Source organism: Camellia sinensis, chromosome 11, assembly GCF_055761805.1.
Source record: "Camellia sinensis isolate YWXY chromosome 11, ASM5576180v1, whole genome shotgun sequence".
Lineage (NCBI taxonomy): Eukaryota > Viridiplantae > Streptophyta > Magnoliopsida > Ericales > Theaceae > Camellia > Camellia sinensis.
Window position 1 is genome coordinate 111322728 of NC_138971.1, and position 72089 is coordinate 111394816.

Below are 72089 nucleotides of genomic sequence, written 5' to 3' on the forward strand. Positions count from 1 at the left end.
CATGCCATTAACATTCGTCATTGATTGGAGAGAAATAGTAAGACCTTTCTGAATATGAGTGGCTGCTTCATTAGAGAAAGTCCCCAAAACAAGGCTAGATGGAGGGGTGCTTCAAGTTGGTCAAATAATTTGTTATCCCCATTTGCTTTAATTAAGTCAGTAGGCCTCTTCCGAGGTATCAGAAGTAATTTCGTCTGTCTCTTCCAATGTATCAGAAGTAATTTCTGTGAAAATAGAATGATACACTTAATGCAAAACATAGAAGGTAAAAATAATATATATATATATATATATATGTGCATGAATGAAGCATACCTTGGTGTACGACTTGAAGAGACTTACGTGTGGGAGGAGACAAGTTATGATTCCCACAAGTGGACCACGGATTTTGCAATGTGGCACGATCTAAAGAGAAGAGAGTTCCCTGAGTACGTATACATAATGAAATAAAATGAGGTACAAGGAATGAATAAGAATACCCTTAAAGATAGCCAATGGCATATGCGAGGCATCTAGGGAAGTCTGAGGCGCAATGCCTAAGAAAATGAAAGGTATTTAAAAAAAAAAACAAAAAAGAGAGAGAATGAATTATACCTTTCTCTAATAGCTTGGACGGCTTTTTCAAAGAAGAAGAAAAAAAAACCGCGGCTTTTTCAAAGAAGAAGAAAAAAAAAACCCACATTTGCTAGGGGCAATTCACTTATCTTAGTTGGTGTGCCGTCTAAAAAAGGGGTGTAGTAATAAAATTCATCTTCACTCTCGCGACTCCCATTGAGAGAACGATCAAAATATTTAGTGGGAGAAGGAATTTTAACACTCTTAATGCAAATATGACCCAAGGCAGTTAACTTATACCTATCTCCCTCAAAGAGTTCTTGAATCATATTCTCATCTTTATCTTCAAGAAAAGAGTACAGGTATGTATGAAATTGGTCCATTGGGGTTTTAGTTGATATTGTTGGTTGGGAAGTTCCTGTACAATCGCTGATAGACGTAGTCTCTGGAAAAAGCTTTGCTAGACTAGAAAATTGAGGGCTAGAATCTACATGCTCAAAGCTAAGTCTCATTTTAAATTGAGAATTACACATATCCTCAAAATGATGAAAGAGATCTGAAACCGAGTAACTATATCGGGAAAGAGCAATAGGTGGCCGACTATTATCCATTCTCTGAGGTGACGATGCTTCCAGAGCAATAGGTGAAGATGATGACCTAGCTCTAGAGTAAGAAGGCTTCTTCGTCTTTCGGTCTTTAATTGACATATCCAGTTTTCTCTTGCGTGAAGATTTTGGCTGGGTATGAGTAACATATTGAAGCATGGTAAAGGAAGTTCCCAACCACCAATTGGCATAAGGCGTGGTTACATGAGAAGTAGATCGGAAGCCTGGTAACTCCAATGAAACTTTTGTACCGTAGCATAGCATATGGCGCCGATTGTAATAAAATTTAGACCACTCAGAGGGCTGCCAACAAGATACATTAAGCGGTGTAGGGCATGCTTGAGCAAACCCAAATTGACGACTGTATCGGTTAGGGGAGTACGGTTTAGAAATGAAATTAAATCCCATTTTAAAAGTTAAAATCTCTGGCCTCAAAAATATAGGATAGCCAAGGTGGAAAGGTGATATCTTTTCAAAGCTGACCAGAATGCCTGAAGGTTCACCTTCATGGGTAAGAGCCCTAAACTGACACTCCATACGATAGGTTAGGAGAGAGTCCACAAATGGAAACTTATCAGTAAAAAATTGGGCAGCCGATTAGTTTCCAATAAACCCAAGATATGGCATGAAATGAATATCAAGAATCGGACAAATTGACTAAGGATCCCCATGAGAGTAAGTCTTAATAAAATATAGTGAAATCCATCCAAAAAGGTATACAAAGGACCCTGAATATTTTCCTTCCTAGGTGACGGTGATGTCATTTTACTAAGAGAATGATAGAGGTATGCAAGGACGGGGATGGCCAGGCTAAATAAGGTTCCATCGGCCATTTTGGTGGCTACATGAAAGGTAGTTGGACGAATTTCCCCAAAAGAGTGAGGGAAGACAAATCTGCTAAGCCAACTCGCCAAAAAACCAGAAAGATACACATCATCAGGGATTCTGTCTTTTTGTCGAAAACCACAAATCGAAGTTGGAGATTCGTCAATAAATTTGAAAGTCCAGTTGTTACACATCTTGGATTGAAAAAAGCTGGCATAAATGTTGAAAAGCCCACGGCACACCTTGGATGTCTTGGACGAATATAAAATGCCGTTGGAGGGGGTGAACTCTTCATAAAACTCGCTAAGGATGGAGAGGCCGCTAATGCAATGAAGGTCCCATAAGGAGATCCCAAGTTCACCGTAAATGATGTGGAAAGTGTTGGTGTCAGGCGACCACAGCTCTGAGAATCCCTTGAGTAGGACGACATTCCTAGCATAAAAAAATTGGGATACATAGATTGCGGCATAAATCCCACATTTCTTTAAAATAGGGGCAAATGTGGAAAGAACGCCATTCAACCAAAAAATCAATATAGGGGATTACAAATGGGTAGAGATGCCACGGACATTAAAAGAATTATCCCATTTCAATTTTTCATGTTTCATTCTCTTAAGAAGAGTATTAAATTTAGAGCAGTCAAGGTCTTCAGAAAATGGACAGAGGATTGAGACAGGGAATGAACCGATTGATTTGGAGTGCCCTTTCTTGAGAATCTCGCAGCAGTTTCGAATTCTTGTATAGACTAAGTCTTCGGAAGCCCTATGTAAAGGGATGTAAGGGTCCAACTCGGCGGGTGACAATAAAGCAGTAATAGGTTTGTGCCGAATTATTTTCTGTCCAAATTCATCCAATACATCCTTCTCGCCATGTCGAAGATATTCAAGTGTCTTTTCCATGCTGCCAAAAAAAAAAGAGGGGGTTAGTTAAGGAAAATATACAATAATAATGTCATAGGATAAATAAATTGACAAAAGCCCCTTTTGAAGGAATCAAGCCGTTGGGGTGAAGGACACAATCATTGCCAAGGAATCAAGCCAATGGGGGTGAATGACACAATCACTGCCAAGGAATCAAGCCATTAAGGTGAAAGACATAATCACTGCCAAGGAATCAAGCCACTGGGGTGAAGGACATAATCACTGCCAAAGAATCAAGCCATTGGGGTGAAGGTACATAATCACTGCGAAGGAATCAAGCCATTGGAGTGAAGGACACAATCATTGCCAAGGAATCAAGCGATTGGGGTGAAAGTACACAATCACTGCCAAGGAATCAAGCCATTGGGATGAAGAACACAATCCCTGCCAAGGAATCAAGCCATTGGGGTGAAGGTATACAATCACTACCAAGGATTCAAGCCATTGGGGTGAATGAAACATTCATTGACCATTGGGGTGAAGGACACAATCACTGCCAAGGAATCAAGCCATTGGGGTGAAGGTACGCAATCACTGCCAAGGAATCAAGCCATTGGGGTGAAGGTACACAATTACTGCCAAGGATTCAAGCCATTGGGGTGAAGGAAACATTCATTGAATCACTGCCAAGGATTCAAGCCAAAGCCGTTGGGGCGAAGGGACACGGTCACTGCCAAGGAATCAAGCCATTGGGGTGAAGGACACAATCATTGCCAAGGAATCAAGCCATTGGGGTGAAGGACACAATCACTGTCATGGATTCAAGCCAGTGGGGTGAAAGTACACAATCACTGCCAAGGATTCAAGCCATTAGGGTGAAAAGACACAATCACTGCCAAGGATTCAAGCTACTCATTGCCATTAGGATGGAAGGGGCAATGATACCTGCAAACAAACTCTGACGCCTTGCGTGTTGCCTACAAAAGAGGTAAAATGACATGAAATAATTGCATAAGAGAGAAAAAAAACTTCGCAATTCGTACAGTTAAAATTCACTTGCACGAATCATGAGGGGGCAGACCTTGATTAGATTATACTAAAAAAAAAAGAGACAAATTTTTGCAAAAGTGGCTGAAAATTTGTGAGGGTACAGCCAAAGAAGCCAAAGTGAAAGTAGATTTTTGTAGCTTAGGATCTTGCTGTCATTTGTTGAAGGATACAAGCAGCAGGTTCTTTGGTCATATCCACAAGCAAAGACTTTGGGAAATTCTATTTCCACACATTTAATTATCTCAGTGCACACACCTAATGAAATATTATTTTAATAGCAATTATACCATAAACTAAAATGACCATAATGGACATCTATTAGCACCCATAATATTATATGAAAATATTTTATATACACACTTTTATTAAAATAAAAAAAAAAACTCAATGTACAAATTTTCGTGGACAACAACCTAAACTGGGTATCCAAGAAAGAACTTCAAGTGCATCTGAAGATAGCACAATGAACCTTGCTGAGGTTGTTATAATATTATTTTCATTTATTCAAATCAGATTGTGAGCATATTTTTAGAATTTTTTGAGAAAGAAGAGAAGGAAAAAAAAAAAAACTAAACCCTAATTTTTCTATTGTTGCCACTTTGCTTGTTACATACTTTATATTTCTTTATTGCCTGCAAATCAATACTCTCATAACAACTCTCATATTGTTTTAATCTCTGTGGGTGTTGATTTTTGACCACACAACCAAATAGGGAATTCAGCTTGAGAGTACGGGCAGAATAGATTAAGTCCAACAACTTGCATAAGAAGATGAGAATCTGGCGGTGGTTCGTCCACCTGGGGGCACTCCAACGATCAAGTCAATAATTAATATCTCTCAAAGATAGCAAATTGTGCTTAAACTTACAAGAAAGAACTTCCTTTAGACCCACGAGGGTGCCTTGCTTTTATAACCAGTACTGACTTGATCTCATTAGAAGCCTCACTTAAATGGACTCAGGCTCAATTCTCATCCTAGACCCTCATCTAGATAGAGATAAACTCTTCTTGAGCTTTATATTTATCTAGACTAAGATCCTCCTCTGTTCTAGGACTCTTGTCCCTCATCTGCTTATCTTGGAATTCGGTATCTCCGCAGACAACCCCGGCCTAGCCAAGATTATCTCGGCCCATGACCAAGCCACATGGCACCTCGGCGTCACCTTAGACATGTGTTGTTATTCACAAAATACGTTTCCACAATCTCTAAATTTATACTCTATTAGTGATGAAAATGTTAGTTTTTTCATGCAGAACTTTTTTTTTTGTTTTTTTAGTTGGATAACAAACGCTGAATTATTTCATTATATTCAGACATCAACTGATGAAAGTTTTTTTTTTTTTGGGGGAACAAATTTGTCGAACTAATCACTTTTATTCGAAAGTTAAGTTTTGAATTAAGTATATAATTTCGAAAAACCAGTGCCGAAATCTCCAAACCGAAAAACATTAAAAAAAAATAAAACTAAAAAAAAAAGTGTGGAAGGGAGGGTTGAGTGGTGTGTGTACAATGATTATGAGTGAAGGGTATAACTTTTAGTGTGTAGATTGAGAAAATTAATTAATAATCAAATTAATAAGTGTGTGTACTGAGAGAAGATGTGCACTGAGGTAATTAAGTGTGTGAAAATAGAATTTCCCAAAGACTTTGTATACAGGTTGCTGCTAAACAACACAGCAACGAACAAGTTGCTACTGCTAAAAAAAAAAAAATCAAATTTCTACAATAGGGATTGAAAATTTGTAAGGGTTCAGCCAAAGAAGCCAAAGGGAAAGCAGATTTTTGTAACTTGAGATCTTGCTATCATTTGTTGAAGGATACAAGCAGTAGGTTCTTTGGTCATATCATGAGTAAAGACTTGGTATACAGGTTGCTACTAAACAACACATCAATAACTAGGTTGCTGCTGTAAAAAAAAAAAAAAATATGGTATGAATAAAAGGCATAGTGCATACTTGATGAACAACCTGATTGAATCCATGAAGTTGGTATGGGTGATAATAAATTTTTTTTTTTTTAAAAAACTGTAGCTTCTAAACAAGGCCTGAGACTAGTAGCAGGCTTCTTTTGAAGAAAAAAAAGAAAAGAAAAAGGATCTTTGTTTATGTTTACAAGCAAGGACTTTGGGGTTAATATATATATATGTGTGTGTGTGTGTGTATCTGCTAGAAGGCAGCCATGTCAACAATTCTTGTGCAAAGAAAAAAAAATAAAAATAATAAAATAAGAAGAAGAAGAAAAAGAAAAAGAAAAAGAAAAGGGAACTTTGTTTGTATCAGCAAGGACGTTACTTGGGCTATTTAAACTCATGATCTAGCAACAAATTGCTTGCAATACTTCAAATATATATATATATATATATATATATATATATATATATAAGGCAACAAATAGATCTTTATTGTGATAGACAAACTAAAAAGAAAATAGGGCAGTAGCTAAAAAAGGAGGGGGGGCAGTTTTTTGCATGGTTGTCTCGATTTCAAGAAGGGTCTTTGTTTGTCAGACTATTTGGATTTATGGTCTAGCAAAATGGGCTGTCTTTGTTTTAAATAAACAGGGTGATAGTTTTTTACCATCATATATATATTAAAAAGAAAAAAAAAAAAGAATCAACAAATAGGTTCATATTATGATGAAGGTATAAGGAAAGCATACTTGATTAAAAGGAATTTGAAGGAATTCTTTTGTGCCTTCTTTAAAGTGTAAGAAGAACAGCTTCTGTTGGAAAGAGAAGAAAGACAATAGCCAAACAACTTATGATGAAAATAACCTAGAAGGATGAAGACCTAATATGCACTACAAAATTTGTAGAAAAAAAAAAAAAAGACAGGCTGCTGGAGATTTGCTAGAAACAAACAAAAAAAAAAATATACTGGAAGGATAAATATTTTCTGGAAACAAAAATTTGTTGGGAGGAAGAAAGTTGCAGGAAAAAAAAAATATATGGGTTGTATGTATAAATAGGTGTTATATAAAGTAAAAAGTCTTGCTTCAAAAAAGAGTTAGTGGTCTCTTAAAACACTCCAAAGAAGGATTTGAAATCTTATCAATGCCAATCTATCCTATTTCGTTTAGACAAACTTCTAATATATATATATATATATCTGCTGTAAATAAAATTCTAATCCTAAATATATATATATATATATATATATATGGCAAGTTAGAGGTCCACAAAAGAAAAGACCCAATTAAATCTTGAACCTTACCCCTCAATATCCATGATGGCCTAGAAAAAATCTGCTATAAAAAAAAAAAAAATGGTGGCAAGTAGGAGGTCCACAAAAGGAAAGGTCCAATTAAATCTTGGACCTTATCCATGACCCTTTATTAAAAAAAGACCCATGCAACAAAAGTAAAAAGCCCATGCCAAAAAAAAAAAAAAAAAAAAAAAGGGCAAGAGCAAAGGCCAAGAAATAATCTCATCTAGGACTTAAAGTTCATCCAGATAAAAATGCCAAATTGTCATGACTCGTACAATTAAGAAAATTCACTTGTGCAAGTCACGAGGGGGCATTTGTTGGCACATAAATTTTAACCAAATTTATGTTTAAATTTCAAATACAGTCAATGACATACATAGAGCCTATGATAAGATTGTTGTAGGCAATCACTTCCTAAAATGATCAACTTGCTCTGTTGAAGTGTATAAATAAAAAAACGTCGTATCTTAATGACATTATTCAAGATGCTGAAATGACACGTGGAGCCCACGAAAGATGACACTTGTAGAGCCTACAACAAGGACACCACACAAGATGAAACCCGAACGATTAATCCGGTTAATCAGATATATGCTTAATCATATAGCACTATCATTCAAAATTCAAATGGCGCTATTATTCAATTTGAAATTCAAATTGAGGATGAGGCATTCTTATCACCTAGATGGCCCTCTATAAATATGAGGACCATCACACAAGGATCAGGGATCAGAAAACCCAGAAGTGAGAAGATCAAAGAGAGAGAGAAAGAAATCAAGAGCTAAAGAAGTCGTTACAAAAAAAGAAGAAAAGAAACCTAGAGAACTCAAGAGCCTACGCTACAAACTTAGAATAGCGATGAATAGATAAAGGGTTCCAAACCCAAGAATTGTACTTTGTATTCAAGGGTTCAAAACCCATAACAATTTCAATAAAATATTTATTTTTCTTAAATTGTCTTATGTTATTTATTTTGTTCTTCATTAATTGGATGTTTCATTTATATAAAATGTGTAATTAACGATCTGGAATACAGATCGGAAATAGGAACCTGCTATTCAAATAATTAACATTGTTTAGTTCAAAAACTAAACAGTGGACATTTGTAATATAAAATTTTGAAATGTGTTGAAACATTTCATGTTTCAAAAATTGTGTCTACACTCCTCCTCATCCTCCTCCTCCGGCAGATCTGAGCAGATCCCCGTAGCTCTCTATTTCTTTTTTTTTTTGTGTGTGTGTCTACTGTCGTTGATGACGTTGTTGTTGATGATGTTGATGTTGATGTTGATGAAAATGAAACAAGGGATTGGAAGAGAAACACACACACACACACAGAGCTACGGGGATTTTTCGGGGTTGGGGAAACCCGATTCCCTTTAGGGGGCGGGGGGCAGGGAGGTGATGGGTTCCCCGCTGGAGATCAGGGGCGAGAACGAGGATGGAGAATTTTGTACCTTCAAGGATTGGGGATGGGGAGTGTGATCTCTGGCCCTGTCCCAACCCGTTGCCATTCCTAATCACAAAGGATGTTACACAACCACTATGCTAAATGCCATGGTTTATCTTTTCAAATACAATAGATAACTATTAATCAAAATTGTATTTGCAACTAAAATTTTGATTAATACTTCTCAAATTTTGGTATCCTCTTCAATCTTTTATATTTTACAAAAAAAAAAAAAAAAAAATCAAAAGCAATTCCAAAATTAAAAATAAAAATAAAAATTTCAAATGCTTCTTGGCCAAAATTTAGAGTGCAACATATTTTTTAAATCGTGTTTTTAAAATATAATTACATAAGTAGGATAAATTATACTTACAATTCTTAAGATTTGACTTTCTCCTTAAAAGTTTTGAAATTGTATTTTTTCTTCGTAAAATTTATAATCTCATTATAGTATGCTCCATCCATTAACTAACTATCAAGTTTTTTAATCCCAATTGCTGACATCACTAATTAATTTGTTTGATAAAACGTTATTGTAACAACCTGGGTTCCTTTATCAAAATCAACATTTGTTAAATTGCATCTCTTTCTTTAATTTGTTTTCCGTAGGCTCATTTTTTTTTTTTTTTGGTTAACTTTATTTTGCTTTATTTTTTAGTAGAAGTAGTGGTGGAGTTGGGATTTTTGTATCCATCTCATTGTTTGATGAAATACTTTAGAGATCATCGACCAAAGTCGTCGGTGGTGAAAAAGGAGAGATGAGCTATCAACAGAGGGTCGGGAAGGATAGAGAAGAAGTTCAGGCCCAATCCATATCAAGGAGACGATAAGTAAAGGCATGAAAATCATTTTGGTTGCGTTGCGTAGAATTTTTTAAATATGATTTGAAAATAGAGTTGTATTTTGAGTTTTTAAATTTTGAAATTATAATTTGAGTGTAAAAAATTTGTTTGGTGAATGAGTTTTGAAAAGAGTTTTAAATTGAGTGGGAAATTTTTGACGTGGCATGTGATATTTGATACAAAAACTTACAACTTATAACCAAACACATAACTCAAAATTCTATTCAAAATTCATAAAAAAAATTTAAAAAATTTTGAAATTTTTTTATTTAAAATATAAAAAATAACATGTGTCAATTGCAAAATTAAAAAAAAATAAAAATAAATATGCACTGTTCCGGTCAACCGGCTGGATGTTCTGGAGGACGACCGGTTAGCCTAAATTTTTTCACAATGGACAGAGTTTTCAAAAGTGAGTATCGAATTAATTTTTGAAACCTCTAAACAAACAATACACTCAAAACATATGGTAGAAATATGTTTGGAGAATACAATCAAACACAGACTTTAATTTTCTGTTAAGAGGATTAATAGACAAGCTCTAATGGGGTAATTGTAATTTCCAAAATGTCAGGGAGGGATTTGTATTAAAGTCAAACGTCTAAAGGTATAGGTGTAATTTACCCCAAAAAATAACAAGAATTTGATAAATAAATAAATAACGGGTAAATTACAAGTACAAATCTTGAGATTTGCTTAAATACGAATTATCCCTCGTGATTTTAAAAATTATATTATACCCCTTCAAATTTGTAATTGCATAATAAATGACCATTTTCATTACTAAATTCTTAAGTGAATTAACAGTTTTTAATAATATTATAAATATATTTTAGTTAACAATTCTAATAATTTTATTATTGTTTGAGAGAGTAGTTAGGAATTTCATTTTTTTGCTAATTTTGTTAAATAAAAAATTCTAAAAACAGGATATTAATAATTTTCGTACCCACATGGGACAGTTCATATTTTAAGCAAATATCAAAGGATATATTTGTAATTTACCTATAAATAAATAAATTGCACAAGTTCGAAAAATAAAATTTAAAAAAATGTAAATTTGGTTTAAAAAAAAAAGAAAAAGAAAAAAAGAAACCTCTACATCATACATTGATGAAATGCAGGCAGGTCTCCAAATTTTTTGGTTTGGTTTTCAGAAATTTGTCTCATAATTATTTTTAAATAAAAAATTATTTTGGTGAAATAAATGAAAAATAAAAATCACTAATCATTTTTACATTATTTTATTTAGGAGGGTAAAAATAATTTATAAAAATTTAAAAATATTTTTTTGATATTTATTTTTATCAAATTAATTTTTATTTTTTCAAAAGAAAAATTTTGAAATATTTTTTTCAAAAACAAACCAAACAAGGCTATCACCAAGAACTAACAAAATCATGAATGTATAGAGAGAGAGAAAAAAAATCAAGTATAATAATTATTTTTTTCTATTTATTTTCCTTTCATAAATTCAAAATTCCTTGACCCAATTATATTTGTTTTAACTCGATTTTAGCATTGATTGGGTAAGGATCAGGTATAGTAGTAGATAGGTCAAAATTGTTAAGTTCATAATAAAGTATGAAATTGTATCACTAAAATAATTAAATTTAAAAATAAAAATTCACATGAAAAATCCAAAAAAATCTGATCCTGTTACCATCCTTGAAACAAATCCAAACAACATAAGAATGATGTGTCTGTCATGGGGCTTATGGAAGGTAGGGTTTGGAAAGGAGCATCATATGCTCATGCAATATGTGAATTACCATGTTTGAGACCAAACCCAGCATGTGGGAGTGGGTCAGTTTTGTGTGTTAAAACTCACAACATACATATCCTCGGATGTACTACTGTTTCTGTGGGCATATAACCTTTCCCAGTAGGAGGAAGGATCGACTCCGGTCCAAAATTTAGGGGTTGTTTGGGGTGTCCTAAATAAGTGTACTTTTTGTCTTTTTGGACTAAAAAATTGAGAAAGAAAATATAGATGTTTGGGTTCACTTTTTGACTTTTTATGAAAAAATGTGTAATAAAAAATTGTAAAAATTGGTTTGTAGGAGAAAATTAAGATTGAGAATTGTGCAGCCGTAATTGTTGACTTTTAGTGAATAGTGTTAACTTTTTCACTTTTTGAGTAACTTTTTAACTTTTTGACTTTTTCTGGACATGCCAAACTTGGCCTTAGGTTGGAGGACACTATTTAAGACCGTGGGACTTATCACATATCCTTTTCGATAATTTAAGTCGTTCATTTTTGTCAGACATTTCGTATATTTTATTTGTACAAAAAATTAGGTCGATCTAATAATCGTAACATATTCAATTTATTATGTTTTTCATCCAAAAAAAATGGACAATATTGTGTTTTTAAAAATAAACCGTATGTTTTTTTGGATTACAAATGTAATAAATTGAACAAATTATACTTATTAAATCGACCTAATTTCTTGTGCTAGTAAAATATACGAAATGTCCGACAAAATAAACAGTTTAAATTATTGAAATAAGATTCGTAATGAGTCTCACAAGTCTAAACAACACTCTCCCGTCTAAATTTTGACATGGAGGAATCCTCCTACTCGAGCCCACAGAAACAGTAGTACATCCCATCCCGGGACATGTATGCTGCAAGTTTTAACTCATAAAACTGACCCACTCCACATGCTGAGTATGGTTTCAAACATAAAAGACACTCACTGTCCATGCCCCACGTAAAATTAAAACACAGAATTGTAGCTAGAAAATAGGTGTATGGTACAAATTTATCTATTGAATCACATAAGACATTCTAGACAAGTTTCTATGTAAACTTTCTGTGTTAGTAGTATTTTTCTTATCATATAGATCCAATATATCACGTAGTTGGGAAAATTATTTGATAATTTTGGGATAAATTACTTTCTGTGATGTCCAAAATTAATATTTATTAGTTAGAAACAGACCAAGTGCTTTTTTGTTGCCTTTTCGAAAGGCTACTTGACAAGTGTTTGTCAACTAACATTCGAAAAATAGGTTAAAAATTAATTTTTTTTTAATTTTTTTGATTTTTTTTTAAAAATAAATAAATAAATAAAGAGGTAATTTGACCTAAAAAAAAATTCAAAATTTGACTTTTAATTTAGATGCCAAAATAGTTGTATGTCTGTTCATTAGTATTTTATGATTTATTTAATTATTTTTGAACCATGTAAATATTTAGTTCTTAATATTAGAGAGACATGGGTAAATATCCAGATAATGCTTGACCATCCATATCAACTATCCAGGTCACCCAAGTTAAATGAAATCACGAGAATGCTATGCCCCCAATCTGTACATCAACAGACATTTCTTTCATTTATTTCTAAATTTTTCTATGCATGCATGTTCATTAAATTGAATTTCAGGCTGCCAGCTTAGCAATGCCTGCAGAGATGAGTAGATCTCTCATGTTCGACTCTCACCACATAAAATATTTGAGTTCAACCCATATGTAAGTTTGGACAAACTATACCCATGATCAAGAGTGTGAGTTTAAATTTCCATATGTGTTCGAGTCTGCCCTACATAATTAAATGACTCTAATATATAACACCACCTAAGATTTGCAAGCTATTGCACATAATGTCTTGTTCTTAAGGACAAGGTGAATCTATTAGAATTCTCCTTCATTAAATAAATAAAAAAAAGTAGTTAATTACACTTTACATTCTTCAATTACCATTGAAATATCATCTTATCCCAACTTTAAAACAAGGGTAAATTATGTAAATCGTTTATATAGTCTACACGATGTGTCAATTTGATACTTATTATTTTAATTTGTTTGATTTTGTCTCTTAATTTAACTGATTGTTTCATATTAGTCTAATAAATAATGGCCGTTAAAGTTTGGTGAATGAAAACTCAAACGATGTGTCAATTTAATCCATGATATGTCAATTTGGTTCCTGTCAAAATGGACCAAATTAAAACAATATAGACCAAATTGACATATCATGTAAACTATAAAGACTAAATTGATACATCGTTTGAGCACGTGACAACTTTCCATCTACTAAATTTAACGACCGTTATTTGTTAAATCAATATGACACAATCAATTAAATTAAGAGATAAAATCAAACAAATTAAAATAATAAAAACTAAAAATTGACATAGCGTATAAATTAGGAAGACTATTTCCATAATTTATCCTTAAATAGTCGAAAATGGTACAAACACCCAAAAGTGAGCAATTTTGACAATTGCAAGAAGAAGCTGATATTGAGTGATAGTACAGTGTAATTAAACCTTAAAAAATCACAAAAGATCTGTGCGATGCTATCTCCATAATAAGTGGACCCTCCCAGAAAGAAAAAAATGAAACTAGTTGTCAGTTAACAACAGCCATCTAATATTTCACATAGGCCCAAAGTTTTTTAAGATTATCAAAATGAAATCTTATTTTACTATGCTTTTGAAAAATTAATTAGAATGATATCTTATTTGACTATGCTTTTGAAAAATTAAGACATTCGGCAACAAAAATTTGTACCATTACATTTTCTTGATAGATCTTACGAAAAAGATGAATTGACCAAACAGTTGAGTCACCTTTATTAAGGGTGGGTGCGGGTCAGGTGCGGCTACGGAACTTTCAATTTGTCATTCGTTCGCCAGATTGGCGAATTGGAGAAAATCAATCCACATCCGTCCACCAATCCGACGGATGTGGATTGAGCGGATTGGCAGATTGATGGATGTGAATCGGTTTGGCGGTTTAAAATTTTATAAATTTTTAACATAATTCAACTTGTGCACTTTCGTAAAAAATAAAAATAATAGTCAATGACTTAACAGAATATTACAATCACTGCATGCCGCATTCAAAAAAATAAAGTTTGAAACTTTATCCACATATTACAATCACAGCATACCTCATCCACATAAAACATTATAATCTGTGGTTCTTAAAATATTAAAATAATTCAAACTACCAAAACCATGAACAGAGCAGTAATAGAGATTGCATCTATATTTGTTTTTAAAAATAAAAACCAACAAACATATATAATCTTTTTTATTTATTATTTTTAGATTTAGATTTAAAAACTAAAATATACAGATAAATAATACATTTATTTTTTTCAATTCAAAAAATACATTTTAGTTGAAAACTCTTTTTCAACAAAACGTATTCAACAGAATATTTGAACTCATTTTCAATTGAAAACACAAATAGAATATACAAACAAATTAAAAATACAAAGTCTTACAAATTACCAGAGATGTTCGACAGTTTGGCGGTTCGGTTGCGGCCAAATGAACCTTAAATCCGCCATCCATCCAAAACTAGGCGGATTGAAAAAAATCAATCCGCAATCGTCCGCCAATCATCACGCATCCGTCCAAAATGTGACGGATCGATTCGGTTCGGTCAATTTGAACGGATCGGTATATCCGCTACTTACCCTTAACCTCTATTGCATAGTCTAAGACAAAATTTGCATAGAAAGCAAGTTATGAGAGCATAAGCAATAAAATTCCATAAAAGTTGAGAAAACAAATCAATACACACCACAATTATGAATTTCTATCTGATGGTTGAGGCACTACAACAAAACAAAACAAAATAGAAATTGGTTTGAATGAGAATTAAAGTGGGAAAGCATTACAAGTTCATGATCTAATCTTCAACATAGACTAACCAAGTTACAAACATCAGACAATCACAGAGGCAAGTTTTGCAAGAATGGAGGTAACTAAACTAGTGTTCCAGGACATACCAAAAGGAAGGGAGAGAGTGCATGACAACGAGTTTCATCGTCTTCCTCGAATCATTTCCCGCCAAAAAATCTACTCTTTATGATCAAGATCATCTTTGCCAAAGTTGAAAGGAAATTCATCAAACTGTTCAGAAAAGTGATCATGTTCCTCACACAAGCTCTTCAATGACTGATAAACACTGTACATAGAAGGCCTATCCTTGGGCCTAGAGGCCACACAAGTACAAGCAACCTTGAGGAATTGCAAGATTTGATCATCATGGCCTCTTCCACAGAGAGACTTATCCGTGGCATCGTTGCTTCGACCCGAGCCACAGAGCTGTGTAACCCAATCCACCAGGTTCCCCTTGAACCCTTCTTCTGCATTACTAACTTCCAAAGCCTTCTGTCCTGTCACCAACTCCAGAAGCACCACCCCGAAACTATAAACATCTCCTTTCATTGATGCAATCATCGTGCATGGATATTCAGGCGGTACATACCCGAATTCCCCCATGTCTCCATTGACAAAAGTGCTACTACCGTTCGAATCCACAGCACCAACAAGCCTTGCCAACCCAAAGTCCGATATACGAGCATCAAAATCATCATCCGCAACAATCACATTGGAACTTATGTTTTGGTGAAGGTAAGGGGGTTGGCATCCATGGTGAAGCCAAGCAAGCCCTCTTGCTGCACCTACACCAATCCTAACCCTAGCCGGCCAATCCAATGAACCATTATTCATAACACCGATACCATTTCCGTGCAAAAGCGAATACAATGTCCCATTAGACATGTGTTTATACACCAAAAGCCTCTCATCTTCCACAACACAAAACCCCAACAATGGCACCAAATTGGGGTGTCTCAACTGACCCAACCTATTCATCTCGGATCGAAATTGCTTCTCACTAAGCTTACAAACAATCAATCGCTTGATCTCCAATGCCGAACCATCCTGTAAAATCGCCTTATAAGAAACCCCTGTTCTTGTGGTTACAGCAATGCTTTCTGGGTCAAAATTGTTAGTAGCTGCCATTAAATCATTCAATTTGATTTTAACAATGGGTTTTTGAAACAATGACACTTGAACAAGCTTGTGTGCTCTCAATCTCTCAATCCAACTACATTGATCTTTGCTGAGACCACCACCACCACCACCACCACAAGCTTTCCTTTTTCTGCGATTTGACAACACGAAAAACCACCAGACAGCGAAACCCAAAAGCAGAGACCCTGCAGCGCCTAGAACCCCCGCAGCAATAATAATCGCAAGGTTTTTATTGCTCAATTTTCCACAGCTCGATCCAATCGGATTCCCACAGAGCCCACCATTCCCGGTGAAGTCCTCGGGCGGGAATTTGGACAAATCGGAGGGAATTGAACCGGAGAGATCGTTGTTGGCGACCGAGAACTTCTTCAACCGGTCGAGCAGACCCAACTCGTACGGAATCGCACCGGACAACTTGTTATCGTTCAAAACGAGATTGTTGAGGAACTTACAATTCACCATTTCAGGAGGGATCGAACCGGAGAGGTGATTACCGGAGAGATCTAGGGTGACCAAGTAAGGCAACCAGGTGCAGATTTGGGGAGGGATGGAACCGGAGAGGTGGTTACCGGAGAGATCGAGGTTTTGGAGGCTCTGACAGAACTTGAGGGGTTCAGGGAGAGAACCGGCGAGGGACATGGAGGGGAGTTGGAGGCTGATGAGGCGGTTCTCTTTCTCGTTCCAGCAGGAAACGCCGACCAGCTGCTTGCATATGAAGGTGACGGAGGTGTTGGTGAAGATCCATGAGGAGAGTTTGGACTGTGGGTCGCTGATAGAGTTCTTGAAGCCTTCCAGACACTTGACATCGTCTTCAATGGCGGTGATGAAGGTGCAGAGAGAAAGGAAGAGGATGAGAAGGGTTGGAGAGGAGAATGTGAGGTGGGTTTTCATGGTGGTTGGGTTGGGTTGGGAGGTTTAGAATTTGGAAATGGAGAGGAGTGAGGGAAGAGATTGGGCGGCCATTGACTGTGATTTGAGGTAACTGAAGAGGATTGTAGCGTTTGACTGTAATATTAAACTCTCTCTCTCTCGCTCTCTCTGTTTTCTTTGTTTTTTAAAGAGAATTTTCTCAGTCCACAATTTGGACGGAAGGGCTGTTTGGATGCTTAGGATTCATCATTAGTTCTATTTTAATAATTTTAATTATTTATTTTATTAAAAATTTTATGTATTTTATTTTAAAATAATTTAAGTCGATTTAATAAATATAAATTATTTAATTTATCATAATTTTCATTAAAAAAAATGATAATTATGTTTTGAAAAAATGAATCATATATTTTTTTATATAAAAAATAATAAATTAAACAAATTATAATTATTAAATTAATTTAATTTTTTTATAGATAGAATACATAAAATATTTAATAAAATAAATAATTTAAATTATCAAAACAAAATTTATAATAAGTTTTACAAGCCCAAACAGCCCTTCCATCTAAATTTGAACCGGAGAGAATCATTGATTATATTTTCGTTTTATGTTTTTGTTTTCTGGTTTTTTCAAAGTACTAAAATGTAATTATGGTGTTCTTGGTGATGTAAAAGGTTGTGACAGCGAACTACAGCGGCGTCGTTTTTGAGATAGGCCGTGTAGTTTGTGCACAAGGAAGACTTGGGTAGCTTTTGACGAATCCGGACTTCTAGAATGGTTTTTGTAAAATAATTTTAGAGTGTTTTTAAAAAAGAATTAAAATTTAATTTTATAAAAATAAAAGATATAATAGTATTAAATAAAAAATATAATAATATTGATAATTACTTTTTAAAATCTCAAACATATAAAAAAGAAAAAATTAGTGAAACATTCTCCAATTTTGTATATTAGGAGAGGTCCAAGATATTTTTTTGTAGGAAAATGATTTGTCCCTCGAAATTCTTCCTCCCGAATCCCCCTAATGGCCAAAACGACGTCATTTTGGCCATTTTTTTTTTCTTCTTCCATTTTCGACCTGCAACGCAGGAGAGGGAGAGGGAGAGAAGAGAAAGAGAGAAGAAGAGGGGAAGAGATCGTCGCCCAGCCCGTTGCCGCTGATCGCCCAGCCTGTCGCCCAGGTCCGATCGTCGCAGCAGCAGCTCCGCCGTCGCCTCCAGACCACCTCCGCCTCCTCCCACTGTTATAGCCCCCTCTAGTCCACTCCTCCTCCTCCTTCCTCCTCCTCCTCATTCCTTCTCTTCTCCTTCTCTGCTTCTGAAAAAAAAATAGAAATTAGGGGGATTCGGGGGAGCTCGTTTTAAGATTTCTTAACATTTTCACAGAGAAAATGTGATTCAGAGAAATTTTGACTCCGACTCAGAGAAATTTCAAAAATTAAAATTTCTTTAAGTCGGAGCGAAATTTCTCTGAGTCGGACAAAATTTTCTTGAGTCGAATTTTCTATGTGAAATATTGAGTTACCTTAACTATTATGAAAATATTGTATGCCTTTTATCTTATAAAGCTTAATATTAGAAAAAAAAAATTCCCTTATAAAAAATCATTCTAAAATTTTTTTATGAAAAATTACTCCAAAAATCTGGACTCGTTTTGAATGGTTTTTGAAGTCAGATATAACTTATAAGACCAAATTAAATTACTTATGGTTTGGAAAGTGATGTTTTTGTTCAAACATGACATGGTGTTGTTTGACAAGTTGGTTTGTGGCTAAAATAGTCACAAAAGATAAAATAGGTTATTTTAGATATAACAAATAAAATATCACACCTAACTCATAATCATTACATTCTTCTCTCACAAAAAAAGCTAAAAAAATCAAAAAGTCAAAAAGCCCTTCTCAAACCAAGCTTTTGTAGCCCAGGCTAAAATAGTCAAAAAAGTTAAAAAGTCAAAAAGTTAACTCACTTTCCAAACGAAGGTATAAACAATTTAATATATTTGCTGATAATTTTTAAATTTTTATAGAAAAAAAAAGTGCAAAACGGAGAGTGAAAAAAAAAATGAATTCTTTATATGAGTTAATTTTTTTTTTTTTTAAATTTTGATTTTGACATTAACTATATTAGTTTCTTCTCAAATGGATGCTTATTAATTAATTATATATATATATATATTTTCTAGTAATCAATTATTGGAAAACAGTAGACAAATAAAAATTGTATACCAAAACATTATTTTGAATAGGAGGGTTAAACAAACCAAAATATATATATTTTCAAATTTTAAGAAAATTAGTATAATTGATTTTACTTAAAAATTATCACTACAAAAAATTAAGGTTTTAAAGATTAAAATTTAGGGACAAAATTATTTTTTAAGAGTCAAATATTTTTTTTTGCGAAAAGTGTTATTATATTTTTAGTAACGAAAATTGAACATTAGCGATGAATTATTATCTTTTGGGACTAAATTTTTTGTTTCAAAAAATGAACCATTTTGAGACCAAATTATTTTGTCCCTAAAAGTCTATTTATTAGTGACATTTTCAAATTTTTGTTGTTAAAAGCCTTGTTTTTTATTTTTCGGGACGACCTTTTAGAAACTATCCCCACGACGATAGAATTTATCCATAAATGTCTTTTGTAATAAAATTTTCACTTTTAGAGACAAAAAAATTTAATGTCTAAAACTCTTATATGTTGTAGTGTATAAAATGTATCACATCGTCATATAATAAAATAGAGGAAAATTATACAATCTTATCATAAAAATACAGAAGTTTTCATGAACTTATAATGTCATAAAAATGTGTAAGTTAGACACAAATTCGTGTGAATCTTAAGTTTTAACAAATTTACGTGAATTTGTATTCAACTTACACATTTTATAAGATCACTTATGTAAATTTACAAAAACTTACGTAATTTTGTGATAAAATTACATACAATCACTACAAGAATTAACACAATTACCGACCACTTTTGCCGACCAAAAATATTTTGGTCGCAAAAAAATCACATTTAGCTACTAAGAAAAAATTAGTAGGCAAAAGTTCATACTTTCACCGACTAAAGTAATTTGGTCGCTGAAAAGCAAGTTTTCGCGACTAATTTGAAATATTGGTCGCCAAAAATTTAGGCGGCAAAGTGAAAAACTGGGAGGGAGATTAAAATCTTTTAGCGACTATCACAATTTAGTCGCACATTTCAAAACGACGTCGTTTTTGTTTGTTAAATGCAGAGAGTCCAAATAGCCGACCAACACAGTTTGTAGGGGAAAACAAATCAAACCCCTATAATATTTCACAAAAACGCGCCTAATCGATCCCACCCTCCCAGTTGCGTCACTCATCTCGCCTCTTCACCATCAACGCTGCCGTCCGCCGTCCTCGCCTCTCCACCGTCAGCGCCACCATCCGTCTTCGCCTCGCCACCGTTATCTAGGTATATTTTTTCAAGCTTCTGTCTCTCTCTGTCTATCTCTCTCTGTTCCACTCGTTCTCTTTGATTTCCCCTCTCTTTCTCATTCTCTTCTTGTTCTGAAGAGAGCATTTCAGTGGAAGAAGGAGCTTTGTAACTCCGTACAGCTCATCGGCATCGTCGTTACACCTGTCCAAATCAAGGCCCCCAGCTCCGGTAAGGCCGTCGTTTGGTCTCGCCTAGCCGTCAAGAAATACTCTACCGGCACTGCCTGGTAAACATTTCTTCATTTTTTGTTGAAACCAACCCATTTATAAAATCAATCAGTGTATGTAGGGTTTTCAGATTGTTTTGTTAGTCTTGTCTTGTTAATACCAAAATGGCATCATTAATGATTAGTGGGAATTTTGGCCCCAAATCCTGGGTTTGGGAATTTTGATGCTAGTGTCTGATTAGTGGTTATTTTGGCCCCAATTCCTGGGTTTGGGAATTCTGTTGCTAGTGTGCCTCATGTTTTGAGCCTAAAAACAAATTGAGGTATAAATCCTCTCTCCCTCTCTTACTCATTCTCTGTCTCTCTCCCTCTCCCTCTCAATGTTTGTGTTCATGTTTTGTTTTTTTTTGTTCTCGTTGTTTTGCCTAAGGTAAGAAAGCAGACTCAGATTTGTACTGTTCCTTTGTTTTTGGGATGATGAAAATGCATTAAAAATTATTATTATCATCTAAGTTTTCTTGAATTATGTAGATGTATCTAGAATTTGTTCGTTTACTTAATTAAATATAAGAGCCATCTTCTGGAATAGAAAAATAATGCTAATGGTGAAATCTGATCCGTTATTTGCATTTTATTAAAAAAAATTGTGGGTACGTAAATCTTTGATAGATTATGGTGTTTGGAGGCATCCCTTGGTAAGAAATTCAAATCCACTTTCTCTTCTCTCTCAATTTCCCATCCTTCCCTTCAATTTTCTCAGTTCACTGCTCTGTAGTCTGTAACACAAACCAGGATTAGGGTTTTTTATTTTTATTTTTATACTTGGAATGCAATTTAATAAGTTCTTGTTTTTCTTGTTTAGATTTCTTTTGATGGTGAAATTGTAAAGCTAGAGCTTTTCTTGAAATGATTTACTCTGTTTCATTAGGGTCGTTGTTTTGTCTATATACCTAGAAACCAAACTTTGAGAAATTTAGATGTTGTAATTTAAATGTCGCCGGAAGGGGTGAATTTAGGTGGTGATGGAGCAAAATACTTGTTTGCCATGGAGTACCATAGTAATGTCAATACCTCTTTCTATCTCTAGGTTTCACTATCTTCAAGGCAGACTTCAAGTTCTTCCTTGTCCCCAAAGTTTGAGAGGGAATGATAAGATATCTGAGTCATGTGTAGCTACAGCTGAGCCATGTGTAGCATAATAGCAGCCATGTGTAGCACAGCAGCAACCATGCCTAGCTACAGAGCTACAGAGCAACTCTAGCTGCAGCTGCAGCCTCAGCTCATTGCAGCAGTCTTAGTCATCCACACAGCAGCTACAGCTGCAGCTCCAGCTTCAGCTCAATGCAGCCTTCTCAGATCCAGCTATTTGTCTGTTAGAACTATGGTTAGTTAACTGTAAGAAAGTGTGGTTGGATTAGGTAGGTAGTAGTTACATTGCATCAGATGTATATATAATGAACTAGAACCCTCTGGGTTTGTTAATGAATGAAATAAAGCTTAGTTTCTTTATCAGCACCCTCATAACATCCTTGTAGGCGAATTAAGGAGTGTCAGTTATGGGTCTGTTACATTTCTCTAATAAAAATTACATTGAGTCAATCTTAGGGAAACGTGTCCAAAATTCCTAGTCTATTCTCTTCTTTCCCTTTCTTGGCAATTGTAGCTAGTTTATCTCCCATATTAGTTTCAATAAAAACAGTGTGGGTAAAAATTTACACCACACATGCTGTGAGAGAAATATTTTCTTTCTAGATTTGGGTTATGATATATAATAATAAAGATGAATATCTCAAGATCTCAACCTACAAAGCTGAGGTTACAATCTATCCGGTCATATCATTGACCCAAGGGCACTGATGCTGAACTTAGCAACAATTTTGTGGAGAATGATCAATAACACAAATATTTACGTCTTTTTATTTAAAATTTATTTTTCTCACTTTTTTAGATGAAAATTATTATTAGATATTTAAATTTAATTTTTAATATATTTTGGAATCTAATTGATATTTTGAGTATAATTTGAGAGGCAAAATGAAATTTCGATACCACATTAACACCTTCTGTTTAATTATAAACATTAAACAAAAGGAGTAAAACCTTTATATGTTGTAGTGGGGTAATATTGATTTTAACTGATAATTTAATGAATAAAATAAAATTTTCTTTTAAAATTATAAGGATTAAATTAAAATTTTAATTATCTTATAAAAAAATAGGGCAAATTACATATACACCCCTCGAGGTTTGGCTAAATTACAGATACCCCCCTGAGGTTTGAGAAATTACGAATTCCCCCCTGAATGCTATATTTGCATAAGAAATTAGGGGATAATTTGTTATGAAATATAAACCTCAGGGGGTAAATTGTTATGAAAATACAAACCTCAGGGGGCGGGATGTAATTTCCGAAACCTCAGGGGGGTATCTGTAATTTAACCAAACCTCGAGGGGTGTATATGTAATTTGCCCTTAAAAATAATAAAAGACTGTAATTAATTAAATGTTTCGCCTTGAATCTCAAATAAGCTTGAATCGCATCTGCCCCCAACTATATGATTACAAAAGATTTTCTGGTAATAACTTGGAAGCTAGAAGAGTTACTTTTTCTAGAATCCACAGTCACAATAATAATGTCTGTTTTCTTTCTGCTAGATTTTCTGTTTACAAAATTATTGTTTGTTATTGGTAAGCTTGTCCACATCAATAGAATTCTCTCTAAATCACCTAAATTTAGTTATAGTACTCAGAAGAGACGTCTTAATTTTTTGTCAACTGATTTTGAACTAAATGTTTTAAATGACGACGGGGGATGCAGAATTTTTACTTAAGGGGGCAAACATTTAAATAACTAAAAAAATTAGGACAAATTACTATGTATAGTCACTGTACTTTGGCCTTTGTGTCAATATGATCCTTGTGATTTCAACTAACTCGATTTTGAGATTGAAACTAATCTACGGATGTTACAGGTTCGTATGTCTAACTACGGATGAGATTGAAACTAATCCACATGCATATATCTAATATTACTGTGTTGAACATTGTAGCTGGCAGGGGTCCAATGTGCTGGAAACCCACAGTTTTGCGTGAACGAGGATGGTTCATAACAGGAAGAGGGACAAAAAAATACAAGAGGGTATATCTGGGGTAAGGTGTGTATCGATGTCCATCTACATCTACTTCTGTATCACTCCCTTTTGATCTTACAAAGGACATTTCCAGAAAGATAATTTTAATCATTTTAATAGCCAAGGAAACCTAATTCTTTGAAGTTGCTTCCAATACCCTTTACACATCTCAGGTGGCAGAAACAAGAACCAGAACATGCAATATTCAAAATTTGTGCTTGCATTGATGATTGAGGGAGTTTAGGATGAACCTCTTCATAAATGCAAAAGGTCCTTGAAGGAGCTATTTGTTTAGCATAGAAAGTGCTGCCAATTTAGGTGGAAGAAAACCACTGGCGGCCAATAGCAGGCACCTGCAACAATGAAGTTATTGAGATTCATTCTGTGTAGCATTTTAATATTTAGTCAAGCTCAAAACTTCATTTAGTTTTCCTAATTTTACCAGAGAGTCTTGGTACACCATCTACCATATATATCAGGCAGCAACAATTTAGTTTTATAGTTAACCCGACATATAGGATGCAGTTAGATAATATTCTTCTACGTAGTTTCCTAGAAACATTTGATCTTTTAACACTCCCTAACTACTTCAAACTACTCCCTTCGCATCTTCTTTCCCTCACCCCACCTTACAGTTGCTTGCTTAATCCTATGGCCTTTCCTTCCCAAGCTGACCAAGGACAACCCCAAAGCATCGAGCACCTCTTTAAATTGGAACACACCTTCCTCATTGATAGGAAAAGAGAATAATTGGCTCATCTCCCTCAACCATTTCTTAGTTTCATTAGAACTCCTATCCCCTCCCACTACCCTTAGCGTTACTATGATTGGTGGTCACCTTCTTAGAGACCACAATCTCATGGCATTTCTTTCAACATATTCATTTGTTAAAGTATTACACTATCCTCAACGTCAGAATTGCTGAGCTTGTACTATCTTTATGTAATATTAAGATTACTACTTGAGAAGAAGACAATGTAGCTACACACCATGGGGGAAGGGGGATCTCTATTTGCTAAACAGGTTCTATATATCATTAAGAGCATTAAATATGCTAAATTCTGTCAAAACACAGTATCTTTACTAAGTGGTTGCACAGTTGAATGTCATAGTTTTGAACAGTTCAATGAAACAGTAAATCTTCTAATGCACACACATGAAAGCAGCGAGCAGAAAATGAGTGTAAATAAACTATCAAGTCAAAGTAGTGCAGAAAAATATTCTGAAAAGAGTTCTTGAAATTTCATTGCCTCTTCATAGAAGAAAAAGGCAGATAGCACAGAGGTTTATTTACTGGGTAATAAAAACAAACGGCAAAACAGAATGTGCCATTTTTTGTATTCTCTAATGACATACTATTTAGCAAAGCCACAGAAATATACCTGTGAGAAGTTAATTCCGCAAGCGATGTGAACTTCTGGAGAAGGGAATGCAACTACAAAAGAATCATTCATCCTTGCATGAACAGGTTCATTAAGTAAAGGTGCCATTTTCTCACAACTCTTTCCTCCCTGACCTGTGGCCACCCTTAACCCAACTTGTTCAATTGCTTCCACCCACTCCCTTTCAGATCCATCAAATATAGGAACCTGCGTCAGTTTATTTGGATACTATTAGTCTCCTTGTGACCATTGGTTCAATGGTAAAATCTTGAGGTTATAGGGGTGACCATTGGTTCAATGGTAAAATCTTGGCCTAATAACCTTGAGGTTATGGGTTCAAGTCTCAGGGCAGCCACTTTGTGCACTATGCCAAAGGTTAGGTGTGTACCCAATCTTTCCCCTCCCAAACACACATTAATGTGTACTATTTGGGCGTTGTTGTTGTTGTTAAACGTAGTTACCTTTCAGGCTGGTACAAAGCTGGTTTGTGCTGTACTATCCCTTCATGTTCCTTCCAAGTCTGCAAATCCTTGTGGAGAACAAGTGAATAATCTGGTTAGCCGAGCTGTGCTTGACTACACTGAGCAGAGAACCCTTCAAAAACTTCTTTTAATTGGATATAGTGGGTCTGGGACTAGTACTATATTTAAGCAGGTACTTTCCTAATGTGGTTATACAAGTTTCTTGCGTTCTCCATTTTGTTCCTTACTTATTTTGTTATTTATTTATACATAGAATAAAAGATATTTTAATTCTTAGTTTTTTAATTTATATTTCAATTATTTATAACTTCTTTCCAATAATGCATTTTTGTCCTAAAGAATAAATTTGACAAATTAGTTAATTTAATTAGTAAAAACTCATTTATTAATGAATTCTATAATGACTCAACATACATAAATCACTTTGCATTTTAACCATAACCACTTGTGCATAAATATTGTTATTGATATGAGTCATTTGTTTCCTCCTGATAGTTGTCATCCTACAGGATGTGTGATTATACTTACTAATTTATTATCTTTGGACATTAATTACAAGTGGATGACAAAGATGCTTGTTTATACCATACTGTTTAAAATTTGTTTCCATTTTCTTTAATTTTAATGAAGTCATGTTGGCATTTGGGGAATCACTGTCTTTCATTCTTTCTTGTAAACTTTGTACAAATCAATAGGCCTTGGAATCTAATCCATAACTTGCTAATGCATGAATCCCCTTTTTGGATGAACCATGCACAGGGATTGACTTCTTCAAATGAGTCTCAATGAAAATTAGCAAATGCATTTCCTTAATTACTATTTATTCCTTTTTTTCCCCCCTCTCTCTTTATATATCTGAAGGTGAATGATGACCGGATTATTCTTGACAAGACTCTTACTGATCAAGTGTCTATATGGAAAAGCAGCAGAGGCCTGACTGATAAGGTGGTCTTGGACCATGATTGCTCTGGAGAAACATGTACTTACTATCAAATTGGAGATGTATTTGTTTGTGAGAAGACTGGGCAGGTTCATGGTATGAAACACTAGTTGTGGTTATTGAATGTGGCATTAATGTTTGTTTGTTTAATAGGTACAATTACATAGATTGGAAATGTTATTATTAATAGGTACAATTAATAGGTACAATTACATACAATTGTTTAATAGGTACTTTACACCCGTCCCTTCCGCTGCCAGCGTTTGTTCACTTTTGGACCGGGTTGGTAAACATGTTGATTGTATATTTGATCAAGTTCTAAGTAAAATACTTATCCTTAAATCTAATCTTTGATTGGAAATGTTAATCACAGGCAGGTATATATGTTCAGGTGTGATTTTGGGTGTTTCTTTTCTTCAAACAAACTAATCAACCAAACTAGAATTGGAGTGCTTACTATTACTAATTGTTGTTCTTTTTTCCTTTTCTCCTGGTACCACCCCTGGAAGGTTGTCATAAAGCTCATAATTAGAGAATGTGATGCTTATGGAAACCTGTAAATTTTGTTGTTGCAGTTATATGTGGATACCTTGGTGAAGAAAGCATATGATAACTGGAACCATGTTGTTGAATATGATGGCAAGTCACTTTTGAGCTTCAAACAAAGTAAGAGGCCAGGCGCTTCTCGAAATGAACTTCCAATGGGCCCAGTCAATTATCCTACTTCTTTTGAAAATCAACTTCCCCAACAACGGTTAGCAGGCTCAGTTCCTCCTGAGCAGTCGTCAATGGATTCAAGTCTACTAATTGGAGGTAGGCATGGCCTCTTTTTCTTTCTTTTTGGATTGGTTACGAATTGCTCCCCCCAGCCTCCCAAAAGGAAAGGGGAAAAAAGGAAAGAAAACGACTTTTTTCTTAGGCTGTTCATGGGTACGTGGTAGCAAGCCCATTGGATAAATGGGTCGAACTATTGTATGGCATTTGAAGCTTAAACAGTTTGGCTGGTTGCACTGGAAAAATCTGAAACCACTTGCTTATTAGTCCATCTACCCATGTACCTAAAAAAAATCCTCAATTTTGTCTTGTGCCTTTTGCTGTTCCTCTTGAAATGGATACCTCCACAATATTCTCAAATATTTTAATTCTATTATGATGTCAGTAGACTTGTGAAAATGATAATGTCCAATCCAAGAAATTGGAATCCTTGCCATGATTTATATAGGAAAAAAATGAGCTGTATGGACTTTAACAATTTGCTGCTAAACAACCCGTAATTTACCTCTGCTAAGTAGTTAAAACCATATTGTGGTGTTGAGGCTTAACTTTAGTAGACAAGTTCTTATGGTGCTGCAACTTTGCTCCAGTCTGGCACTCTTAAAATTTGTCAAACTTTAGAGTTGAAAATCATTTGACGAATAGGGGCAATCTTGACAACATCCAACTAAAGATAGGAACGAGATTTTTTGAGAATTGGTGAACTTGGTAAAGGGAATTAAGTTACTTAAGTTTTGTTAATAAAAGTAACGCATTAATTAAATCAAGGGTTCACCCCCCAAAACACGTTTAAGAAATCCTTATTGGTTTTAAGCCACAAGCATTAGTTTTCACTTGAATTCATCTCTCCATTGGTGAATTGGGTAAAGGGAATTAAGTTACTTAAGTTTTGTTAATAAAAGTAACTCATTAGTATAATCAAGGGTTCGCCCCCCAAAACATGTTTAAGAAATCCTTATTGGTTTTAAGCCAAAAGCATTAGTTATGTAGGACATAAAAGTGTGACAAAGTAGGCAAAACCGGGGCGTTTGGGGTCCAAAACTGCTCTGAATTAGCTCCTCTCTATTTCTTTTTTTTTCCTTCTTTTCTCTTCCTTTGGTGGTCTGCATGGTGAAGTATTGCATCAGTCATGAAGGTGGACTGATCTGGAGCAATTCTAGTGGTCTGCATCAGATCTGTCTGGATGCTTGTGGTGGTGTGCTCCAGATCAATTCTGGTGGTGTGCTCCAGATCTGTGATGCTTGTGGTGGTCTGCAGCAGATCAATTCTGGTGGTGTGCTCCAGATCTGTCTTGCTTTTTTCTGATCTGTCAATCATCCTCATCTGTCTGGTCTGGATGGTCATCCTGATCAGTCTAGATGCTTGTTTTTGGAGTAAACTGGTGGTCTATATTGTGAAATTAGAAATTTTCACAAATTTTGTTCGAAAAAATGTCGAATTTCACAATTTCTCAAATTGAGAAACTAAAAAAATTACAATGTTTAAGAAACTGCAAAAGTGCACACTTTCTGTATAGAAATTGAGAAACTTCTTGATTTTTAAATATTGTGAAATTTCTAAATTTCAAATGCTACACATTAGAAACAACTAAAATAAAAAAAAAAAGTGCACAAATCATCATCATGGATTGTGGGCCTTATTAAAGAAAATATAGTACCGAGAACACCATACATTCTGTTGTATGAAAATGTTAGTGTTTGTATTTATTTTGATGGAATATGATCTGCAGGTGGTGATGTCAAATGACATCGTTACAGAGGAAAGAATACAAATTAATAGTCAACTATATATGGTGACTATCAACACCAATTCATAGTTTGTATTTATAGGTGACAGTCAACTATAAATACAAACTATTAATCATCGATGTATCAAATTTATTAGAGAGCTGCTATATATTATTTTTTGTTTTAAACATTTTTTTATATCACTGATCAATACATGCATGATAAATATAAAGTAATATGTTAGTATTTGCTTTTTCTAATACTTATCTCTAAATAAAAACGATTAGAAATAAAACTACCCAATAGTCACAAACTTAACTTTTTTCCAGGTAGTCAAAAGTTCTGTTTTACAAGTAGACTACCTACCTCCCCTTTGAGGAGTGAATTGGTTGGGTTAATCAATCGAACAGCCTCTGGGTAGTCAAGTGCCACACCCCTTATCCGATCTTTCGGCATTGGCATCTCCCTTTGCATCTGCTCCGATATTGCCATGTAATGAAACCTGTTCATCATCCATTCATTCATTATTTATCAATCTAGATATATAGGTTGCCAAAATAGGAGTTTAATTTAATTCACATGAAAGGTTCATTGAGGAAGATAGGAGTTATTGACAATATGGATCAATTTTAGTTGCCGTGTTTGGTTTCTACTGTGTGGCACTATATTGGATCTGGAATGGTGGCTCATCCAATTTATTCTATAGACATAAGAATGCTATTGTTTTATTTACAATTTGATAATGGTAGTCATTTTAATTTGCTAATGTGACCTTTGCTTTTCATGGACATTTTTCATTATTTGTCCAATTTTAACTGAAATTATTTCTCTTTTTCTTTGGTTCAGATGGATGAACTCATGCACAAAGCTAAATTGTACAGGACAAATTGGCACTTTTTGAGTTTTTGGAAGGATTATATATTTTTGTATAGATGTATATGGAAAATATTAGGTAGACTAGTAGTTATATTTTTGGATACACTACTAGTTATATTTTTGGATGGGTGTGTATAGAAAATATTTGGTAGACTACTAGTTATATTTTTGGGTTGATGTACATGGATAAAAATTTAAAACATAATAACAAGTACTTATTATGTGTTAAATTTTTATGCTAGATGAAATATGTAGTTTCGAATTATTTGTGGATGTAAACTTATAATAGTTGCTAACTTTAATTAAACAGGTTCAGAAATGGTTGATATATGTATTTTGTTGAATGTTGATGATTCAATTTATTTGTTGGTTTGAATGATTTCTTCTTTTTACAGATTATATTGAATAAATTGGATGAATTATTATAAATTACAGGTTTATTTTGTTGGATATTGGCGACCAAAATTTGGTTACGTTTTTATAGTTTTGGCGACCAATTGATTAGTCGCGAAATGTCACAATTGGCGACCAAAAAATATTTTGGTCACAGAATGTCACAATTCGCGACCATAATTTATGGTCGCGAAATGTCACAATTGGCAACCAAACAAATTTTCGTTGCAGAATGTCACAATTGGTGACCAAACAAATTTTGGTCGCAAAATGTCACAATTGGCGACCAAATTTTTTGGTCGCGAAATGTCACAATAGGCGACCAAAAAAATATTGGTCGCAGAATGTTACAATTGGCGACCAAATTTTTTGGTCGCGAAATGTTACAATTCGCGACCAAATAAATTTTCGTCGTGGAATGTCACGATTGGCGACCAAAATTTTTGGTCGTTGAATGTGATAATTGGCGACCAAACTTTTTGGTCGGGAAAATATTACTTTTCGCGACCAAAGTGTTTTGGCGACAAAATAAATTAGTCGCGGTAATTAAATATTTAGCGACCAAAAATTTAGTCGCGAAATCCAACTTTTGCCGACCAACCACAATTTTGGTCGCGAATTACTTTTGCCGACCCTCAATTGGCGACCAAAGTAGCGACCAAAAAAGTTGGTCGCGGATAACTTTTGCCGACCAAAAATTGACTTTTAGCGACCAATTTTTTTGTTGCCAAAAGTGTTAATTCTTGTAGTGAATATACATTACACACCGAAATATTTTGCCATAATAAATATATAAAAGATAAAAACTGAAAAAGTTTAACATAACCATATTTGTTTTGTTATAATCCCTTTGTTCTCTTTTGTTTATGGGAGAAATGCCCCATCGCTTCATTTTATCACCATCAATTGCACCTCTAATAAAGTGACAAATAATATCAACCAATTAACTCTCTTCAAACTCTTCTATCTCCTTTTAAAATTATTTGCCACCACATATATATATATATATTATATAAGTAAAATGGGTTTTTAGTGAGGAGTCTTGTGAGAATTTCAATATCTCATACAAATTTTCTTAATTTTAAACAATTAAGAAATCTCCATTGGTTAACTTCCATTTAGCCATAAAAAAATAAAACTCTAATTAGTCTATGATTTATTTGATTATCCCACATCGGGAAAAGAAAAAAAAAGAGAGTTGTTTTACTTATATAAAATGAATCTTATACTCCCATTTAATATTGTAGTTTTGTGTATGTTTCAATTCAGTATAGTTTAAATTTTAAAATAAAGTTTAAAAGTTTTAATTAATTAATTTTTGTGTAAGTTGGTTGGTCTTTTGACCTAATCGATTAGGCTTAATCATTTTTTATTTGATTGATTTATTGGTTTAACAGCGATTTTAGTAGTTTTATCAAAATATATTAGTTAGATTTGTTTGATTCAAAATAAACTAAAGATTGATTTGATTAATGATTGAAGAACTAAGATTACTTGATTAGAAATAAATTTCTCGCTCAAGCAATTGTTAAATTTTATTTTATAATCTTACATCGAGAAAAGAAAGAAAAAGTGAACCTTATACTCCCATTTAATATAAGTCAGTTGTTTCATTTATATAAAGTGAACCTTATACTCTCATTTAATATTGTAGCGTTGTGCGTACGTCAATTCAAGATAGTTTAAATTTTAAAATTAAAATAACAATTAAAAGTTTTAATTAAGTAATTTTTATATAAGTTGGTTGGTCTTTTGAACTAACTGATTAGGCTAAACCGTTTCGATTTGATTGATTCGCTGGTTTAATTGCGATTTCTCATACTGATTTTCTTAATTTTAAACAATTAAAAAAAATATTCATTGGCTAGCTTTCATCCTATATTGGTAGAAGTAGGAAAAAGTGAGTTGTTTCATTCATATAAAGTGAATCTTATACTCCCATTTAATATTATAGTGTTATGCATAGTTTAGTTCAAGACAGTTTAAATTTTAAAATAAAAACTTTAATTAGTCTATGATTTATTTTATAATCCCATATAACGCCTCTGGTTTAGACCCAACTCAATGTATGTTTCGGATCCGGATTTCATTGTCTTATATAATTGTTCATGTCTTATTTCTCCTTATTTCTTTTTGAGTTTGGCTTTTAGGTTGTGTTGGTTGTGTTTGGAATAGGTTGGTAACTTGTTTTTCAAACGGTTGTTGTCTAGAATCTTGTTCATTCGCTTGAGCAACACTTCTTGCGCTCGGGCGGTCTTTGTGAACCTCTAGTACTTTTGCAGGTTTGTAAAACTACTAGGAGTTTGCATTCTTCGCTCGAGCGACGGTCTTCTGTCTGTAAAACTACTGGGAGTTTGTATTTTGTGCTCAAGCAGAACAATTTATTGTGTTTAGTCGCTCGTGCGACACATCTTGCGCTCGAGCGAACTGTGTGTATATCAGTTTGTAAAAACACTTTTATGAGTCAATTTTTCACCTCTCTTTCTCTCTCTCTCTCTCTCTCTCTCTAAACATTTCAAAATCCTAATATCTCACTTTCTCTCTCTTTCTCTCTCTCTAAAACTCATCTATTTCCCTCAAATACACCTAGATCCGTCGATCTTTTCACCTGTGTGCCTTTGTTAAAAACTTAGAACTTGACGAGGGTTTTGTTCTAATCGGAGCAAAGTTGAATTTTGACATCTTTGAGTTTCCATCCCTCTTTCAATCATCTTCTAAGCTTGAGGTAGATATATTTCCACTCTTTTTATGAGTTTTAACTTAGTTATTTGTCATTTTTAGACAATTGTGATGACCGGTGCGTAATTCGTCTTGTTCTCTTGAGTTATGTTGGATTTACTTTCGTTAAAATGTCGGCTTTTAAAGTGTAGTCCTGTCAATAGTTGGGTACATTGTTGTTGAAAACTCCTCAAAATTCTCGTTTGTATTTGTTTTTATTCTGAGTTTTTGCTTGTTTCGGAGGGTGTGAGGTTGGGTCCGGAGTGTCCGGAGTTGAGCTGGAGATTTTCTGGGTTTGAGGGCTAAGGTCGCACGTGCGGGAGATCAGGCCGCACGTGCGGAAAGCAGGGGAGGGCTAGTTGGCTACTACATTATATGTAGGTGCGGGAAGGAGGTGCGGAGAAGGGCTATACGTGCTGGGGGTGAGAGCCGCACGTGCGGAAGGCACGCTTCGTACGTGCTGGCATGGATTCCGCACGTGCGGTGGTAGGTAGATCTGAAAAATTTTCTTTTTCTTCTCTTTGGGCTGAGTGTATCTCACAATTGTTGTGTGTCTCGCTCTCTCTAAAAACGCTTTTCTTTCCCTTCTCTCTCTACATTTCGTACATCAAACAAGATCAAATCTTTGATCTCTTTGAATCCATTGAGTTTTGGGCACTAGTTCCTTATACCAAACTAACAAGCATATCGAGGGCTTCCTCTTAATAGGTAGAGATCGAATTCTGGCGAAGTTGATTTTTGGCTTTTCTCCTCTTCTCTCTTTGAGGTAGGGATTTCTTTGATCTTTTTTCAATACCTCGTCTATAGATATATATGTGGTAGGTTTTATTGCACAAAAGCCATATTGTTATGGATTTCTTTTTTTGAAATTCATGATAGAGGATCTAAGACTTGATTTTTTTTAATTTTTTTTTTTAAGTTTGAGATTTTTTGTGAAATTGAATTGTTGTTTGGGTTAATTAGGAAGTGGTTTAACATGTTGGTGTTGAGAAAGCGGTAAAACCCTAATTTTTGTAATAATACTTAATGGGTAAAAAGGATTGAAATTGTGAAAATAATCCTGTTATGAATTAGGGATTTGATTGACGAATGGATGATTAATTTGAAATTTAGCGGGTCTCATGAATTTTAGTACGAACCTTGTGTTAGGTTGTTCGTAGTTAAGTATAACAAATTGGTAGCTTGTCAATTGCTAAAAAAGGGGTTTAACCATGAGATTAAAATCATTAGGTTACACTTTATTGAGTTAAAAAGAATGGGTTGGGATAAAGGGTGGAGTATGTTAACTTAGAAAATAAGAGAATTGATTTTCGAAATGGAAGAATGAAATGTTAACACTATGTCAATTTCAGAAATTAACTTGAGGTTGAATTATGAATATTTATTTTACTATTGTTGTTGTTGGATTTAAAATCTCATGAGAGTTGAAATCATTATTATACGTGTGTTGAAACACAAACATTTAGAAGTTTTGTCCTTGGTCATCGGTGGAGGATGACATTGTTGTGTTAAACAGTTGTGTGTATGTATTACACTTGAGATGGTTATACTCTGTTGAATAGTTGGTGTGCATGTATTACACTTGTGGGTTGTACCTTGTCATGTAATGTTGATTGGTAACGTATACTGCGCTGAGAATGAGAGGTACCATTGCTTTCCAGCTAGCACCTGGAGAATTGGCCACACTTAGAAGGAGAGGTGTCAGAACCTTCCAGCTAGTGCTTGGAGAAGTTAGCAAAGGTACCATTACTTTCCAGCCAGTGTCTGGTAAATTGGCCTTTCATTATGAAAAGATGTGTCATTGGCCTACCGTGCTTTAGGTAGGTAGAACAGAGCTTGTTTATCATTATTGACTCAGTTTGATTGTGTGTGTCATGTGTTATGATGATTATGGTTTAGTAAGGTTGAGTTGTCTTATATGTTAAGTAGATGTGTTTATGTATATTAGGATGTGTTAGAGAGGGGTTGAAGAAGTTTCTTACTATAAAAATAGTTTATTGAAAGTATCTCTTTAACCTTGGGCTTAAGGCCGAGAATATGATGAACGTGTAGAGACGGACTTTGGTTATGTATCGAGTTGTAAATAATGTGAAGAAATTAGGTTTTTGTGAATGTGCTTCAAAAGCAAGACGGATATCATGTGATATTTTGTTAAAGATGGAAAAATACGGTTGTCATGTGATTTTTTTTTTTTTAAAGATGGAAAATGAGAAGTAAAAGTGAACCTTTGGTGTTGTTGACTAAACTGGATGATTTTGAAAAAAGTTCTTTTATATGTATATTTCTGTATAAACCGTCACATTATTTATACAGTATGAGACTAAGCATTCATGATCATAGCTATCTATAAGTTGCTATTGTTTAGGATCATGTTGAGATCCCTACTGGATTTTATGTTCATCCCACGTTGCTAATCCTTTTTCAGGTGAACATCAAGAAGTGTTTCAAAGTCATGGATCTTCGTTACCTGTTGGCCATGAGGCCTTTTATTTGTGGGTGGAATGCCATTGATGTAAAAGGGTTAAATCCTTTCTTTTATTTTAATGATGTAAGCCTTCAGGCATGTTATTAGTTATGCTCATGTTGCATTTAATTTGCATTCGGATTAGATAATCTCTATTTATTATTACTCGTGGATGTAAAGAGTTTTCCGCATGTTATCTCTGAAATTGAATTAACTTAATGAATCTGGTAATGGGTTCCGAGTAATAAAAAGATGGACGTTACAACTTGGTATCAGAACGAGTTGGGTTTGAACACCTTCGGATCATGGGAAGTGGTTTTTACCACAATGGGTTTGTTATGTGCGGTGAGGACGCTGCATATAGTTAGCATAAATGTTAGGACTTATATGTTGCATTTATGTGAGCATGGGATTAAGTTTCTTGGATAGTACTTGTAGCTGGTGAACTTGCTTTAAGGTCTTGTTATAAACACGCCTGATCAAGGTGGTTTCTGATAAAATTCATTGAGAGTTCCGGGATGAGTGGCTATCTTTGTGGACTTGATTCGATTATGTGTTTAAGTGTTTAGCTATTTATATGTAATAAAAAAATGTATGTTTCGGGGCTAAGTGTGTCTTGTAACCTAAGGGTGGTGAGTGTGTGCCTCGGGCAAGGCTGTTATGTTGTGCACTAAGTTTGGTTTTGTTTTTGGGTTTTATAGGATGTCTACATGAGGGAATAGAGGACGAATGGGTAGTAGGAGTGCCGGTAGAGGCACAACGGTTCCTTTAGCAACCGCCGTCACAGCATCGGCCATCGGTGAAGAAGTTGCACTCGAGATTATGAGAGCGGTGCAAGATGCTCTAGCTCGCAATGAGGGTGACAACTGGCATATCCTCAAGCTTACTAAGGAGTTTCTTCGCTCCAACCCACCAGAGTTTTTGAGGGAGGCAAAACCGCTGGAAGCGAAGAGTTGGTTGAAATAGATTACCAAGACTCTTGATATGCTCAGAGTCGAGGATGAGGGGTTGTGGATTTCTTTGGCGAGTTTCTAATTGAAAGGAGATGCGAATTATTGGTGGAAGTATGCTAAGAACACTGTAGATGCCACGTAGGTTGCTTTTACCGAGGCCTTTTTGGCCAAGTATTTCCCTTTTTTTGCTCGAGAAAGGTTGAGGGAAGAGTTTGTTGAGTTGTGCCAGGATGCTATTCCTTTGGCTCAGTTTAAGATGAGGTTCACTAGTTTGTCGAGGTTTGCTCCAGAGTTGGTGGCAATAGAGGAGCGTCGTTGTTATGAGTTTGAGAGAAGATTACGTAATGATATCCAGGAGAAGGTGATTGGATCTATGTGGAAGAATTATTTTGCTTTGGTTGAGGTGGCGGCCTATGTAGAGGCCATGGTTAACAGTGTTGGTCGGGTTAGGGAGGAGGCCATTTCGGTAACTCCTACGGTTTATATGCACTCTAGGCTCTGTAAGAGGCGGAGACGAGCACATGCTCACTTCCAGACTTAGTCATTGTCTTCATCGGGAGTTTCGGACTCGTCCGTTGGGAGACCTAGTGAGGTTCAGGCTCCAAGTCAGATTAAGAGTTGGGAGACTGCTGTTTGTTTTAATTGTGGTCAGCCGGGCCATGCTAGACATTTTTGCCCTCTACGTGTAAGTTCTTCGGGTATTTCAGAGCCTAGTCGGACTCTGGTAACTTATGTAGATTTTCCCTCTACGTGTTTGTTTTAATTGTGGTCAGCAGGGCCATGTTAGACTTTTTTGCCCTCTACGTGTAAGTTCTTCGGTAAGAGTTGAAGTAAATTTTGAGAAAATATGTATAGACACCCCATTTTTGACCGTCCTCAAGACTTGGACGTCACCGTTTGAACACCCGGTGATCATCCATGTTTGTGTTCGTTTGGAGTTCCCGGAGGTCTCGGCTACGCGCCTTGCCTCAGGATCTCCGAATTCGACCGTTAAGTGTCTGGTTTTGCACCAAACACTTGCATCTTGCCTTGGAGGGGCAGGGAATGCCTTGTGAGGCATCCCCACACACCACCGGCAGTAGCTAAAAGTCACCGGCTGGTTTTTGATCCCATCGGCACTTTTTACTGCCGGTCGGCACTTTTTGCTACCGGTCGGCACTAAATTTTGTCAAAATGATATTTTTGGGCAGCCGACCACTGTTCATCTACTTTATGTAGATATTTTGTGCCAGCTGTGATAGCTGGCACCAACTCTGCCTCCCTCCATACACGTGTATGGAGGGATGTCCCTTTAAGCAAGCTTGTTGTGTAAGCTTTGCAAGAGGGACTTCTATAAGAGGAGAGGCCTTCTCCTTGCTCTAGGTTAGAGACTTTGAAGGCAAAAACCAGAGCTTACATATATAGATACACTCTCTCTCTATATTTTTCTCTCTCTTCTCCCTTGTGTGTGTTTCTTGGCCTAAAAGTGTGATTTTACCTTACTTTTGCACCAATACACACACTATTACACCTTGCTCCGAGATTGAGGACTTTGAGCGTTGATTCTTGAGTTTTTGGACTGTTTTTGATCAAAAGAAGGGGGCTGCCTTGGCTGTTCTTGAAGTGTGCTTCAAGGGTGAGCATTTTACTTTAGTTTTCCCAAACTTACACTAGTCTTTTACCTATCTTACTTGCTGATTTAGTTTTTGTGCATAACATAAAAAAGGCTTGTATTTTCATGCTTAAGAACTTTCATTAAGGGTCCTTGGTGGTTTGAGTTTAAACTCACCCTCTTAGGCCTTATTTGGCCTTTTTGTTGCCTCTTTGGTAAGGCTTTGTTTGCTTAAGTGTTTTGGTCTTCTCACCACTGAAAACCAGTGGATTTTCAGTGGTGAGGAAGGTGGTTTGAAGTCTTGCATAGGGGAGGGACACCCCTTTCCCTTCATTGTCTTGTTTCCTTGCATTTTGGCCTAAAAGGGTAACATGCATGCTTGATCATTTTTGGCCTCATTTCAGAAGCTTTTTGGATGTTTTGGGTCATATGTGATCTCTGTTTTTGGCCGGATTTGTACCCATTTGCATGCTTAATATACCTGCTTTACATTCCTCCATTTGGCATAGAATTGATATCTTGTGTTTAGGCCATCTTTCTTGCATGCGTTGGTTTGGTTCCATGAAGGTGTTGGCATTATTTTACCATGTTTAAGGTCTGTTGGCCATCCATTTCAGTCATGCTTGCCTTGCTTGGTGTCATCTCTTTATGTTTTGGCTTGTAAGCTTTGAGTATGTTGACCTCTAGCATGCATAGTTTTGACCATCCTCATGATTTGGGATCATTTAGGACCACATTTCAGTCCAAGAATCATGTTTGTATGTGTGCATGTATGACCTCTTTCATGCCTTGAGGGTGCGCCCCTTTATGCCTACACATGAGCCTTGGTGCATACATCTCTTTGGAGCCACCTTAGCTACCATATTAATGAGTTTTGGAGTCCATTTTTGCATGTTAGATTTCTGTTTTGGCTTGTCTAAGCCATGCCATGAGTGGTCATGTTGGTGGGAGTGAAGTGCCTCCCTTTTGCGCCTTAACCTTAGGACCATTAGTTCGCTTGTTAGCATGAGTATTGGTCCGCCTTTTAGACACTTTTTGGCCACTGTTTTGGGGTGGATCAAGGCCTGTCCCTTTGTGGTATAAGGCTCTCTTGCATGCTTGTCTTATGTCCATTGCATGATTGTCTCATCGAATGTGGTATTGCATTGATCCTATTGCTTAAAGTGTCTATATTTACATTGCATTTGCATCTTGTATGCCTAACATTGCATGCTTGTCATACTAGTAGCATGACCCTTGACATGCCATGCATCTTGTTGTCATGTTGCATTTTGAACAATGTTTGCATAACATGCATTGCATTACTTGGTTTGGGGTGTCAAACCAAGTGTGAGGGTTAAGGGGGCGTTCATACCATAAGTGATGTAACGTGCCTTAATTCTCGGTCACCGGGACCCTTGACCTCGGCATGATAGGGTCTTGATCCTCATTTGTGTGGTTGCATGCATCTTTACATCGAGTGGCAAACTTGATCCCTTGGGCTATCATGCACCATTGATGGCTCGAGGATCGAGGGCCATGCTTCCCTGAGTTCAAAGCATGATGGGAAGCATGACCATGCTCACATGTGCCTGAAATCCCATGCCGTATACTGTCTGTTCTTTGTTGCTGTCAAAACTGTCTTCTGCAGGAAGCTTCTGCCGACCGGCAGAATTTAGTGCCGACCGGCAATCTTTGAATGGCCGGTAAATCCAGGAACAGCCGATGGAAATTATGCACTGCCGGTGGGAATTTCCCCTAGCCGGTGGTACTCTGCAGCATGCAAGGAACCTGTCCTAGGGCTTTGGTAATTTTCAGAGAGACAGGGAAGTATAAACAGAGGTGACAGGGGTACGGTACGGGTTTTCCAGGCGGGCCGGGTTCCGAGCATGCATCATTCGCGCATCCCGAAGTAGAGGCTGCGGCCGCCCTTTTCCTTTCTTTTTGCATTCTTTCTATTAATTAATTAGAAATTCTGTAATAATTTTATTTGCTTATCATTCGGACTGTAATATTTATTTGGTCCCTCCGAGTGAGGGCAATTATGTAATAAGTGTGCGTGAGTGTGTGTATGTCTTCCAACCTCACGTCTTTCTTCCCTTTTATTTACCTGCTTATGGTAGTAGACTAGGGCATTTTTAAAATTAGCATACCTTATACTATGCATGCGTGCATTCATGCATTTGTATTGCATGCATTAGGCTCGGTATATCACGCTAAACGACATTTGTACTTCAAATTCAAAACTGAGTATCTGATAGTTGATCACATTTCACATGCCATGTTTAGGTTAGCCGAGCCTGTTTAGATTGCATTTTTGCATGCGATGCATCAGCCATTCTTAACATGAACTAGGACATGCATGTTTGCTAACTAGTTTATTGTTGTGGCACTGAGTACGATGTAAGTATTTATGCTTTAGCATCCCGTATGCGTGTGAGCGTTGCCATGACAGTATGCTTGCCATGCGGCTAAATGCTTATGTGATAAATTGTTTGAATGCCCGTGGGTGAAGGTTGGATTGTTTGAGTTGGAAAAACTCATTGAAATCCGTGTTTTAGCCTACTTGCGAGTAGCAAATTCCAAAGCGTTTTTTTTATAAAACAAACGGATATGCAATGCTTGTTTCCAAATTAGGCAATCTAGTCTATACTTGTTTGCTGTGCGCATAACATAGTAATTCTAAGCTAATAACCGGAATAAGAACACATAACGTTTTCAAAATCGGATATCATGGTTAGTAGAGGCCGGTCTTCGGACCGGGCGAGAGGGGGTGCTCATAGCTGACCTTCCCCAATCGTACCCTAGCTCCCGAGCCGAGACAACTCCGGTGATGACGGACATGTGGCCTTCGGCACCGAGTCAGGGTTTTCTAAATTCTCCCATTTTAAAATATTTAGGTGGCGACTCTGTATCTGGCAAAGCAGTCCATGTTTGGCACTTCTTTCAAAAAAATCTGTTTTTCTCAAAACGATTTGCCAGATTTGGACTCTTTGGTTCAGATTAAGAACCGTGACACAAATCGAGTCCGAACTGTAGCACGGGGCCCACGCGGGCGCGTCTACAATATGTAAGTGGGAAAAAGAGTTTCTTTTAAAATAGTATGAAAAACCCTCGTTTTAACTAGCTTATGTGACCGTTTCGTTACCTTGTGTGGGTGGCAACTTACGTAAGTAATAATGATGATCATGACGGAATGAAATTGCGAGATTGTGGTATTTTGTGTTGAGGGCACAATTGTTATTTCTGTTAATTATTATTATGGAAAAGTTAAGTTGATGTTGGTTGTGGCATCACCATGTGAGTGATGGCCATTATTGGGTGACAGTAAAGACTCACCGGTTGTGATATTGGAACAGGATTGGAAACAAATAAAATTTGTATCTTGCTTGAAAGGCAGGAAATGTATTTTGGTTTGTGATCGATGTGAGTTTTGAGCACTGTTAGGTAAATGTTTTCCATGTAAAGAAATGATTTTTACTAAGAATCGAGAAAAATGATAATTTTTTTTTGTAGTTAAGTTGTTAGTTATTATACCTTTATGGTTGGGTTGGTGCAACAACTCTTTCTGGTTGGGTTCGTATAAGATTCATATACTGTGTTGAATTATTTCTACTGGGTTTTGGCTCATCTTATGTGGGAAAAACATTTCAGATGCTAATGATATACCTCTGCCAAGGTAATAGCTTGGGAGGACTCGGAGCTAAAGCTTATTTTGTATATTTATTGTATTTATTATTGTACAAACCAATGGCTTTAACTGAATTGGACTCAAGTCCACTTTTGTTGCAACCAAACATCATCTTGGAAAGATGTAAGCCTTTAGGGCATTTCTTATTCGTCTAACTTTTATCTTGTCTTTCTATTATATCACATTTTTGTAAAGCTTAATTGTAAATCATTCAAAGATAACCAATTTATCATTGTGATCACTTTTGATGTTAAGTACAGCTTATAGTAATTGTTTCGGGGCGTTGCATCCCACATCGGGAAAAGAAGGAAAAAGTGAGTTACTTTACTTATATAAAGTGAATCTTATACTCATATTTAATATTGTAGTGTTGTGCATGTTTTAGTTCAAGACAATTTATGTAATGCCCTCAAAATAATACATAAAACCCATCACTTTAAACATGCATTGATATAAAAGAAACCAACAATTTCTATTTATCAGAGTAGTTCTTACAACAGTATTACATGTTAACAACAAAAGCAAATGCCCTATGGGCTTACAGCTTTCCAAGTCAACACCTGGTTACACAAAACAAGAGTACTAACTCTATACAAAATAAGCCCTTGGCTTGATATACATGTAATACAAACAAAATAAACAAAAAGAGTCTTCAACTCTCATCATCATCCAAGCTATGTCCTTGGAGGTGGCATACTACCTGTACCTGAAAATAATGTCCCATATAGGGTGAGCCAACGCCCAGTAGAAATATGCTAAACACAGTATGAGTAATGACTAAGACATTAGCAATTGATAAATGTTCAATTTCCATAAACCAATTCATAACCACTGTGTTCATGTTTCATTTCATTTTCCATTTCTTATCAATTTCACAATTTGCATCAACGGCTCAGAACCTGGCCAACCACTTGTATGAGACAATGACTCATATTAAACGTTTCTCATTTTATAATAGATAAACATACTAGTTGTATCAACATCTCAACAAATAAGCATACAAGCTGTCTCCATATTTTAACAGATATGCATATTAGCTATATCAACACTTCCAAAGATAAGCATATGAGCTGTATTAACACTTCCATAAATAAGCATATAAGCTGTATCAACACGTTAACTGACAAGCATATGAGCTGTATTAGTGGAGTCTATTCCTTATCTCCTCCCAAACAACATCCGGTTTAGAGGTCCATCCCCTATCTTCCCCTAAACCGTGGAGTACATCCCATATCTCCTCTCCCACACACACAATGTATATACACATAGGTCATATACACAATCAATCAATACATAACGTTAATGTATTCTATCAACCGTCATACTCTATGACATATCCAATTGATTAGTTTTAGTTTGCCTAATCATCATGGATTGTCTACAACAATCAAAACTACCCTCTACCGGTAGCCCAAGCAATTATTTCTAAACAGATAATAAAAGCTCCAACAAATAAAATATCAATGTTTTCAAAAGTGAGCGATTAATAAATCCAACTCCACTATTCTACTATATAATGAGCCAATTTCATTATTTCCAACTCAATTCCATATAACCACAATTTTTCCAAATTAATCATGCCAATTAATTTATACAACCAATTAGGGTTTTCTACCCCATTTCCCAATATTGACCCAAGGGTCTATATATCAACAACCAACAACAATATCATTATTTTGAAACCCACAATACACGTTTTTAGAATCAAAATAACAAACCCTCTTATAACATTTTGAAACCCTGAGTCTCAAAAATCTATGTCAAAGACTATAAGAATGAGTAGGAATCCCTACCTTAAATTCGGAGCCCAAGAGAAGATGATGAAGAAAACCAAAATGCTCCAAACTCCAAGATCCACGGATCAAAACAAAGCCCTCGACGATCAACACAACTTTTACAAAGGCCAAAGGGGAGGGAATCACTCTAACTAGATCAAACCCTAGAGAGAAGGGAGTTTCTAGAGAGAGAGGCTCTCAAAAACGTTTTTGGGAAAGTAAGAGAGAGAGTGGAAGTGTAGAAAATGATTCAAAAATGCCCAGCTGCCCTCTGTTATAGGACATTCCCGCTCGAGCGGAAAACACAACGCTCGAGCGTCAAGAACAAAAAACTAGGTACGCTCGAGCGCAAGAAGACCCGTTCGAGCTCCAAGACACAAGAATAAAGTACATCCGCTCGAGCGCGAAAACTAGTCCGCTCGAGCGTAGATTTTCATCTCCCAGAACTTTTTAGAAAAAGAACTACCCGCTCGAGCTCCAGCAAGCCCGCTCGAGCGCGACCCGTTCGAGCGCAGTAAACCCGCTCGAGCGTAGAAAACACACCTGCAGAAGTTTTGCAGAGCACCAAAATACTGGGAGCGTGCAACCTCCGCTCGAGCGCAAGAATACCCGCTCGAGCGGACCTCCTAAAAACCGGGCAACAAGGAATTGAAACCAAGCCTAATCAACCTGTAACAACTCTGCCCAATACATCCTAAAACTCAATCAAGTGGAATTAAAGGATGACAACAAGGTATACAACCACCAACATCACGGAACCAAAGTCCGGAAAACAATTAATGCAGAAAGGTAAAAATCGGAATCGCTATAACCTTCCCCCCTTAAAGAATTTCGTCCCCAAAATTAAATACAGGTTTTTCAAAAACAAGATTTTCTCAATTCCCAACATTATTACAATGCAAAATTTAACAACTTGACCCATTACCGATCTTTCCATCTCTATTCAAGAGGCAATTCACCACATATCTCAATATGTATCAACAACATGTTTTTCCTGAAATTCAATAATTTCTACACACATGTTTCACAATTTTATATTATATTCAACATTCACGATATATCTCCATTTCTACAATACATTGAACATATGCAATGTTATAACAAATTTCCATTAACCAAAACATTCACAATGTTTTACAACTTAAGACATATATAATACTCTTAAAGTTCAACGATATTACAAAATTATCGATGCTTGGTTACACATCAACAAACAAGTCCGGATATTTCTCGCGGACTTTCAACTCACGTTCCCAAGTGGCTTCCTCCACTCCATGATGTTTCCACAAAACCTTTACCAAAGGAATGGTCTTGCCACGCAGGACTTGATCCCGCCTATCCAAGACCCGAACCGGTCTCTCTTCATACAAGGCATCCTCATCTACCTCTAAGTCGGTCCAATCTAACACATGGGACGGATCCGGCTCGTACTTCCGAAGCATACTCACATGAAACACGTCATGCACTCCGGACAACTGCGGTGGTAAGGCTAAACGATAAGCAACCTCCCCAATCCTCTCAAGGATCTCAAAGGGACTGATAAACCGAGGGGATAACTTCCCACTCTTCCCAAACCTCATCAAACCTCGCCTAGGTGATATTTTCAAGAAGACATGATCACCTACCTCAAACGCCAAAGGCCTCATTCTACAGTCAGCATAACTCTTTTGGCGACTCTGGGCTGTAACAAGCCTCCTACGGATAAGCTCAACTTTCTCCGTCGTCTCCCTAACCAACTCCGGACCCAACAAAGGTGTATCACCCACCTCGGCCCAACACACTGGAGACCTACACGGTCGGCTATACAAGGCCTCAAACGGTGCCATACCGATGCTAGACTGAAAACTATTGTTGTAGGCAAACTCCACCAAGGGCAAGTGCCTCTCCCACGTCCCACTAAAGTCAAGGACACAATCTCGAAGTATATCCTCAAGGATCTGAATAGTACGCTCGGACTGCCCATCAGTCTGAGGATGATAAGCCGTACTAAAGGTCAACTTAGTGCCCAAGGCACTCTGCAAACTCTGCCACAACCTAGCAGTAAAACGAGGATCTCTATCTGAGACGATCGTCACTGGGACCCCGTGTAATCTCACTATGTCCTGAACATACAAGTCGGTGAGATGATCTACTGAATCTCTCACGCGCATAGGAATGAAGTACGCCGACTTAGTCAACCGGTCTACAACTACCCAAATGGCATCACTACCCCGCTGAGTCCTCGAAAGACCTACAACGAAGTCCATAGTGACATGCTCCCACTTCCACTCGGCAATAGGCAAGGGTTGCAGCAAACCCGTTGGCCTCTGATGCTTGGCCTTCACTTGCTGGCAAGTAAGGCACTTCGATACGAAAACAGCCACATCTCTCTTCATATCCCGCCATAAAAACTGGCGACCCAAATCCCGATACATCTTAGTGCCTCCCGAATGCACCGCAATGCGTGAATGATGGAACTCTCGGAGTACTTCCTCTTGGCAAGACTCCGACACAAACAAACGGTCTCGGTATCTCACACTCTAGTCGGGATACACTGTCAAACCCTTCTCAACCTTCCCACTGGAGATCTTCTCTCGGAGGGATTCTACTTCAAGGTCACCTCTCTGTGCCTCTAACACTCGGGTCACAAGTGTAGGCTGCGCAACGACAGAAAACAAGGCCGCAGCCTCAACAGATTCGCCCAGAAGCAAATCAAACTCGCCAAGTGCACCCAACATCTCCCATTCCCGGATGGCTATACAAGCTACATCACTAATAGCTTTCCTACTAAGGGCATCGACCACAACATTGGCCTTTCCCAGGTGATAGTGCAACTCAAAATCGTAGTCCTCAATGAACTCCATCCATCTCCTCTGTCTCAAATTCAAGTCTCTCTGTGTAAACAGATACCTCTAACTCTTGTGATCCGAGAACACCTCGAACCTCTCACCATAAAGGTAGTGCCTCCAAATCTTCAAGGCGAAGATCACTGCTGCTAACTCTAGGTCGTGTGTAGGGTAATTCTTCTCGTGTATTTTCAACTGACGTGAGCCATAAGCCACCACTTTCCCTTCTTGCATCAATACACAACCCAAACCCTCTCGTGAGGCATCACAATAAACCGCATAACCCAACCCTCTCTCCGGAATAATCAAAACCGGAGCGGTGGTCAATCTAACTTTCAACTCCTGAAACGACTTTTCGCAAGTCTCACTCCACACAAACTTGACCCCTTTCCGCGTCAATCTAGTTAACGGCGAAGCTAGCCTAGAGAAATCTTTCATAAATCGACGGTAATACCCAGCTAATCCCAGAAAACTGCGGATCTCAAACACACTCTTAGGCTGTGCCCAATCTTGCACTGCCTCTACCTTGGATGTATCAACAGACACCCCTTTCCCGGATACCACATGGCCTAAGAATTTGACCTCTCCTAGCCAGAACTCACACTTTCCAAACTTGGCATACAGCCTATGGGCTCTAAGCAATTTGAGCACCACTCTCAAGTGTTCCTCGTGCTCCTCCTCAGAAGGCGAATAGATAAGAATGTCGTCCACGAAAACGACCACAAATCAATCTAAGAATTCCCGGAAGATCCGGTTCATCAAGTCCATAAAGACTGCTGGTGCATTGGTAAGCTCGAATGGCATTACCAGAAACTCATAATGGCCATACCGCGTACGGAATGCCGTCTTAGGAATATCTTCCTCCCTGACCCTCAACTGGTGGTAACCCGATCTCAAGTCTATCTTAGAGAAACAACGGGAACCCTTCAACTGGTCAAACAAATCATCTATACGGGACATAGGGTACTTATTCTTAACCGTAGCCCGATTCAACTTTCGATAGTCGATACACAATCTCAAGGCACCATCTTTCTTTTTAACAAAGAGGGCCGGTGCTCCCCACGGCGAAACACTAGGGCGAACAAAACCCTTATCTAGCAATTCCTGGAGCTGAATCTTTAACTCACTCAACTCGGCTGGGGCAAAACGATAAGGTGCCATAGAAATCGGCGCTGTGCCGGGCACTAAATCAATAGAGAATTCTATCTCTCGGTGAGGTGGCAAACTAACGAGATCTTCGGAAAAAACATCCGAATACTCACAAACCACCCTCGGCAATACAATCTGGGTCTCATCACACTCACCACTCATAATGCTAGTAAGTAGACCACTAAGCTTATTCCGCCCTCGCGGATCAAACATCGGTGGCAACACACTACCAACCCGATCCCCCAAGAAATGGAAACATTCCCCGCTCAAGGTACAAACTGTGACCCTCTGGCGGTAGTAATCGATAACAGCCCGGTATGATGATAGCCAGTCCATACCCAAAATAACATCAAAACCCTTCATGGGCATGACAACAAAAGGAAAATGAAGCCTATGGTCGGCGACCTCTATATCACAACCTCTACATCCGTGTTTCAAAATCAATTCACCCCCAACAGGTGATACAACACAAATAGGAGATGCTAACTGTGCCAACTCCAACTCCAACACAGATGCGAATGCAGTAGATACAAAAGAATGAGATGCACCCGTATCAATCAATACACTAGCAACCGAGTTGCAAAACAGAAAGGTACCTCTCACTACTAATGGAGCCGGTACTAGGTCCTGCGCGGTAACAGCATACACGTGCCCTGTAGGCCCCTGATCTACCTGCTCACCTCTAGGAGCAAAAGACTGCTGCACTAACTGGGATGACGAAGCTCCCGGATTGGCCCTCGAGGCCTGCACAGACTGAGCTGGCTGATAACTCTGCGTCTGCCTAGAACCAGACGCTCCTGAAATGGCACTCAACTGTGGGCAATACCTCTTCAGGTGCCCAGGCTGACCACACTGATAGCAAGACAAAGGCTGGCCCCTGCCCTGACTCTGGCCCTGAGGTCTAGCTGAAGAAGAAGCAGCTCGCTGACCCCCTCCCTTCTGCGGGCAAACCGAAGACTTGTGACCCAGCTGGCCACACGCAAAACAAGTCAAGCCTCCCTGACTACCTCTCCTAGAGCCCGCACTCGGCACTGGAAAGGTCGATCTAACCAAACCACCCTGAGACTGCTGAGGGTTTGAACCCCTCTATCTCCTGCCGTCACCCTGACCATCTTGGCTTCTTTTGGAGCCTCTCTGCCCTTCATCCTCCTTCTGCATCATAATCTCTATATGAGCTGCAGCATCAACTAAACGTCTGTACTCTCGAATAAAGGACCCTCCAACTCTCAGCTTGAGTCCACGCCTCAACTTCCGCTCAAACTCAAAAAAACGGCATTCCTCAGACGCCACAAGTTCAGGTGCAAACCTGGACAGACTAGTAAAAGTAGCCTCAAACTCGGCCACTGACAAGCCCTACTGTTTAAGCTGGCAAAACTGTTCCCTCAGCTTCTCCCTAGCAGCTGAAGATAAAAACTTTTCCTGGAAAGCATTCACAAACGCCTCCCATGCACCACCAACACTGCCCTTCTCGTACTTTCACCATTGACCCGCATCTCCCTTCAGTTGGAAGGATGCCAAGGTCACCTTTAAAGCCCCATCCTCGATGCCAAGCATCTCGAATGTCTTCTCCATCTGTTCCAACCACTCGTCAGCCTTAAATGGCTCTTTTGGATCCCCAACAAACTCGTCCGGATTGGACTGGAAGAATTCCCTCTTCAAGAAGGAAGGCTCTGCCTCAGCTGCGTGGGCCTATTCCTGATTCCCTGCTCTGAGAATACCCAAAGCTCCTGCTATCTCTCGGGCCAAGGCACTCATAGCCTGCTGACCCGCTGGCTCAGCCACATTGGCCTGACCAACTCCCTCCTGCTTTGTCGGAATGTCATCCGGTAAAGGTATCTCCTGCCTACCACGCCTGCCACGCCTACCACGTCCTCGTCCTGACATCCTAATAAAGGTAACCAAGACCATTAGCACATTCACAAATGTGCCGAAGCTATAACACTCACGTCCTAATGCATGGACAACTGTAGTCTACTCCACATAAGCACATAATCACATAAGCAATTACGAATTTCATTTCCGGATAATGATAGTCCCGAGGCGTTAATAGAGTTCCGGTTAGAAACAGCATTGATCAAGTACTTTTCGAACAAGACTCCCAGAAACCCAAGGATCCAATCAACATCCTAGAAACTACATTCCATACCCACATAGTCACATAAACATGTTATTATATAAGCACATAGCACTACATCTAAGTCTTTATCAAGCGAGACAAACCCATTGTGATCCTAATCACTTCCCACATACCCAAAGTATTCGAACTCGGTACGCTCTGAAACCAAGTTGTAACGCCCTCAAAATAATACATAAAACCCATCACTTTAAACATGCATTGATATAAAAGAAACCAACCATTTCTATTCATCAGAGTAGTTTTTACAACAGTATTACATGTTAACAACAAAAGCAAATGCCCTATGGTCTTACAGCTTTCCAAGTCAACACCTGGTTACACAAAAGAAGAGTACTAACTCTATACAAAATAAGCCCTTGGCTTGATATACATGTAATACAAACAAAATAAACAAAAAGAGTCTTCAACTCTCATCATCATCCAAGCTATGTCCTTGGAGGTGGCATACTACCTGTACCTGAAAATAATGTCCCATATAGGGTGAGCCAACGCCCAGTAGAAATATGCTAAACACAGTATGAGTAATGACCAAGACATTAGCAATTGATAAATGTTCAATTTCCATAAACCAATTCATAACCACTGTGTTCATGTTTCATTTCTTATCAATTTCACAATTTGCATCAACGGCTCAGAACCTGGCAAACCACTTGTATGAGACAACGACTCATATTAAACGTTTTCCATTTTACAATAGATAAACATACTAGTTGTATCAACATCTCAACAGATAAGCATACAAGCTGTATCCACATTTCAACAGATATGCATATTAGCTATATCAACACTTCCAAAGATAAGCATATGAGCTGTATCAACACTTCCATAGATAAGCATATAAGCTGTATCAACACGTTAACTGACAAGCATATAAGCTGTATCAGTGGAGTCCATCCCCTATCTCCTCCCAAACAACATCCGGTTTAGAGGTCCATCCCCTATCTTCCCCTAAACCGTAGAGTACATCCCCTATCTCCTCCCACATACACACAACGTATATACACATAGGTCATATACACAATCAATCAATACATAACGTTAATGTATTCTATCAACTGTCATACTCTATGACATATCCAATTGATTAATTTTAGTTTGCATAATCATCATGCATTGTCTACAACAATCAAAACTACCCTCCACCGGTAGCCCAAGCAATTATTTCTAAACAGATAATAAAAGCTCCAACAAATAAAATATCAATGTTTTCAAAAGTGAGCGATTAATAAATCCAGCTCCACTATTCTACTATATAATGAGCCAATTTCATTATTTCCAACTCAATTCCATATAACCACAATTTTTCTAAATTAATCATGCCAATTAATTTATACAACCAATTAGGGTTTTCTACCCCATTCCCCAATATTGACCCAAGGGTCTATATATCAACGACCAACAACAATATCATTATTTTGAAACCCACAATACACATTTTTAGAATCAAAATAACAAACCCTCTTATAACATTTTGAAACCCTAAGTCTCAAAATTACCTAACTTCAACACTTTATCAAAACAACCAAAAATCTATGCCAAAGACCATAAGAGTGAGTATGAATCCCTTCCTTAAATTCGGAGCCCAAGAGAAGAGGATGAAGAAAACCAAAATGCTTCAAACTCCAAGATCCATGGATCAAAACGAAGCCCTCGACGATCAACACAACTTTTACAAAGGCCAAAGGGGAGGGAAGCACTCTAACTAGATCAAACCCTAGAGAGAAAGGAGTTTCTAGAGAGAGAGGCTCTCAAAAACATTTTTGGGAAAGTAAGAGAGAGTGGAAGTGTAGAAAATGATTCAAAAATGACCAGCTGCCATTTGTTATACGACATTCTCGCTCGAGCGGAAAACACAACGCTCGAGCGTCAAGAACAAAAAACTAGGTACGCTCGAGCGCAAGAAGACCCGCTCGAGCTCCAAGACACAAGAATAAAGTACATCCGCTCGAGCGCGAAAACCAGTCCACTCGAGCGTAGATTTTCATCTCCCAGAACTTTTCAGAAAAAGAACTACCCGCTCGAGCTCCAACAAGCCAGCTCGAACGCGACCCGCTCGAGCGCAGTAAACCCGCTCGAGCGTAGAAAACACACCTGCAGAAGTTTTGCAGAGTACCAAAATACTGGGAGCGTGCAACCTCCGCTCGAGCGCAAGAATACCCGCTCGAGCGGACCTCCTAAAAATCGGGCAACAAGGAATTGAAACCAAGCCTAACCAACCTGTAACAACTCTGCCCAATACATCCTAAAACTCAATCAAGCGGAATTAAATGATGACAAAAAGGTATACAACCACCAACATCACGGAACCAAAGTCCGGAAAACAATCAATGCAGAAAGGTAAAAACCGGAATCGCTATAATTTAAATTTTAAAATTAAATTTAAAAGTTTTAATTAATTAACTTTTATGCAAGTTGGTTGGTCTTTTGACCTAGCTGATTAGGTTGAATCATTTTTGATTTGATTGATTCGTTGGTTTAACTGCGATTTTAGCTGTTTTATCAAAATATATCGATTGGATTTATATGATTCGAAATAAACTAAAGATTGATCTAATTGAAGATTGAACCGCTAAGATTGCTTGATTAGAAATAAACTTTTCTCCAAAACAATCGTTAACTTTTATTTTATAATCTCACATCGAGAAAAGAAGTAAAAAGTGAGTTGTTTTACTTATATAAAGTAAACCTTATGCTCTCATTTAATATTGTAATATTGTGTATGCTTCAATTCAAGACAATTTAAATTTTAAAACTAAAATGACATTTAAAATTTTTAATTAATTAATTTTTGTATAAATTGGTTAGTCTTTTGACCTAACCGATTAGGCTAAATCATTTTCAGTTTGATTGATTCGCTAGTTTAATTGCAATCTTAGTGGTTTTATCAAAATATATTGATTAGATTTGTTTGATTCGGAAAAAAACTAAAGGTTGACCTCATTAAAAATTAAATGACTGATATTGTATGATTCGAAATAAACTTCCCACTCGAACAATTGTTAATTTTTATTTTACACAATTCCACATCGGGAAAAAAAAAGAAGAAAAAGTGAGTTGTTTCACTTATATAAAGTAAACCTATGCTTGTATTTAATATTGTAGTGTTGTGCATATTTCAGTTGAAGATAGTTTAAATTTTAGAATAAAATAAAAATTTAAAGGGAAATTTTTTTTAAGGTTTTTGATATTAAGATTTTATAAGATAAATGAAATACAATATTTTCATAATAGTTAAGGTCTCTCAACATTTCTACAGAGAAAATTTGACTCGGAGAAATTTTGCTTGACTTAGAGAAATTTCAAAATTTCTCTGTGATCATGCTAGAGAAATTTCAAAATTTCTCTGAGTCGGGGCTGAAATTTCTCTGAGTTTGGTGAAATTTCTCTGAGTCGAATTTTCTTTATGAAAATGTTGAGGGACCTTAGCTAATTAAAAAAAATATCTTGGACCTCTTATAGCGATCATGATTTGACCCGACCCATTTATTATTTTTGAATTCGGGAAATCATGTCCGTAGCGGTTGTTTTCCTTCATATTATGTTTGGTTTTGGCTTCAGGAGTCGACACCAACCTTGGTGGTGTCGACACTATCTTCTTTCTTTTGTTTTGTTCAATTACTGGGGTTGACACCAATCTTCCTATGGTCGACCTTTGTTTGTTGTTTTGCTCTTGGAGTTGCTACTGGTTTTTAGAGTCGACACCCTAAGTTTCTAGGGTCGACCCTCCCCTTGCTATTTGGTTCTGGGTTGTATTCTGAAAAATAGGGTTGACACCTCTGTCTCCTAGGGTTGACCCTCATTTGCTGCAAAACATTAGTGTCTCAGCTTTTCTTCCTGAGGGTCGACACCACTGTCGCGAGGGCGACCCCTGTGAGTCTTTTTGCAGATTTTGTTCGGTTTGGGCTTTACTTTTTGGATATTTTTGACTTGTTCTTTTCAATTGACTTTGGGGCTATTATTCTATTAGTACCTAGCCACTATAAATAGGCTCTAAAACACTTCCCTCTCATTGTTCTTTTCTTTCTCTTTTCCTCTTTACACCGTGGGTTCTTCTTCTTCTCTCTCTTTAAACGCTACATTTCCACTTAAATCTTCAGATCTACTCACCTAGAGGTATCTTTTCACCTTGCTCCTTTGAGATAGATTGTAAATCGTGTCAAGGGCTTCCTTTTGATACAAGAGGCTTGTGGCTTTACCAACATTAGGTTTTTTCGAGTTCTTCTCTTCCACCCTTCTAAGCTTGAGATAGGGATTCTCCGCACTTCCTTATGAGTTTTAACTTATTTATTTGTTTTTATAAAACCACTTTGTAAAAGAAATGGATTTTTGAAAAATCTCGAGTTTTGGTTCGAAAACAAAAGAGGGGTTTTCAAATGGGTTATCGGGAATGATTGTGGATACATGTGTATTGTTGAGGCATGATGAAATGAAGGGTTTTTACCTTGGGAAATGGTTTTATAAAGGAAAGAGGGTTTCTGCCCTAAAATTCTCAAGTGTTGATATTGTATTGATAAATGGAATTGATATTGAAATGGTGACATTGAGTTGTTATAGATGATGATGGTGGAGTTGGATATGTAGTATCACTCACATCTTGAAATTTGGAAGGTTTATTTTTATTGAAATTATCTATTTGTTTAGAGATACCTGTTTTGGGTTATCTGTGGAGGATAGTTATGATTGTTGTAGAAATTGCATGAGAATTAGGAGAATTGAATACTAACTTTTCATCTATTTGCATTGAGCATTATTGTATATTTATTTCGTGAAAGTGTATATTGTTTTGAGAAAATGAGTGAATCTGGGAAGGATTTATTGTTACATCAAATAAGTTGGCCTGTGTGTCCAGGATGAAAGTCTTGAAAACCACGCGTATACATGGATGCCGATCCCGCGAACGAAATATTCGTAAAATGACAATAGTAGTACTTGTATAGCCTATGTATATATAGGTGTCGATCCTACGGACGAAATATCTGTAAAATGACAATAGTAGTGCTTGTATAGCCTACATTTACACGGGTGCCGATTTATGATTTCCCACAGATGAAATTTCCGTGAAATATGATACTTGTTTGAGAGATTCCCAGAGATATGATTCACTGTCCTATTTTCCATTGAAAAAAGAATGTTTTATGAATTGTGATATAAATCTGTCATTGCATGGTTTGAAAGAGATATAAAATGTCTTGTCACTAGCATTGCATATGTGTCTCATCCTTATGTCTTTATTAAAATTCATATGCTGTGTTGGATAATTTTAATAGGCTTTGGCTCACCCTATGTGGGAAAACAATTTTTAGCTGCTAATGATATACCTCCGCTATTGCAATAGCTTGGGAGGACTTGGAAGCAAGGGCTTCATCTTGTTTATTTTGTTGTATCTGCTTGTACAAGCCTAGGGCTTTAACTGTATTAGATTTAAATTCATTTTGTTGTAACCAAGCACTGTCTTGGAAAATTGTAAACCCTTAGGGAATTTCTTATTCGCTCAATGTTCATTCTATTATGTATCATATGCTATAGATTCAGGATTAGGGTTGTGAATGTATATTTGCATATGCCACTCTTTCGTAATTGGAAGCTAATGAAAGTTATGTTGAACAATCTTCACTGTATTTAAATAGATTAAATTCTGTTGTGTACTAAACAACAACCAGAATAAAAAAAAATAAAGGAAATGAGAGAATTTGTTTGATTACATAAATCAAACTCAAAATAATAAATAAATAAATAAAAACAGATTTTATTTTGTTACAAAATAAAATTAAAATCTAATTTTAAATAAATAATAAAAAATTCGAAAATAAATTAAATAACTTACTTGATTAATTCTTGAATATTATTTTGATCAAGTCCAGTGTTTGACACTGTGTCCTTAAGACAGATTCGTCCTCTCTACGCTGCTTTCAGAATGTGGACGTCTATCTCCCAAGATGAAATGATCAACTACAAACAATAGTAGCACTACAAATTGTTTGCCTAACGAACACACTAAGTGTTTACACTTTTTATTTCAGAAATTAAATGCAGCAAAATACAAAGATTTATAGCAGAAGATGAAGTACGAAAATTGGAGTTGTAATCTAAATGGGGAACTAGTCTATTTATAGGCAAAATTGTGGCTGTTAGTTTTGAATTAAATAGGTGCAAAACCTGTTCAATTTAAACAGATAGGCACTGTTTGGACAGGTTGAAAACTGTTCGGTTTTGAATTTAAACAGATTTAAATCTGTTGGGTTCAAAAAACGGAAAGGACCTGTTTGGGTGTACAGCAAAAAATCAGACCAGTTTATTTCCGGTTTAATTTGAATTATGGATTTTATTTTACCAAGGTATTGGGTCGAACAAGCCCAACCCAACCACACACCACGCACCCGTTCCCAAGCCCAGCCCGCCGGACCGACCGGACGGACGGCCGGCGGCGGCGGCGCGCGCGTGGTGACTTTTGGGTCCAATGGGGCTAGCCAATTTTGCCCATAACCTCCCTCTCTAAAACACTTGGGTACCCCTTGGGGCACACCCTAAGTACCAAACCTATGCCTTATAAAACCATTCAAAACTTCCCACCAAATCAATGTGGGACAACCCTTATTCAACCCTTTAAGGATTTTCCACAAAAACTCCATTTCCATGGAGCATGCTTTGGCTTCAATTTTCCATTCACTCGGTAATGGTTTTGAGCAACCAAATATACCACGTGAATCACAACGCGACATAGAACGCATTACCTCTTTGACCCGTGAAAATCGACACACGGGTCCCACCTAAATAATAGACCAAACTTAGGAAAAAATTATGGTTTTATCCAGAATTTTATAACCATTTTCAACAATCCCCCACATGAATGGAATTGGATGACAACGGAAATGCAACAATATGCAGACTTTATCGAAAGAGTATAAGTCAAAAATATCTTGCATTAGGATATGTAGCTTTCGGCCTTGAACCTTCCCTAGTGATAACCTATCGGACTTACTAGCTAACCAATGGACGCAATGCCTTGAATTGTTCAGCCGTTTGTGTAAGCCAAGACAATAGATTTCACACAAAATATCTTCTAAAACATTGTGGTTCTCACTGTTGTGTTCATTTTGGCCTTGAACGCTCCTGATTTTCATGAGTGTTTCTAGAGAATTTAGCCTCTTTCATTCTCATAGAACTAGCCCCAGTTCGACACTCATATAGGTAATTCTTATTGTGAGTATCTCCTTATACTCGTCTTGATTTTATGCCTTAATTAAGATATACGTAATCATTAAAAACAAAGCTTATCCTTATGCCCCTACAAACAACATATGTTGCAGATATCACTCCCACCATAAGAATGGGTAGGGAAATTTAATCCCTTGGTGATTTCTGGCGAGCCATACATAACTTAGCTGTCCCTTTGAACTTAGTTCTTGGGATCTCCAGTCATATAAGTAGGGTTACCATTATAACGACTCTTATGTAATAGGCTTTAATCCCATTCCCTTGATGAACTATACACTAGCTCTTTTGTCAAACTTTTTGTTAACGGATCCGCAATATTCTCTTTAGATTTTATATAATCTATTGAGATTATTCCATTTGACAACAACTGCCTAACGGTATTATGTCAACGCCGAATATGTCGTGACTTATCGTTATACATATGATTTTGTGCCCTGCCTATCGCAGATTGACTATCACAATGAATGCAAATAGCTAGCATAGGTTTTGGCCATATTGGAATGTCTTCTAAGAAGTGACGAAGCCATTCTGCTTATTCTCCTGCTTTGTCTAAAGCAATGAACTCGAATTCCATTGTGGATCGTGCGATGCAAGTTTGTTTTGTGGACTTCTAAGAAACAGCAGCGCCTCCCAGAGTAAAGACATATCCACTAGTGGATTTTGAATCTTTAGTATCCGATATCCAATTGGCATCACAATAACCTTCGAGTATTGCTGGATATCAAGTAAAGTTTAAACCTTGATCACGAGTAAATCTTAGATATCTAAGAACCCGAATGATCGCTTTCCAATGGTCTTCTCCGGGATTACTAGCGTACCTACTCAATTTACTGATAGCATAAGCTATATCAGGACGAGTACAATTCATTAGGTACATTAGGCTTCCAATGATTTGGGAGTATTTTAACTGAGACACTACATCACCTTTATTTTTCGATAAATAAAGACTGATGTCTATAGGTGTTCTAGTTACATTCAAATCATCCTTGATAAATTTACCAAGAATTTTCTCAATATAATGTGATTGACATAATGCATATCCGTCAGATGTTTTAGTAATTTTCATTTCTAATATAACATCTGCGACCCCTATATCTTTCATATCAAATCTTTTGTTAAGCATTTGCTTAGTTGATTTGATCATGTTTTGACTGTTTCCAATGATAAGCATGTCATCCACATAAAGACAAATGATGACATATCCTTGGTCAGTGTTTTTAACATAGACGCATTTGTCACTTTCGTTTATCTTAAACCCATTAATAAGCATAGCATGATCAAATTTTTCATGCCATTTGCTTAGGCGCTTGTTTTAATCCATAAAGAGACTTTACAAGCTAACAAACTTCCTTTTCTTGCCCCGACACTACAAACCCTTCGGGTTGCTCCATATAAATCTCTTCATTTAGATCACCGTTTAAGAAAGTTGTCTTAACATCTATTTGATGTATTTCTAAATTAAACAACGCTGCTATAGAAATAAGCATGCAAATGGATGTTATTCTTGTCAGAGGGGAATATGTGTCAAAATAATCCAGACCTTCCTTTTGTCTGTAACCTTTAACTACAAGTCTTGCTTTATACTTGTCAATTGAACCATCTGCTTTCATTTTTCTCTTAAATATCCATTTATATCCAAGAGGTTTAGAACCTGGTGGAAGATCCACCAATTCCCAAGTATGATTTTGCATAATGGATTCAATTTCATTATTAACAGCCTCTTTTCACAAAGTTGCTTCAGGACCTGTCATCCCTGCCTTAAAGCTTTGAGGTTCATTTTCTAACAGGTATGTCAGAAAATCTTGACTAAAGAATTTTGATGTTTTTGCTCTCTTACTTCGTCTTGGTTCATCATCAGTTAAATCCTATTGGTCGAGACCATTACTAGCCTTTTGTGTTTGATTGTCATTAGTCTCTTGACTTTGTGTACAATCATAAGTTCTTTTCTGTGAACTTAATTCCTGTCCTTTCTTGTAAGGAAAGACATGTTCAAAAAACACAGCATTCCTTGACTCTATAATAGTGTTCACATTTATATCAGATATTTCTGATTTATAAGTCAGAAACCGATATGCACTACTATTCTGAGCATAACTAATAAACACACAATCTACTATTTTTGGTCCAATCTTAGTCTTTTTAGGAACATGAACTTCAACTTTTGCCAAACACCCCCACACTTTTAAGTATTTATAGGAAGGTGGTCGACCTTTTCACAATTCATAAGGAGTGCTGTTGGTTTTCTTGTAGGGTATTCTGTTAAGAACATAATTAGCAGACAATATTGCTTCCTCTCACAAGTTCTGTGGTAAGCCTGAACTTAGTAACATGGCATTCATCATTTCTTTTAGAATTCTATTCTTCCTTTCAGCTATTCCATTTTGTTGAGGAGAATAGGGTGTTGTAGTTTGGTGAATAATGCTATGTTGTGCACAAAATTCATTTAATAGTGCATCATATTCACCACCCCTATCACTTTTAAGTAATTTTTGAAATCTTTCTAAGCCGGTGGTAACTTTTCCATTAAAGCAGCGACTTGGAAAGACTCGCTAAGAGACATACCTTTTGAATGAATATCATGCAAAATTAATTGAAAATTTTGAACTGGAGAAATTTTCGTTTGGGACTCTACCATAACAAAGTCTAGAAATTTACCGACAACAAATTTCTTCGTGCCGGCATCCTCTGTCTTGTATTTCTACTCCAAGGAATCCTACAATTCTTTTGCTGTTTTCAGAGGACTGTATGCATTATACAGCATGTTGTCAAGGCCATTAAGGATGTAATTTCTGCACAGGAAATCTGAATGTTTCCAAGCATCTACAGCGGCAACAACTTGCCGATCACTTTCACTCTCTTTAAGTGCTGGAGCCTCTTCATGGAGAAACCGGGCCAAATTAAGAGTTATAAGATAGAACAACATCTTCTGCTGCCATCTCTTAAACTTAGTACCGTTAAATTTTTCTGGTTTTTCTCCATGATTTATTGGTACATGAACATGGTTCTGGATAGGGACCGATGCTGGTGTAACAATTGGAGTACCACTACCAGTTGCAGTTTCAGTTGTAGTAGCCATAATCTTTGATTACAAAAATCAGAAAAAATTAAAACACAAATTAATTTTCTAGTTACTAAAACCAAAAAATAAATGATAACAAAAAATAATTTTATTTTCCTTGTTACTAAAACTAGAATAATAAAATATCACAATAATTTTCTGTAACACAAATTTAATATTCTGCATTTGTTAATGACACCAGTATATTACTACTAGTTGTCAAAGAAAAGAGACCATATATTACTACTATCTGTCAAATAGCATAAAACACTATTTGTTTTTCCAACTAGAATATGTCTTTATGACATCATAGAAAATTAAATACAATGAAGATACTAAAACGAATATGTCTTAAGATTGTTGGACAATCTTCACTGTATTTAAATAGATTAAATTCTGTTGTGTACTAAACAACAACCAGAATAAAAAGAAATAAAGGAAATGAGAGAATTTGTTTGATTACAAAAATCAAACTCAAAATAATAAATAAATAAATAAAAATAGATTTTATTTTGTTACAAAAATAAAATTAAAATCTGATTTTAAATAAATAATAAAAAATCCAAAAATAAATTAAATAACTTACTTGATTAATTCTTGAATATTATTCTGATCAAGTCCAGTGTTTGACACTGTGTCCTTAAGACAGATTCGTCCTCTCTACGCTGCTTTCAGAATGTGGACGTCTATCTCCCAAGATGAAATGATCAACTACAAACAATAGTAGCACTACAAATTGTTTGCCTAACGAACACACTAAGTGTTTACACTTTTTATTTCAGAAATTAAATGCAGCAAAATACAGAGATTTATAGCAGAAGATGGAGTACGAAAATTGGAGTTGTAATCCAAATGTGGAGCTAGTCTATTTATAGGCAAAATTGTGGCTGTTAGTTTTGAATTAAACAGGTGCAAAACCTGTTCAATTTAAACAGATAGGCACTGTTTGGACAGGTTGAAAACTGTTCGGTTTTGAATTTAAACAGATTTAAATCTGTTGGGTTCCAAAAATGGAAGGGACCTGTTTGGGTGTACAGCAAAAAACCGGACCAGTTTATTTTCGGTTTAATTTGAATTTTGGATTTTATTTTACCAAAAAATAAAATTAAATTCAAATATTTTTTGCCCAAAAAGATAGGTATTGGGCCGAATAAGCCCAACCCAACCACACACCACGCACCCGTGCCCAAGCCCAGCCCGTCTGATCGGACGGACGGGGTGATTTTTGAGTCCAATGGGGCTAGCCCATTTTGCCTATAACCTCCATCTCTAAAACACTTGGGTACCCCTTGGGGCACACCCCAAGTACCAAACCTATGCCTTATAAAACTATTCAAAACTTCCCGCCAAATCAATGTGGGACAACCCTTATTCAATCCTTTAAGGATTTTCCACCAAAACTCCATTTCCATGGAGCATACTTTGGTTTCAATTTCCCATTCACTCGGTAATGGTTTTGAGTAACCAAATATACCACGTGAATCACAACGCGGCATAGAACGCGTTACCATTTGACCCGCGAAAATCGACGCACAGGTCCCACCTAAATAATAGGCTAAACTTAGGAAAAAATTCTAGTTTTATCCAAAATTTTATAACTATTTCCAACAGATTATTGCTTTATCATTGTCGTTATTTACTAGTATTGAGAATGGGTTATTGCATTTATTTCAGGGTGTTACATCTCTCCTATTACACAAAGTTGAAGAGAAATGTTTTACTAATTTCTCCTAAATTTATAAGTTTCAATTAATTAATTTTTATGTAAGTTAGTTGGTTTTTTGACCAATTTTAACGATTTTATCGAAATATATATATTATTTTATATCTAAAATGCATGTTTAAGTTTTATGATAAACTTTAACATAGAATAAACTAAAACTAAAAAATTTATAAAACAAAATTTATTTTTTTTTATCATAAATATAATTTTTTTTTAATTTATCTATTTTTTTTTCATCTCTACCAATTAAATTATGACATTTATTTTTTATTGTGAATTTAGAATATAAAATTAATGACATAACAATTGCTATATATATATATTCTAATAAAATGGTTAAAATTTAATTCATTTTAAATTATTTTTCTATACATTTTAAATAAATTTTATATTATTATTTAATTTTAAAATTATTTTTAATTATTTATTTAGCCCGTATGTTGCACGGGTTGATATGCTAGTGAGAGGTATAATTGAAAGTGATGAAATGAAAAATATAGCAAAACTCTTGTTTCTTTAGTATATTTGTCATTTCTCTTCTTTTTCTTTTGTGATAGATTCCATTCTCTCCCCCGTTCCAATGCCTTACTTGTACCAACTTCTTTTTTATTTTTATTTTTATTATTTTTTTTAAACGTGTATTAGCAATTGATTTGCCATATTTTACTATTTAATTGTTCAATATACATAATCTGTTTTTTTATTAGTTTTAGTAAAAAATATTTTTAAGAAAAAAATTTTCTACGAAAAATTGCTTTAAGAAAATATTTTTTTCAAAAAAAAAAAAAATTCTTATGTATGATTGTGTCTTTAAGATTAATGCACTAATAATTATATGAATGGTAGTTATAAAAAAAAAAAAAAAATCACTAGCAAACAAAATCTACTCAAAAACCAAACAAACTCAACATTCGAATAACGAGTTGGTCATGTCAGGAATGGTTTTCCCTCAATACCACTATCTTCTATATCTTTCTCTATAGCCCTCATTTGGCATGTTAGTTTTATGAATTAAAAGGTTAAAATAGTTAAAATAAAATAAAATAAAATAGGTTAAAAAGTCAATAAAATAAAATATAATATCTAAATTATAATTATTTTAATTTTTCTCTCATAAAAGTAAAAAAGTCAAAAGCCAACCTATTTCCCAAATGAAACCTTTTGTAAGTCCCATTTCAAGCCCACAAAGATAATCCGAGTTGTTCATCTCATAAGTCTAATAGTAAAGATAAGTTGTAGACATCATTAGATACATGAATAAATTACATTTTATTTTTTAAAATGAATAGCAACTGTAAGTTTAAACTTGAATCATCTATTTTTTAAAATGAAATATGATTTTGTTAATCTATTCATCGATGTTCGATGAAGTTGATATTTTACAAAGACGATCTTCATTGCTAGAATTATGAGATGAATTATTCAGATCATTATTATGAGTCTAGAGCATGGCCTACAAAAATGAAATATGAAAGAATATAGAGGTAGTGCTATATAGGAGAGTCATTCCCGATTATGTTAGTTTTTTGGCTTATCATATACCCTCAAATTATTTTGGTTTTGATATATATGTATATAAAATAGCGAATAACCCGTGCCTAAAGGCACTCCTAACTATATTCCTAACCCAATATAGTTTTTAACTTCTAACCTAAACTAATTAATTGAAACTTTTAAAATTTAAATTATATTTAATTGAAATATGGGCAATACTGCAATATTAACTTCATAGAAGTAAAACAACTCACTCAATCATTCTTTTCACGATGTGGGATTGTGTAAATTGAAGCTAATAATTGTTTAGGTCAGAAGTTTATTTTAAATCAAATAAATATAACCAATATATTTAGATAAAATCATTAAAATCGCAGTTAAACCAACAAATCAATCAAACTGAAAACGGTTTAGCCTAATCGGTTAGGTTAAAAGACCAACCAACTTATACAAAAAATTAATTAATTAAAATTTAAAAATTTATTTTAAAATTTAAACTGTCTTGAATTGAGGCATGCACAACACTGCAATATCAAAATGGAAGCATAAGCTTCACTTTATATAAGTGAAACAACTCACTTTTTTCTTCTTTTCTCGACGTGGGATTGTGTAAAATAAAAGTTAACAATTGTTTGTGTAATAACCCGATCCGTAGTTAATTACTAATCTGTAATTAAGAATGCTAACTAAATGTTTAAAATGGAATTATGTGTTTATCGTGTATTTTGTGTGTTATTTGGCTTTCTATCTGTTACTTGTAGAAATATCTATCTGGAATTCTACTTTGATTTGAAAATTGATAGCCTAATCGGCCTTTGAAACTGAAATTGGTTACATCATTATGTTATTCGGAATTTTTAGAATCATATGACAAATTTTATTAAGAACTGATTCAGTTTACTTAATTAAGTTGTGTTTGGCTGGCCAAATGTTTTAATTATTGTCATAAGCCATTATATCTATTTAAGTATGGTTTGTTTGAGTCTAGAACTCATTTGTGAGCTCAAGTTCACTATTTTGAGAGCAAAATATGAGATTGTATTCTAGAGAGAGAGTGAGCTCACTTGTAGAGAGAGAAAGTGTAGATACTGAAGGAGAACTTGAAGCTTAAGCTAGGTTGGTCAAGATTATGCTAGAACAAGAGTAATTCAAGGTTCTAGGTGAGTTTTGTACCCTCAATTCGTGAAGCTGGGTTGAATTCATGGTGTATATATGATCATTTGCATATATTTTGCATAAGTTTGCCAAAAAGATGATGGAAATTGAAGTAGCTTCACATGCATGCATGATTTTTCCATGTTCTAACATCTTTGAGTTTGATTTTGAGCATTCATATTCAAAGGGTAAGTTATATGGTACATCCATATTTCATTCATCATGTTTGACCCTTGAATACATGTTTTGGAAAAGAGATCATGTACATGCATGCACAATTCTACATTGTTGAGTTACATACAAGTGCATATCTTTTCTATGCCTTGAGAGCTCACCATGATTTTAAATGAAAACATCTCATTTGTCCATGTTTTGGAAGTTGGATTTCATGATCATTACATAAATGTGCTTTAAAGTTTGGTTTTGAAGAATCGACATACTTTTGGACTTTGATTTTGGCGAAATGACTTTCAATTTATGATGTTTTATAAGTTTACAAGTGTTTTCTCAAGTTTTGGCCCAAAAGAATGAGTTTTGGAGCTTTGGGAGTAATCTGGAAATTCCAGAATTCGCACTTTTCGCTTGAGCGGTGAAAGCTTCACTCAAGCGAAGAATGCAAGCTCTTAGAAATTTTGCAGAATTTGGGGGTTAGCTCGAGTGAAGAAAGTTGCGCTTGAGCGACCACCCTTATTTTTGAACCCTGGCCCGAGTGACCAAAGTTGCGCTTGAGCGTAAAATGAGAGCTCTTAGTACTTTTGTTGACCAAAAGGTCTGCTCGAGCGACTAAAGTTGTGCTCGAGCGAACTGCTGTGTTTCAAAAATTTTGTTAAGTGTTTTCAAAGTACATTTTGACATCCTCATTGCATCCTAGGCATTCTTAAGGCTTAATTAAGCCACAATAATAAAGACATAAATTAGAAACACACTAAGAAAGGAATGTACAAAGTTAAGAGATTACAAAGAGTGTGTTTCGAGCAATGTGATAAGAAAGAATGAAAATCAATGTAAACAAAGCTAAGCCATGTTGGCCATATAAATGAGTAATGATAAGATGTGTTTTGTACTATGTACGTTTTTTATTGTAGGTCGAGAATTGGAGACCGATCAATTGTTTCTGGGAGCCCAATGTGAGTAACGTTATTGTAAAGATATGTTCATATGAATTATGTTCCAAATGTGATTTGATAAGTTATGATTTCTGAAATGAGATTTGTTTACGTAAACGAATGTCCTATGTTTGAAATCTATTATGGCATGCATAGATAGTCTCAAGTCATGGGGGATGACATGTTAATGCGAGTCCATGATATATATGTGATTACAAGATCTCATTAGCCACTCCATTATGGTGATATGTGTTTAATCGGTATCCGGAACCGATTACTCTAGTCGGATGACGATGTGATATGTTCTATTGGATGTACCATTATTATGTTTAGATATGAGAATGAATATGTTATGATCTATTTTATGATTATGAAATGTTCGAAATTTGTTCACTAACCTCTTTACCTTAATGTTATTCACTGGGTTTTAGCTCAATATTTGTGTATATATATAAATGTATAGGTGAATGTTCTGGAGATCAGGCCTAAAGACTTTTGTCTGGATCTATGCTTTGTTGTCAACCAACCATTGTGCCTCACGTGAAGGTTCCTAAAGTGTTGCGTGTTATAAGCTCCGATTGTCTCTGTATCTAAGACTTTGTTTTTGTTGGCTGTACTCAAGATGCTATAGTTAAGTGTGTGGGTATAACGTGAGATTGATTTTTGGATTTGTATATAAAGCTTTTAAATTTTCCAGTCCCATATATGTCTGCACGGTTCAATGGACTATTTATGTTTTATATATCTGTTTCCGCAGCCCCTTATTATGTGTTAAACTGTTCAAAGGCCTTTGATAATCTAAGGATTGCTGGCCGGTTACGACGCTAAACCTATAGGGGCGGATTTGGTTCGTGACAGTTTTGGTTGGAAGTTTATTTAGAATTATACAATCTCAGTCATTCAATTTTTAATTAGGTTAATCCACACCGTTCTAACCAAACAATTGAATCAAATGCTCTAATTTCTTTCTAGACATTTTTGAAAATCATCCGGTTTAAAATAAGAAAATTTAATAACTATCCATATCTATTTGCTAGATTTGTAACTAATCTTTCTTTATTTTGAAACACTTTTTTATCTATTAAATGTAATTATTCTTTTTCATTGTTTGTAATCAGGAATTGGAAAACTTCATTCTTTCTATTGCTGCTATCTGTGTGGGTAAAAATCTGACCACACTGCCCGTTTAGTGATCAGCAGCTAAGCACCGGCAGAATAGATGGCTCCAGCAACCTGTAACAGAAAAGAAAAGCTCCGGCGGTGGTTCTTCCACCCGGGGGCACTCCGACGATCAAGTCAGTATGATTCTCAAGGATAATCAAGTATTAAACTGAATACTCAAAGTATGAATTACATACCTTAGACCCACGGGGGTGCCTCTCTTTTATAATATACTCAATCCAAGTCCCACTAGAAGTATGACTTCTATGAACTCTAGTTCACTGCTTACTCTGGACTCTTTTAAGTGATAGAGATAAACTCCCTAAGAGTTTAATCCATATCTTGATTCAATCCTCTTTGCCTCAGGATTCTCGCCCCTTATCTCGGGCTCCGACATCTTCGGAGATGACCTCGGCTTCTCCGATATTACCTCGGCTTAACTACCAGGGCACGTGGCACCTCGGCTGACATGTCGGCGTCACCATGCCACGTGTTGGTATCCTGAAAATACATCCCCACAACTGCCCCCTAGGTTCTATTACCTCGGCATTCTGAGGTGATGGAACCTATTCCGAATTTTTTTTTTTTTTTTTTTTTTTGTTACTTCCTTTCTGAATAATGGCTCAAGAAGACTGCTTTGCCAAGATTATCTTTTTTCAGCCGACGTGTTCTCTTCGGAGAACGTGGCTTCGGTCGTACTCCCCTATGCACATGAGCTGTCATTCATGTCTAACTGTTCCTTCCACGTGTTTCGTCTTTATTGGAGCGTGTTAGTGACGCGCCTGGAATTTGTCTGTTCGTTCGTCTGCGCCGTCTGACGCGTGCGTTACCCTAGGCGCAATAATTGCCCTATTTTTGCCGCCGTTTCAAATTTTTGACAAAACTTCTTTTGCCTCTATCTTTTCTTCACTTTTTCTTTCCATCTTCTTTACTCTTTCTCTTCCGAAAGCTCGTTCTTCCTCTTCAAATCTACCATTGCTTCAATTTCTTCTCTGGAACTGTTCTTAGTCCCGTATTTCTTGCAAAGCCTTTTTTGCTGTCGCAACTGGTTTCTGGGTTCGACGAGTATTGCCTTGGCTTCACTTCTCCTGGTAAGTCCCCTTCCTTTAATTTCTTTCATTCTCTTTATGCGCTATTGTCAGTCTGTTGCCATTACTGATCTTACTCGAGGTCTGGGATTTATTTGTATTTTGAATTTTGTGGCTATATTTTGAACCTCTATGCTTTTCCATCATTCTTTTCGCCGCTGTTCTTGATTTTTTCCTGTACCTCTATTGTTTCTGAAAATTATACCTCTGTTCTTGAATCTGAAACCTCGTTTTTGTTTTCTCTTTTTTGTATCTGCCCCAGATCTGTGCCCTCGATCTTTATCTTAATAGTTCGTAGATTTGGGATTTGTCTGTAGAACCCTTAATCTTTAGGGAAACCTGAAAAACGCCCGTCTTCTGAAACATATTCCTCTTAATTTAGGCCGACACAATGGGTATGTGGAGGCACAGGGTAAATACCCCAACAAGTCTTGAATACTTTAGGCAAGAATTCTCTATCCCAGCCGACGTTCATCTTAAGCTGGCTGGGGATAATGACACTATCGTGCCTACAGACCATACAATGCCTTTTCCAGTAGTTGCTTTTATCGAATGTGGACTTCGGCTTCCACTCGATCCCCTTTTTCGTCAAGTTCTCTATTTCTATAAGCTAAACCCCATGCAACTCACTATCAATTCCTATAGGATAATTAATGGTATTATAGCCTTAGCTAGGCAAGAAAACCTCAGAATCACCCTCGCCGACCTTCAATATTGTTATACCATGTGCCCTCTTGATCTGAAGGATAGGGGTTTTGTATATTATCTTAAGCCGAGATCCACTCAGTACAAGATTATAGCCGACCTTCCAGACTCCAACAAGGGGGCTGGAGATGACTATCTTATTGCCTCTGGAAATTGGGAATTTGGCCCAGATGAAGATGTCCACCTTTACCCTCTTCCTCGAACACTTACAGAGGGCAAGAGTAAGAGCCCTGAGTCAACACTTAGTTGTTTTCATTCAACACTTAAATACTTTTGTTGTTTCTGACGTCTGATTCTTTGCAGATCTTCATCAACCACCGAAAAATTTTCGTCAATCCTTCTTCCCAGGACCAGATCTGAGAACACTTCTTGGTCTTCCAATCCTTAAACGAAAAGCCCCAGTATTATTGAACTTTGTCCCCACACACAAATCCATTTTACCCGACGTCCCTCGAAAAAGGAAGAAGAGTCTCTCTCCACCAACAGCCACAACCTTAACTGCTTCTACATCTCGGACAGATCAAGAGTCCACATCTGACCCAGCCGATCTTCCATCAACTTCGGCTCCCTTCTTAATACCAATTCCTGAACGTAAACGCCGACGAAGGCTAGTAAAGACTGCCGAGATGGTTCGTCCGAGGCCTGTCGTCCAAAACCTTCTCGCCGATATTCCAACTGATGCCGAAGCCGCGCCGGCGCAATCAACGCTCCCTCCCAAACAAAAGAGAGTAAAAAAGGCTCAGCCTAAGGCCAAGGCTACAGACGCCGAGGCTGAGGATGCTCTGCCGATTTTGAAGCTAGCTGAAAGCAAAAAATCAACCTCTACTTCAACCAAAAGGTCTGCTGAGGGCCAACCCTCAGGATCTACACAAACAAAGAGGCCAAGGTCATCATCTGCGACGACCTCGGCTTCAAAGAAGCCCGACGTCCCATGGGCCCCTGATCTTTCTCTGGAGGACAGGCCTATCATGGCTAGTGAAAGTGCTGATGATATCAACGTTGCTGTCGCCCTTAGCACCGCTCTTCTTCTACCGAATGACTTGGAGCGAAATGCCAAGTTCAGTGAGTATGAAAATTACGCTCTGATGCTCCAACACTCTGCTCAAGTAAGTATTTCTATTTGTATTTATGTTTCTTCCTTCTTTTTCTTTCTGAGAAAATTTTCTGATACTTCTGTTTGCATTCAGGCTATCCAACATGCCCACTCATTTTCAATGCAATCCTTTGAGAATCGTCAAAGATTGGTTGATATGAAGAGGGAAGCGACCTCAATGAAGAGAGAATTAAGGGCTCTTGAGGTAAAAATGAAGAAACTAGAGGATCAAGCCGAGGCTGCGACGAAGAACCAAACCTTAGCTCTTGAGAAGGCCGAAGCTGCTGAGGCCGTTAAAAAAGTAGCTGAAGCCGAGAAAAGGGAGGCCGAGGCTCAGAAGGTCCAAGCGCAAAAAGAACTTCAACAAGCTCTGGCCACCAAGGAGGCCGAAGTCAAGGAGGCCGATGAAAAGGCCTATGCTCAAGGCATGGCCGACGTTGCAGAAGAATACAAACTTCAAGTCAGGCAGGCATGCAACAGGGGATTTTCCCTTGGTTGGATGTCTCTGATAAAGAAGCTTGATCTCCCTGCTGACTCGCCATTGCGCCAGGTTGATGCTAATCTTCTACCATTTCTTCCTCCAAGTCAAGCTGAGGATGAATCAGAGACCGAGGTAGAAGCTGAGGGTGAAGACGAAGAGAAAGATGAAGGTGAAGCCTTGGTGAGAAAACCCAAGGGCGCTACTGAGGCCAAGTCCTTTCCAGCTGAGCAAATTTTAGACTTAACTCAAGATGAAGTGGGTGATGAGGCTGAGGAAGTGCCCAGGGAACCTGTTCAGGGGTGTCCATCATCTGATCTTCTTCTGACTGACAGAAGTCTTGACACAACTTTAGCAGAGATCGATGCCGAAATACGAGCGGAGAAGGTGGCCGAGGATATTCCAGCTGAATCATCCGAGGTTCCAGTTTCTGCAGCTGCTGATGTTCAAGAGTCTTGATTTTCCCTTCTTTCTTTTCTGGATTTTGGACTTTGTTCTTTCTTTTAATTCCTGAACAATGTACATTCCTTCTTATGGCCGATGTGCCTTTTTCAGTATGTAATTGCAACTGTTCTTGCAATGGATATTTTTGATTTTGTGATGTTCTGTTGCTTGCTTCTGCATAGTTCTATACTTAGAAATTTTTGCATGCTTTCTTTGTGCAATCTTCTCGGGGCTACACCCTGGGTATAACTGCAAGGCTTTTACTTCGGCAGGATACTGACCTGCAAACCTTGTATAAATTCTGTCAAGAACTAAACATATACTACTCAATGTATAATTTTGCCATCTTTTTTTTAAGTTTTCAATAAGTATTTAAACAATGATTTCGTTCTAACCTACTTGTAAATTGCTACAAATTTCAACAAGTGTTTAAATAATATACTTAACCTTTGCATCGACCCGTTAATTTTCTGTATACCTCAGTGGGTGATCATACGTCGGCTTAACATAACCTTGTAAATGGCTACAACTTTCAACAAGTGTTAAGCATCTTCTCTAGGGTTCAGACAACCCACATATTGCTATGAGAACTTACGCAATAATCTCGGCCTATCTTCGACTTGTAAATTGCTACAAATTTCAACAAGTGAAGGTAGGGAATCAGCTTGATTCCAACTTGTAAATTGCTACAAATTTCAACAAGTGGATCAAGGAATAACATCGGCTTAACTTCAACTTGTAAATTGCTACAAATTTCAACAAGTGAAGATAAGGAATCAGCTTGATTCCAACTTGTAAATTGCTACAAATTTCAACAAGTGGATCAAGGAATTATATCGGCTTAACCTCAACTTGTAAATTGCTACAAATTTCAACAAGTGAAGATAAGGAATCAGCTTGATTCCAACTTGTAAATTGCTACAAATTTCAACAAGTGGATCAAGGAATAATATCGGCTTAACTTCAACTTGTAAATTGCTACAAATTTCAACAAGTGAAGATAAGGAATCAGCTTGATTCCAACTTGTAAATTGCTACAAATTTCAACAAGTGGATCAAGGAATAATATCGGCTTAACTTCAACTTGTAAATTGCTACAAATTTCAACAAGTGAAGATAAGGAATCAGCTTGATTCCAACTTGTAAATTGCTACAAATTTCAACAAGTGAATCAAGGAATAACATCGGTTTAGTTTGCCTGAGTTTGATATGTCTTCAATAACCATTAATCATACGTGTTGAGAGAATTCTGAAAAGACTTTATTGATAATATCGGCCAAACAATGATGTTTATCTAATGATAGAAGAATTTCAAGTTACAAGTATTCCAAGGTCTGGGTAGTGCTTTGCCCTCATTGTCTTCAAGCCGATATGCTCCATTGCCCAATACTGAAGTAACTCTGTAGGGTCCTTCCCAGTTCGGGCCAAGCTTGCCTTCCCTGGGATCCTTTTTGTTTCCGACGACTTTTCTTAGGACTAAGTCGCCAACTTGAAAATCCCTTGGATTAACCTTCTTGTTGTAAGCTCTGGCAAGCTGTTGCTGGTATACTGCAAGCTGAATTGCAGCCTTCTCTCTTCGTTCTTCCAGCAGATCCAGGTCTCGGGCTAAGAGTATGTCATTGGTGCCATTCTCTACTCCCTGGGTTCTGATCCCTGGGATGCCGATCTCCAATGGGATGACTGCTTCTGTGC

The 72089-nt window shown here is 36.5% G+C and overlaps 2 protein-coding genes across 5 annotated transcripts; one reads left to right on the top strand and one right to left on the bottom strand.

Moving 5' to 3' along the window:
* Positions 1 to 14915: 14915 nt before the first annotated feature.
* Positions 14916 to 17262, bottom strand: LOC114270401 (putative inactive receptor kinase At1g27190). The gene has a single exon (XM_028211875.2). It carries the CDS (start codon positions 17069 to 17071, stop codon positions 15218 to 15220), a length of 1854 nt encoding a protein of 617 aa, XP_028067676.2. The 5' UTR covers positions 17072 to 17262; the 3' UTR covers positions 14916 to 15217.
* Positions 17263 to 20360: 3098 nt separating this feature from the next.
* On the top strand, positions 20361 to 30332 carry LOC114288440 (calmodulin-binding protein 60 B). Of its 4 annotated transcripts, XR_014344322.1 has the most exons (5): positions 20361 to 20500; positions 20602 to 20750; positions 23741 to 23845; positions 27201 to 27438; positions 29973 to 30332. XR_014344322.1 is itself a non-coding variant. In XM_082894500.1 (4 exons), the coding sequence occupies exons 2-4, from the start codon at positions 26644 to 26646 to the stop codon at positions 29978 to 29980; spliced, it is 324 nt and encodes a 107-aa protein (XP_082750626.1). In that variant the 5' UTR covers positions 20615 to 20750; positions 26547 to 26643; the 3' UTR covers positions 29981 to 30332. The 4 variants fall into 4 exon arrangements, 1 of the variants encoding a protein (XP_082750626.1); XR_014344323.1 differs by lacking the exon at positions 23741 to 23845; XM_082894500.1 differs by lacking the exons at positions 20361 to 20500; positions 23741 to 23845 and adding an exon at positions 26547 to 26721 and having other exon boundaries at positions 20615 to 20750.
* The last annotated feature ends 41757 nt before the right edge of the window (positions 30333 to 72089 follow it).

Excerpts from the sequence above, each read along its gene's own strand:
- LOC114270401 (XM_028211875.2), bottom strand. The coding sequence starts at position 17,071 with ATGAAAACCCACCTCACATTCTCCTCTCCAACCCTTCTCATCCTCTTC.
- LOC114288440 (XM_082894500.1), top strand. The coding sequence starts at position 26,644 with ATGATTGCTCTGGAGAAACATGTACTTACTATCAAATTGGAGATGTAT. Across the intron at positions 26,722-27,200 it reads GAAGACTGGGCAGGTTCATG|TTATATGTGGATACCTTGGT; the intron begins GTATGAAACACT and ends TTGTTGTTGCAG.